Source organism: Microtus pennsylvanicus, chromosome 3 (genome assembly GCF_037038515.1).
Source record: "Microtus pennsylvanicus isolate mMicPen1 chromosome 3, mMicPen1.hap1, whole genome shotgun sequence".
Classification (NCBI taxonomy): Eukaryota; Metazoa; Chordata; class Mammalia; order Rodentia; family Cricetidae; genus Microtus; species Microtus pennsylvanicus.
The window spans coordinates 27,129,318-27,186,094 of record NC_134581.1 but is presented as its reverse complement, the minus strand read 5'-3'; the positions used below and the strand labels follow the sequence as shown (position 1 = coordinate 27,186,094).

The 56,777-nt window shown below is 43.8% G+C and overlaps 1 protein-coding gene and 1 long non-coding RNA gene across 2 annotated transcripts; one reads left to right on the top strand and one right to left on the bottom strand.

Moving 5' to 3' along the window:
* Positions 1 to 1,002: 1,002 nt before the first annotated feature.
* On the bottom strand, positions 1,003 to 31,544 carry Atp1b3 (ATPase Na+/K+ transporting subunit beta 3). Its single transcript, XM_075964942.1, has 7 exons — positions 31,219 to 31,544; positions 15,043 to 15,171; positions 12,222 to 12,329; positions 8,227 to 8,411; positions 6,665 to 6,715; positions 2,996 to 3,082; positions 1,003 to 1,648 (listed from the first exon to the last, which is right to left on the bottom strand). The coding sequence occupies exons 1-7, from the start codon at positions 31,325 to 31,327 to the stop codon at positions 1,478 to 1,480; spliced, it is 840 nt and encodes a 279-aa protein (XP_075821057.1). The 5' UTR covers positions 31,328 to 31,544; the 3' UTR covers positions 1,003 to 1,477.
* Positions 8,444 to 16,733, top strand: LOC142845707 (uncharacterized). The gene is made up of 3 exons (XR_012909968.1): positions 8,444 to 8,537; positions 13,095 to 13,166; positions 16,723 to 16,733. It is a non-coding gene; the product is annotated as an uncharacterized LOC142845707 (long non-coding RNA).
* Positions 31,545 to 56,777: the final 25,233 nt, after the last annotated feature.

Sequence of the window (56,777 nt, the reverse complement as noted above, 5' to 3'; positions counted from 1 at the left end):
TTCTGTCCTAACAGGCCTGGCTTGCAGACCACAGAAAACCTCCAAAAGTGGCCCTGCACCAACGATGATAAAACAGCCCCTAAAAATAAAAAATAAACGGGGATGGCACTGTTGGGACAGCTCAGTGATTAGGAGCACTGACTGCTCTTCCAGAGGACCCTGGTTCAATGCCCAGCACCCACATGGCAGCTCACACCTGTCTTTATCTCAGTTCCAAGGAACCCAACACCCATGGTGAAACATCAATACATATAGAATAAAAATAAATTTAAATAAATGAGGTGCTGGAGAGATGGCTCGGGGGTTCAGAGCACCGGCTGATCTCCACAAGGTCTAGTTTTAATTTCCAGTCCCATGTGGCTGTTCACAACAATCCGCTAACTCCAGCTCCCTCTTAGGGCCTCAGCATTCACCAGGCACTCAGGTGTGCACATACACGCATGCTCTCAGTCAAACACACAAACAATTAGACCTTTTATTAAATAAATAAATGAAACCCACAGGTCAAATGGAAGATACTTTTCTCAGGACAGTTCTGGTCCTTGCAAAAGTTCAGGTAATAGTGCAGGGGCAGACAGTCCAGGGTAGCAGCCACATGGGAAAGAAGACTCCATCATGTGTCCTGAGCTTCAAACCAATTTGAAGTTTTTGTATTTCACAATTTATATTTTTATTAGGGTCCATATTCTGCTAAATAAAAGCAGTAACAAGACATTTAAGAAACTATACAATTTATGTCTTGGGAATTTAATTTCATTCAAAAAACGAAACAAAACAAAACTTGGTGTACATTGTCTACCTTAAAATGTTGTTTCATCCATGGTCTACGGTACACGAATGTGGAAGACTTGATTCCATCACTCAAAATCACCCCATTAGTATTTTAAAATGTTTTACAACAGAAAGCTTGTCCTCTCAATAAAAATCCAGTCTCATTCAGCATGTAAAAAATAATTTAAAGCCCACTGATACACACACTCACATACACAGAATGGAAGCTAATACTTTGAGATCCACTTTTATTTTCTTTTTCCTCCTCACATACAGAACTTCTCACACATTTCTTGTAGCTAAAGTCACTTGATGTTGGCAAGGTACCATTTTATCCCTAAACTTTGTTGGCATCAAAATATGACAGTTACCAGTGTTAAATCCATGAAATATTTACACAGCACAGCACATGAAGCTTTAGACGTTTGGCAATTACACACAGAAGACGAGACCCCCCCCACTCTGCATGTTTGGAATTGGGAGCTCACTGGTCCCTATCTGGCGACCGTACACTGGTTCAAAGGGCAGCAGAGGCAGCAGGCAGTTACTTCAGAGGACACTGAACACTATGATCTGGAAGCACATTATGATGTCATCCCAGTGTGTACCACACCACCTCCTCCAAGGTGGCCTCATCATCCTAGAATGGCAGGTCCAGCTGATACAAAATGGGGACAGACGTTTATTCTGTGGAGACGCCCTACTCCTAGGGGCTCACTGTGACCTTGAACACAACTCGTCCCAAAAACTTGTCACGGTCATCCTTGTTTTTTAGGTTCTTTGGTCCATCAATATGGCACTCAACTGTTACTTCTTTCTTGACAGAACTAGATCCAAAGATGACCTGGACGGCAACTAGGGGCTGTCGATACCCAACCTAGCAAATGGAGGAACAAATATTAGTCACAAATCTTTGGTAAATTCACCTACACTTAGAAACTCAGTTGCAACTTCTTTGAAGCAAGGTCTCAATTTGTAGCCCAGGCTGATTTCATATTTCTAAGCCACTTGTCTCAGGATTACAGACATACCCTACCATCTCTTATTTGCCTTATAATATTAAGTCTATGAACTTAGACTATTATCTTATTTTCTTTACCTTCCTTCTTGCTATGGCTATTCCCTTAGCACAGCTTTGAGGGCATCTTGTTGGTAACTGCATCGTTTGATTCAACCTCTGGATGTCCTGATCCCTAGCAATTCCATTCTGATCCCAACATATTAGCACATTCCACTTACAAAAGTTTTTATGAGATTCTAGCTGTTCCAAAAATCTTGAAGATGATGTATGTCCACTCTGGGCTCAGTTACACATTACTGTAATCATTTCACTTACACACACCCTTTGTCTGGCATAACTGGGATATGTACCCACTACTGTTCCTTGCGATCACTATGGCTGTTTGTAGGTACAAGCCTACTGATAACGGATTCAGGCAAGAATAACAAATGCTAAAGCTTTCCAAATAGCTGACATACAAAGTTTATGTTCTCCATACATACTTACTGAAGAACAAAAGAAAAGTCTAACTTTACAGTGTGGAAGCCTGGCCTAGCACCCCAAGAGATTGTGGTCAACACATAGTAATGGACTCAGTCAATAGTGACCTTTCCTATATGACTTCAAATAGAATACATCTACTATCTTCCAAAAAATACAAAGAAACTTAACCCTATACAAACAAACAAACAAACTCCAATCGAGTCCTCCCCCCATCCCAGACCTAGTTCTGAAGCATACAGAAGCCACAGCATAGCCCTCACAAGGCAGCCATGCTTGTCATTTGCCCGATGATGCACAGACAGGTAAGATAACATGTTAAGATCTGCTAGCATGCTTTCAGAACACACTATTCTAGGCATTTTGAGTTGGGAAGAATTTTAAGGTAAGTTTAAAGACATGACAAAACTTTATGGTTTTCTGCATATTTATATTTCAAAATCTTAAAATCACAAATCCTGTGTCTAAACAATGAGTTTTTACATCTGACCTGTGAAGAGTACCTACAACTTTCCGAGCAAAAACCAAACCAGTATTCTGAAAAGAGCCATCCTTGAGTCTGGATACAGCTCTGCTGTCTGTCAGCGTGGTCTCCACTGGTCCTCCCCATTTGTAGGAACCAACAGAAAACGTGTATGACGAACAAGTGACAACATATCTGTGTCTATCACAGAGGGGCCATCTCGTATCTCAGTACAGTTTCCTAAGACTCTAAATACTTACGTGCCGTTTTTTCCCATAGTATGGAAAATACTTTAAGTCTATAACTCCCCGGTCAGGATAAGTTGATATATTTGCTATGTTATTTTCCTAGAGTTGAAAGCAAAAGAAATCATTTTTAGGTCACAGTAAAGACTTTTCAAATATGTTTACAATTACCGACAGTTCCTAGTTATGATGAAACTGCTTCAGCCACATTAATTACAAGTGTTTCTGAGAACTGCTTGTCTTTGCTGTTGAGACAGGTCTCACTGTGTAGTTCAGCCTTGTCTTAAAGCTATGGCAATCTGCCCATATCAGCCTCCCCAAGTGCTGAGATTTCACGCATACATTACCACATGATTGCTCATCTTGATTATAAATATTACATAATCAAATGCTTCAACATCCTGGTACTTCTTATATTCCCAATATACCCTAGGAGTCTTTTCTCAGTTACAGTGTTTGCCGCCGCCTATGAACTACAAAGCCAGCTCTTTGACACTGACAGCAAACATACCAGTTAGTTTGGGCCGAGGTTTCCCTAATGAATGAAATATTATGCTTCCAGATTTTAAGCAATAGCGCCCAGAAGCTAACAACCAAAGAGAAGCACTCAGACCTAGAAGTAGGTAGAGGCTACATTACAGTTCAGAACCGTAACTGTAATCAGGATAAACCACCATGCAACAAGCAGAAAAAGAATTCATAGTTCCTATGAATAAATAGAGAAAAGCACTAAGTTCCAACCAGTCAGTCACTGAGTATCTGTGTCTACACATCCCATGCATGGCGCCTAAGTGGGTTCCTGGCACTGAGACAAACACAACTCCAACAAGTCAGCCCCAAGCTCACAAGCATCACTCAACACCTCAGCTTTTGATCTGGATGAACTAACTCAGACTCCCGTGTGTGCTGAGCACAACTGTTATCGTCCATCTGCAGGCCAGTCTGTGGTGTCTACTGAGAGCACAGAGAAGAAACGACAAACTCTGACTGCATAGACAGCAGCCTTGCTCTCTGCTTCTTTACTTCGTGACCATGTGTGTGCGTGAACGTGCACAACATAATCACCACACTCATAAGCAGCAGGCAGGGACAGTACTGGGTACACAGATGACACCCTCCCTTCCACTGATGTTCCGTAGGCTTTTGTTTTGTTTTTTTGAGACAGGCTCTGGCTATGTAGTCCAGCTTGGATTATAGCATTTATCATCATGTAGCAAGACAGCAAAAAGAGAAAAGAAAACCCAAGTTCTAATGACCTAGATAAAACGATAGGAAAGCCAGTAGATAATGACTAAGAAACAATGGCCACATTTAAGAATGATCACCCATCGGGGTGTTCCTAATAGGGGTGTTCCTGGCAGCTGTCACTCACCAGCACTGTATGCTTAGCACGCAGGTGTAAGTGGTTTGATCCTTAGTGCTTAAAATTTTACATTTTATGCTAGACAATGGTCGCATGCCTTTAATCTCAGCACTCAGGAAGCAGAGGGAGGCGGATCTCTGAGAGTTCGAGGCCAGTCTGGACTACAAACAAGTTCCAGGACAGCCAGGGCTGTCACATAGAGAAACCATATCTCGAAAAACCAAGAAATTGTTTTTAACATTTTACATGAAGAAGTCATACTGATGAGAATGTTTCTATGTTAACTAATTTACTTTAAACTTGGCACTAATGTGACTTTCATGCTAAGAGCGCAGAAGTGTATGGTAAGTAGAGTTTTAGAAGAATTTATCGAGAAAAGTTCAGCTACTGGGAAGATGAGATGGTTCAGAGGATAAAGCTCTAATCTCACACATGCTATTGCACAAGTACACACACACACACACACACACACACACACACACACACACACACACCAAACATCAAATAAGCTCTAATCTCACACATGCTATTGCACAAGTACACACACACACACACACACACACACACACACACACACACACACACACACCAAACATCAAATAACAAAAAGCCTTCAGCTAACATGTGACATGCATGTAGTTTTATTTGAAATCAACCCCCTTTTTGAGAAAGGGTCTCATTATGTAGCCCTGACTGTCCTGCAACTCACTATGTAGGCCCAAACTCACCGAGATCCACCTGCCTTAACCTCCCAAGTGCCAGGATTAAAGCTGTACATCACCACACCAGGCTTATGCCCTCCCCACCCCCAAAGGTAGGGTTTTGTATTGTTTTGTGTAATTTGGGGATACTGGGTTTTTACTAGGTAGCCTTAGCAGGCCTAGAACGCACTATACAGACCAGGCCCCAAACTCTGAGGTTTGCCTGCCTTGGTTTCCCAAGAGCTCATATTAAAGGCAAGGCACCCATGCTTAAGGCACAGACAGGTAGCTCAGGCCAGTTTCAAACTTTTAATTCTCCGTCCCATCCTCTCGAGTGCAGACATTACAGGCATGTAAAACTGTGCCTAGTTAAGATTCTAGTTCTCTAAGACTCTTGGGAGAACTGAGTGTGGCATGCAGAGGTAAAGCGACCTGTCTCTGGTTGTAATCTCCGCACTCACCTAGAAGGAGCTACAGGCTTTGTTCAATCCCTCCAAACACTGGCTAACCATCAAAGGGCAGCGCCAAAGCAGCCACTCAGTGAGGCCTGGACAGCAGCAGCAGCACCTGGGATTCAGGAGCACAAATTCTGGACTCTCCCCATATAGGACTGGGGACCAACAAGCCCAAGTGATTCTGGGGCATGACGATGTTTGCACGGCAAAGTTTCTGCCCAAGTAAGAAATTCATCTCTGACTTAAGAAATTATGTTTTCTCCCGAACGTTAAGAGCAAGTTCAATGCAACACCTTAGTTTCTTCTGCATACAGCTGGAGATGGACACTATCAGCACAGTGACAATTCCAAGCTTAAATGACTTGAGACTTTTTACTCATCATTTGTACATTTGTCTTAGTTGTATTTGTAGCATGGAAAGAAAACAAGTTACAGGATGAAGTGCACAGCACTTTCCTAAGGAGAAAAAAAATGCAAAACAGAAGCAAAAGAGCACCTCTACCTTAAGGAAAAATGGCAGATTTCATTAATTACCAGGTGACACTGATAATTTTTAAGACTTGAAAAAAAAAATCCTGATACAGAACAGGAACCCTGGGGTTGTAATGCCAACTTGATTACTAAACTAGAAAACACATCCTAAGACCGATGAAATGCAGTGTATGTGAACAAATACGGGCAGAACAAACAAGTAGAAATTGTCCTTTTAAATAGTATATTAGATGGCCGGGCGGTGGTGGCACACGCCTTTAATCCCAGCACTCAGGAGGCAGAGGCAGGCCGGTCTCTGTGAGTTTGAGACCAGCCTGGTCTACAAGAGCTAGTTCCAGGATAGGCTCCAAAGCTACAGAGAAACCCTGTCTTGCAAAACCAAAAAACAAACAAACAAAATAGTGTATTAGCAAACACAGGGTCACCCTAAAAAGTCTGGTCATGCTTATTTTTAAGTATTTGAAAAACATGAAAGCTGAGCGGTGGTAGCACACACCCTTAAGCACTCAGGAAGCAGAGGCAGGCAGATCTGAGTTCAAGGTCAGTCACGGAAACACAGAGAAACCCTGTCTCAAAGGGAATAATAATAATAATAACAATAACAAAATAATAAAGAAGAAAGGAAAGGGAAAAGAAAAAGAAACATGAAAACATTAGTAACTGAAATACTAACCTTTGGCACGCAGAGAATCCGTGGAACTCCCAGTGGTATTAATTCAATTATCTAAGGTTAAGAACATAGTCAACACACATAAATGCAATGGAACCTCCTCTTCTGTTGCTGGGGGTCAGGGCAGAGCAACGGAGATTAGCACTACTCTGTATATTCAACTCAGCTATACTAACCTGTGTTTTACAACATAAAAACCAACCTTCCAATGTAGTTAAGGACTGTACTAAAGCAATGCAGTCATGGACTTGCCACATTTAAAACAACAAACCTTTAAATTACAGGGGCAGAATATAACAAACTATTCTGTTTACTTGTTTTGAGAAAGGATTTTGCTTATAGCCTAGGCTAGCCTTAAGGATACTCCTGTCTCCACCTCCCAAATGCTGAGATCACAGATATGCACCACCACTCACTTACAATACAATATTCACTATGAAATATGTTCAAACTATCCCTTCTCCTAATGGCACATATTGAGAAGAATCCCTCTCCCCCACAGTAAGCTTTAGTGGTGATTAAGACCAAAGCCAGGGCCTTGACCATACTAGGTAAAAACTAAACCTGAGTTGTAATCCCAGCCTTTGGATATTTTAGAACTGTAGTCATCCATCCACTTAAAAATTATTTTTTTCATTTATTCGTGTGTGTGTGTGTAGGGGATATATGTAGAAGACCAAGGACAAATTCCATGATTTGGTTCTCTTCTTCCACATGGGTAATAAAAAGCCTAACTCAGTTCAGGTTGGTGGCAAGTGACTTTTAATCACCAGCTCTATCTTCTAAGGTTTTGTTGTTGTTTTGCATTCTGAATTCAAATTCAAAGGTTTAAGACGTAAAGAGGCCTCCAAACGTCAAGCCGTGGAAGCCTGTAGAAAGGCACGGACAGCAGCGTCTGTCTTCTACTCGTAGCTCTGGAAGCACTTGGGAAATGCTGCCAGCTGGATCCGAAGCTGTCCTGTGAGCTGCAAAGCCAGCCTTTAAAGTGAGCATGAGTCCCACCATGCAAAGGCCATTTCTAAGAATATAAACTCAGAAGGTGGTCCTCTGAACAGGAGGAGATTTTCAGCAATATAGCAAATACAGTAAGGACAGATGCTGCAGGCCGGTGTTACTGAAGACATCCTCATAAAATGAATGTATTTCCTTACCTACAGCACAGATCAAGTTCCACATTCTTCTGGCTTACTGTTATGGCCTTAGTTAAGTCTTGGTAAAACATCCCACTAGCACTGGCTATAACTACAACACTGTATTGTGCTCATTAGTATATGGTTTATTTATATTCTCACTATTTAATTATACATACCACTATAAGCTTTAGTACTATTTACAAATATACATAAAATCCACAATTAAACTATGAACGTTGGCCATATTCATTTCCCCTAAAGCATTAACTAGTACTGCTAGCCTTTTCAGTGAATTATTCCAGTAAGATGACACTTACTAAGGCATGAACTCAGACAAAGAAGCCTAAAAAGCAGCTATCAGCTTCCCAGCTGCACCCCATGTACATGTGACTGCTAGAAACGAGCTGCAGTGGAGGTAAAAGAAGTACGTACTCTGTTCATTTTCACAAGAATACAAGGCTGGCCTTTGGAATAGCCAAAATCAGCATCATTCACACCACTGCAATCTTGAAGCAAGGAAACAGGAAACTGACATGCTTGATAAACTGGACCATTCTGTTCAAAAACTTCTCCATCGGGGCAGTTTGTGAGATTCTTCTGTTCTTCTACAGAATATGCTAAAAAGGAAACATGTGTGCCAGATCAGCCAAGAAGAGATACCAAACACAGCCAGAAACAAATCAAACTATTCCTCAAACCAACGTTGTTCAAAGACAACAAACAGCAGCAATGTGAATTACCAGGTAACAATAGCGAGCGCTCAGTAGAGGCTAAGCTTGTCCCGTTGCCTGGTAACAGTTAGCCAATGCCCTAAAGCTTCTGGCTTCCAAGAGTGCCCGGGCTAAATAACAGAGCTGTTTCACCACTATGCCTGGCACTAGCAACAGCTACAATGGCAAGGATGTGCAAAGGTGTTGCTACTACCCCCCGGGGCCTACAATGTCATGGGGGGAAACAGTATATTCAGCACCGCAGAGCAATGGAAAGAAACGGCACTCTTAACAGTTTATGGCAAGGGGACGCCACTGACCTGAAAGCAGGGGGGGAGAAGCTGGACCATAGAAATTTTGTAAAAACTGTGAAGTACTGAGGCAGAAGGGTTGCCAAAAGAATCATGATGTTCCATTAAAAGATTTTATACCAGGCAGAGTGGTCACAAGTATGACTGCATTTATGTCAGTATTTATGCTGGGCAGAACAGATCCATGCAGGACGTGAAACAGACCCGATGCAGCACAGGTAAGATGCCAGCTGAGAAAGGTGCTGGGCATGGGGACGACAGGGGTAAGTAGGTACATTTAAACCAAAGAAGTACAATGTTTAGGAACCAGAAAGACGGTCCAGTGAAAGCCATTCAGAATTAGGATACACTGTTGAAGTACCCTAGTGACAGCTACTGGCATGTGTATACAACTGGAACCACAAAAGGCCATCCAATACAACACAAACAGAAACATTTCAAAGGGAAACATTTCAAAGGGAACTCTTTCAGAAGGAAATGTAATGGGGATTTTGTTGTTTTTGATACTTTGTAGATAAGAAGGTTATCAACAGTGATGGCTAATCCAGACTGTCATCTCCACACAACTGAAGAACAGCCGCCATCAAACTAGCTTAATGAGTCTGACAAATTTTCTTTTTTCTTTTTTTGGTTTTTCGAGATAGGGTTTCTCTGTAGCTTTGGAGCATGTGCTGGATGGAACTCACTCTGAAGACCAGGCTGGCCTTGAACTCACAGAGATCTGCTTGCCTCTCAGCCTCCCGAATGCTGGGTTTAAAGGCGTGTGCCACTAGCACCCAGCCGAGGAATATTCTTAACTGCTAATTGATGTAGAAGGGCCCAGCCCACTGTCCACAGTGCCATCCCTGAGCAGTGGACGGGGGCTGTATTTAAAAAAAAAAATAAGCCAGTGGGCAGCTCCATGGTCTCTGCTTCATCTCCTCTCCTGACTAACTTCCCTCAACGATGAACTAGAAGTTGGTGAGCTGAAACACACCCTGCTCTCCCTGACTTGGTTTTGATGGTGGTCATCACAGCAACAGAAAGCAAGCTACAACACAAGGGCATCTGTCTCTGAGAAGGGTGGTGGAGACTGAACTCCAGGCTTCATTGTGTCAAACATGTCATCTATCTCTGAGCTGCGACCCAATCACATGCATTTAGTTCAAAGCAAAGAATGGCGGGGACTGTCTGAGAAAGCTCTACTCATCACTCTCCACACATTTCCCCAGGGCGTCCGTCCTCGGGAGCAAAGGCTGCTGTTTAGAATGGTTGTCAAGCAGACTTCCACTTCTACACAAAATTAAATGCAAGGAGCTGGGAGTGTGAGGGCATGATGGGAACATAGACAATTACAATTTCAGAGTAACCAGAGTCATGTACACCTGAGGAAAGCTTGAAATAAGAATGTTAAAAAAAAGTTTAACAAAATAAAACTTTCAATTTAGAATCTATCAGAAGGAAAAAAAAAAGAGACCCTTTACTTTTAAACCATATATTTGTCTTTTGGACATTGGGAAGGAAATTCCTAAAAAACCAACGACAGGTGAATATTTAAAAACAAAACCAGTGTACTAGGTGAGATGACTCAGCACATAAAATAGCTTCTGCTATAGCCTGATGACCGAATCCAATCCCCAGAATTTACATAAGAGAGAACGCTGCTCCTACAAGATGTTCTTTGGTCAACAAACAAATATATTCCTAATTTAAAAAAAAGAAAAAGTAATAAAAATCCAAAATAAAAACAAAACTCCAAGGGGATTAAAAGGTACAATAAGCTCTGGAGAGTTTTTTAAGTATAAACAAAATGAGAGAAACATAAGATACAACACAGAGCTGTCACACTGGAGAACCTACACTCAGCTGAGTATGAAATGGTTCAGGTCACTGAAGGCTCAACTGAAAAGCCTCATCACCTCCCAGCAAAATGGTTTTGAAAATGAAATCCAAAAAAGCATTTTAATTTTATCTCAAATTTTAATCTCAAAATTTAATTTTATCTTAATGTTAATTTGAGATAAGAAATTATAAGCCCAGACTTGGTATTAAGGCAAGAGGGCCATATGTGTTCAAGGCCAGTGCGGGCTAGATTCTACCTCAGGAAGAAAAATTGTACTAGTGAAGATACAGAAAACAGGGCTGGAGACATGGCTCAGTTTAAGAGCACTGGTTGCTCTTCCAGAGGTCCTGAGTTCAATTCCCAGTAACCACATGAGAAAACTCCGTAATGAGATCTGGTGTGTAGGCATATATGCAGAAAGAATACTGTATACTTTATAAATCTTAAAATCTTCAACAAACAAAAAACCAAAACCAAAAAGATCCATTCTGCAGTCTGGTTTCAAAAGTCTTCTTAGTGATTCTTCAAACATGAGATCAATCCATGTATACTCACTTCTTAAATCTCCCATCCTGGTCAATTATAGGAGTCAGAGAATACCACAGGCCTCTAAGGACCTTCAAAACCCGGGCCTCCTTTAAGACCCAATGTCCGTCTCCTACTACTTCCTGGCTTGCTGTATCCAGCCACTCTTCCTCCCGATGAACGTGACTTTAGACAGTTCTCTGGCTCCCTCGTCCTTCAAGGGTTTAGTGTCAACCAGGCATCTCAGCCCAGCCTTCAAAACCCACAATCCAGCTGGGGGTGGGAGGTGGGGGGTGGTCACCATGAATCCCAGCACTCCAGAGGCAGAGGCAGGCAGATCTTTGTTTGAGGCCAGTCTCGTCTACAGAGCTAGTTCCAGGACAGGCTACACAGAGAAACCCTGTCTCAAAAAAACAAACAAAAACTAGATGGGGAAGAATGCTAGAGGAACGAAGCTGTGATCAGTGAAACCACCAGCCCGAGCAGAGCCACCAGCACAGCACAGGGGAGAAAGCTAACAGTCTAGCAAGACAGTGGTGCTGGGAAAGCTTCTCCATGACTTTGGCAACTAGGGAACAACTGTGGTGTACTGTGTGGCTGAGAAGGGATAAGATGGTCAAGTAAACCGAAGTTCTTACTATCTCCTCATTTGACTGTTATTATTCCATAGGAATTTGGTTAAGCCAGCTACAATAAAGACGTTGGCTACAACGCTTATTAGAGAGAATCATGTACTGGTGACTCTAACAAACGTAAGATGAGCACATTACACCGACACAAAGGAGCCCACAATAGGCTGCGGTGCCAGTAGTGGGGGGCGCTTGCCCAGCATGCCAGCACCACAGGAGACTCTGACTCTCAGAGGCACTGTTTACAGGACACAGATTTGCCTTCATTCTTACAGCTGACAGCGAGTTTACTTGCAGATCCTCCCAGCTGTCTGTCTGAAACAGGGAGAACAAACTGGAAAACAGACTAGAAATGCTGCTTCTCCAGGCAATTCCATGTGGCACTGGGCTCTGAGGACTACAGCTCTCCCCTCTTCTAGGTCACACTTACGCTCTAGGAACCTCTTCAGGTCTGCAGTGAACTTTCCATAAGTACTTGGCTCAGACATGTCATATGTATATTCCAAGGCGGTCACTGGTTTTGGAAAAACCATGAGTCCTAAAAAAGAGACAGAGAGGGTTATTAACAGTAAGAAACTACCTTTCCTTGGCTTACTTTTATTCCCGAAGGGCTGTGTGTCCACAGATAAGTTACAATTATCAACAACTCTCTATTTGGATCAAATTATGAAAAACATCTAAAAGAACTCAAATCTTTAAAACTAGTTAGACAAATTAATTAGAAACAGTCCCTAAATTTTATTATTTTCAGTTAATTATAATCATCACTCCTTCCTTTAAAACATACCGTTTTGCCAGGTGCTGTGTTGCCTTTAATCCAAGCACTTGGGAGAGAGTGGCAGGTGGGGCTCTGTGAGTTCAAAGCCAGTCTGGTCTACAGAGCTAGTTACAGCAGGGGGAGGGGGAACCAAAGAAACACACACACAAAATCCTGTTTTACTCTGAATTGTGTGCGCATGGGTGAGGGATGGGTGGATGGAGAGCACGCACACATGCATTCCAGAGCACACTATCAGGTGCCCCTACTCTCATCAGCTTCCACCTTATTCTTGAGCAGGTCGTTTCTCAGTGAATTTGGAATTTGTATTTTCTTTCTGCTAAGCTGGCTACTCAGTCAGCCTGTGGCCTTCCTGCATTCACCTTCCTCACTGGAGTTACTGGTACAAGTGGCAATGCTTGGCTTTTACTGAATGTTAGGAATCTGAACTCATGTTTACATAGCAAGTTCTCTTACCACTGAGCATTCTCCCTTGCTTTTACTTTGAACTTTCTAAACCCAGGTTTTTATCAAATACTATTTTAGGTTTTTTTGCTGCTTGCTGTTACAGATTAAACAACAAAACAGAAACTCTTGAGCATACCAGAAACTAAGAACGTAAGTATAAGCCACCAGCAGGTGCCCACCTGCTCAGTCTAAGCACTTTATCATTCAAAATACAACTATGAAAACATATTAAAGACAGTCTACTCTTTTCAGCTAAAGAGTTTCCATTGGGAACCCTGTAAATACTCTTTTCCTTCAATAAGCATTCAAGTATGTTTCTTACATACCAAATTTGGATTACAACCAGTAGTAATTTCATCAGGAGTTGATAGCCATGCATATAGAGCAAAGAGAGGGCAAACATACTTGTCTACAAAGATAATCTGGCTTCTAACTTTAATACAAACATTTCTCATATCTAAAAACTTTGAACTAAATACACACTTATTTATATATTTACTTATTTATACTGTAAAACTACAATACAATGAATAATATTACAGAACTCTGTTTTTCTTTGTGGGGGGGAGACAGGTTTTCTGTGTACAGCTTTGGAGCCTATCCTGGAACTTGCTCTGTAAACCAGGCTAGTCATGAACTCACAGAGATCCACCTGCCTCTGCCTCCCATGTGCTGGGTTAAAAGGCATTTGCTGGCACCACCCAACTTAGAACTCAGTTTTGAACACACTTTACTATTTAGATGGTTTGTACAATGACAAACAGTTTAGCATTTCTGAGGTTAGATTAGATTATGGCTGATAATAACACAGTCATATATAACTTAGAAAGAAAATGAAATTTAAATTAGTGTAGGCAGAGGACAAAAGGTATATTAGTTGTAAACAAAAAACTAGAACAAAAAACTGGCTGTGGAAGTTGGTGTGGATTCTCTGGTAATAAAGGTCAGAACTCCTCAAAGTGGGAAAAACATGGACTAGAATGCCTCAGCGTGAGTTTGAGTGGGGTAAGTCTGTGGGGAAGAAGGGCTGTCCTGCTCAGCAGCATCCTTGGCGTCTACTGGCAACTACCACTCCAGTGACTCCAGACATTGCCAAGTGGTCCCTGGAAGACACATCAAAAGTGGCTGACAAATCAAATGTTCTACGGAGCAACTTCCCACTTTCCCCACATGCTGGGCCCACTCATTCTCCTTGCTACCTGGATTCTACTCCTCTATAGAGACAGGCGTGTCCCTGTTCTAGAAAACCTGTTACGCTTGGGGAATTCCATGCACTACTTTTCCTCTTAAAATGTCATCAAGCCCAGGTCCTACTCCCTCAGAACTTCTCTTATGGAGTTCTTTTTCACTTTTCTGAGTAAATATTGATTTACTCGGCCGAAAAAGCCAGGCCTAGGCTAGGGATGTAACTTGGTGCTAGAGAACTTGCTTAGCCTTTGTGGCGGGGGTGGGGGTACAGTTTAATTTCCAGTATTGTCACACAAACACTGCCGGTTCCTTGAGGCCAACTCCTGGGGCAGAACTAGCATTCAAAAGCTGTTTCAAAAGAATAACATCAGGTGAAGAAAATGTAGTTTACATAACTAATGTTTCAGGTAAGAGGGTTTTTGTTAAAATATATTCTTTAGCATAACAGATTTTTAAATGACAGAGAACTAGGCATATAAAGAACACATTACCTTTACTCTCTAATGATGTCATCTTTTTTACCACTCTCATACCAACCAATTAAACCACAGGGCATCTATTTTATCAGACTAATAGTATAACTCAAGCCAGAGCCAAAACATGTGCTTCCTCCATAATGAAGGCAGTGTGAAGGTGCTGTACACCTTCTCAACTCTTCATAAGATTCCAACTCACTTCACTAAAACATTCATTTCTGCTTATTCCCGTCAAAGGATTCAAAACTGACCAGTAAGTGACTGTAAGTACGAAGTTCATACTTACTAAGTTCACATTCCTGAACCAAGGTTTAATCATATGCTGTGATGTTTAAAATCTATGATAATGTCAACACCATTACCTGGACTAGTAATCTGGTCTCGGTATTTCGGAATCTCATCATTCAGTGTCTGGAGCATGGCCCACATTGTGAATGTGAAGAGTGCAGCCAAGAACCCATAGAAAACTAGGTAGAAGAGCAAGATCAGACCTGTAGGAGAGACAAACACCGGTGAGAAGAGATACACAGAGACTCACACGGGCTCGAGCAAACCAACTGTTCAATGCAGGGGTGGGAGCCCATGCTTTGCCATGCACGCAGCCAAGTATCCTCATATGGAGGGTACAGAAGTTGCCTAAGCAAGGGGAGCTCTGGCAAGCAGCTGCCTCTAACCCTATGAGCCCTCCTCTCATCATGTCCTTCCAGCAAAGAAGTTTTCAATACTCATTCTCTGGTTCAAAGTTAGAACTTTAGCCTAGTGGTGGAAGCACACACCTTTAATCCCAGCAGTAGGGAAACAGAAGCAGGCGGGTCTCTAGGTCAGCCTGGTCTAGAACAGCCAGAGAAACACCACCACCCCCCTCAAAAAAAAAAGAAAAAAGAAAACAAACAAACAAACAAAAAACCAAGAGCTTTAAAAGTCCAGCACATGGGGGAGTGCTTCTCAAAAAGAATTTCATGCCCTCAAAACTAAGATGCCTTTAGGTGGGACAGCCTCCCCCGACATACATGTTTAAGTGGCAAGTTAAAAAACAAAAAAAAACCCTCCTCTATACCTGTACTTCAGATACTTTATACTTTATGTACAATACAGTTGTTACGGTTCTGTTGGTGGTAGTTTGTTGGGGGGGGGGGGTGTAGCTTTTTGGAGAGAAAAGGCTGGCCTGAAACTCAGAGACTCACCTGTTGAGTGCTGGGATTAAAGGTGTGTGCCACCACACTCGGCTTTATGTTAACATTTTAAAGGGTGAGATAACTTAAAGAATAACCAAGAAATGTGCAGAGAAGGAAAAAAAATCATAAAGATGAAATTCAATAAAGTTTGAAAACAGTGGTTAAGTAGAAGGGCTCATGCAAACATGCAGAGAAGAGGACAAGACCAGAAACAAGCACTGCACCCCAGGGCATAGCTCTGCAGCTAGGCACAAAGCACCATATGACAGATACATTTCAATACCCAAACTCAGTCCCACCCCTATAACTGGAAAACACTTAGGTCTATCCCAAGCCAATGATTTGTTTTGGGAACACCAAAAATGATCAGTATTTTTTCACTTATCAGCTACGTTCAAAGTTCTAATATTAGAAATGACTATCTTCAAAATTATATATCAGAATATAGTTGAAGTAAGTTATTAATATTTAAATGTTTTTTAAAAGTAATGGATGATGCAAGGAGAAACTAAAGAATATTCAACTCTACCGAACTGACATCTTACCCGCTTTACTCCCATCTTAATATATCTAAGTCCTCCTAAGAGGACTCCCACAGGAACAAATTCAAAGGGCTTATAAATTAATTTCATAATAATGAAAATCTGAACATACTTATTCATCCACACCCCACAAGTTGATACACAACTTTCTTCAATTCTCAAAGAACAAGATCCCAAAACAGATTATGCCCAAAGCCAGATAAACTTTCTTTACTGCAGGCCAGAAATCCACTTCAAAGGGAAATAGTCTAAGCAATGCTGACTGTCTAACAGTCTAACATTGGCTGGACTGTTAATTTAGATGGCATCCTACCCTTCCTCCCAGTTACCAGACACAGAGTGAGTGGACAGAAAGAAGAGAGACAGAGATCACCTTCGGGCAGCATCGCTTCCCACCACCCACTTCGGTCCTGCTGTAGAAAAAGAAAAAAGAAAAGGAAGAAGAAAAACAAAACCAAAAAAAAAAAAAAAAAAAAAACCAATCTCATGGGGTGAGTCATGTGCTACAGTGAGAAAAGAAACAGTTACTGCCTCCAGAAGAGGTCGCAGAGTGGAGCGAGCACCAACCAGTCCTAGGTGCTCACATACGACCAGGAGTGTCGCATCCTGACAAACAGCACACTGCTGTCAGAAGAGCTCTCTCGCGAAGACGGGACAAAAGCGCTTAAATTCATCCCAAAAGGTCTCACAAATGCAAACGTGTTAATTTCCAGGGAAAACAGTATAAATGAAACTCATAAACATGAACAATCCAAAAATCATTATACAATAAAAGATAAGTGTTAAAGCTTCACATGAGGACTTGAATTAATAAAATATATATATACAAATTTGTGCTGGGGATGTAGCTCAGTCTGCAGACTGGGTTCCTTCCCCAGCACCACATACTGGGTGTGGTGGCTCCTGCTGGTAACTCAAGGTCATCCTTGGCAACAGAGTTAGAGCTGACCCAGGATACAGGAGACCCTGACTGAACACATCCCCCACAGTACCCTGTACCAGATACCAGGCAATGAGTTACTTCTAGCGCTTATTTGCCAAAACACAAACCTAGCACTTAAAAACTAAAGCTAACCTCTCTTATAAACATCATCTAAGACTACTCAACAAGAGTCCTGATACTTTCTCAATGTAACCACCTCTTCATCTCTGGAGGGAAAAAAAATGGCAGAAAATAAAAACAAAGTTGTAACTTGCCCCAGGACTTGTAGTTAAGTCTGCAAATGGGCTGAACTCAACAACGAGGTGGTTCTACCTAGAACATCCAAAGATCTACATCATGTGGAGCCTTTGCAGTGTGCTGTCTGCTTGGCCTATGTACCACAGCAGCAAACAATAAACAACCATTCTATCACATGACTGGTAAACACTTGCTGACTTCAAATCCTTCAAGAGACTTTAGTCATTATCCGTGGGCAGAAACTAACAGTGTTGAATACGATGGTGCATACCTGTAATCCCAGCACCCAAGGAACTGAGGCAGGACTGCAAGTGGACAGTAGCCTAGAACTCACAGCAAAATACCCCTCCAAAACACAAAGCATCACCAGGTGGCAGTGGCATATGCCTTTAGTTCTAGCACTCAAGAGGCAGAGGCAGGAGGATCTCTGTGAGTTTGAAGCCAGTCTGGTCTACAAAGCAAGCTCCAGGACAGCCAGAAATCCTGTCTCATAAAACCAAAAAAAAGAAAAAAAAACAACCAACAAACAAAACAAAAACCCACAAAATAGCAACAACAACCAAAAGAAACTAACATGAACTTAAAAATTCTGAAGAAGCCGGGTGGCGGTGCACACCCCTTTAATCCCAGCACTTGGGAGGCAGAGGCAGGTGGATCTCTGTGCGTTTGAGGCCAGCCTGGTCTACACGAGCTGGTTCTAGGACAGGCTTCAAAGCCACAGAGAAACCCTGTCTCAAGAAAAAAAATCTAAAGAAATGGGGCTGGAGAAATAGCTCAGCAGTTAAGAGCATGTTGCTTTTGTAAAGGAACTAGGTTCAAGTCACCACACCTACACTGATGGTTCACATCTATCCTTAACTTCAGTTCTAGGAAGTACAATGCCCTCTTTTGCCCTTAAAGGGCATCAGGCAAGCTTGTGGTGCACTTGCATGCATGTAGACAAAACACACATTAAAAAAAAAGTCTGAAGAAATATCACGATATCACAGACAGACATGGTAAGTCACACCTGTGATGTCAGCACAATGGAGGCTGGAACAGGAAGTTGTCAAAGAATCTCCATTTCAGCCAGCCTGGACTACAAAGTGAGTTCTAGGACAACTAAGGTTACACAGCAGGACCCTGCCAGAAAGAAAGAAAAGGGAGGGCTGAAGTTTATTACTGAACAGCATTCTCTGCAAAAGCCACTCCCACTGTCCAGCAGCCCCAGTGCTACCTTCTGATTCTACTCCGGGATCACTACATCAGCATGTATGTACAACCAGAAATCCCTTCTTCAGTGGGCACTACTTCACTACCAGCCCAGACTTCTATTTCTGTTCTTAAGACGACCAATTTTCAAAATGGTTTTCTTCATTTCTGACGAGGAGACAGAGCTAGGACAGCGCTCCAGCTGGAGCCAGTGCACCAGCGGCTGGAAACGTGGGTCTTGCTAGTTGGACCTGGCTCTAATCTAGTGTCCCACTTTCACTCCCACTCTCAGCACCAAAGAGAAGCTAACAGTAGTACCAACCTAAGTATTCATTTCACAGAGGAAAACTCACAAGTCAAGGTTTGTTCTCACATTCCCATTTCCTATTGCGTGCATGTGTGAAGGCTCATATACGGCAGGCAGGATAACTCACAGGTTCCAACTCAGGAGACATTAGCTGCTGAGAGTTGATAAGATAGAAAAAAACTCCAGCAACAAACTAGAAACGTGTGGAATGGAACTGCAGTGGGGTTTACAGCAAACATAAGGGTCAAGTCTAACCTAATCAACTGCACCTACTCTAAAAGAAAACCTTACTTGAGGTCTGGTTCATGTGTTATCTATACAATTAAGAAGCAAGAAATCTGGCCAAGGTTTACCCCGTCTCACAAACAGGTCCCATCCCATTCTGTCTCTTTGATTCAGCTCTAACTGTAAAATGTAGTCCCGCTACCAGGTGAATACAGGCCTTAGATGCTCCACCAGAAAGCTGGGTCCCAGCTGGGTCTTGGAAATATTTTGCTCCTTATCCTCAGCTTCCATCCCTCACTAGAAAACCCAACAGAACTCAGGAGAGTTGTACGGTTTCTCTCAGGTGCTGTGGTCAGGGCAAGCCTCCAGCACATCTGCTCATACCTCGGAGCCACTAAGATACAGCTTAGTTTGTACTGAGTCTCATCTTTTAGTGACACTAAACTGAATCCATTTACAACCCCCTTCTCTTCCTTTCCTGACAGTCAACTGAGTTCAACATCCCTAAACCACTGGGATGTGGGTCAGCCCTCATTCTGAAGCCAGGGATCTAACTTAATGTCTTCATCAGCATAACAAAGATGACAGAAAATCCCAGGGTTCTAAAGATCCCGTCAGAAATGGGATAAAGACAAGTTCTTCAACATAGACCACAAGCTTCATCAAAACTGGACACACACTACCAGCCCAGAGGGCTGGGCAAGAGTATGCAGGCCAGCCTGGGCTACAGTGAGACACTGGCTCAAAAAAGACCAAACGGAAACAAAAGCAGCCCCGAGTACACACCCTCAGCATTTTGAGCCTTATGATTTGGTTCACTACTTTGCAAATTTTCTAGTTACCCACAGGAATCTGACATGAAAGACAGCTCAGAAGATTCTGGGACCAGAAACTTTTCCTTGAGAAATAACCATTCTGTTTATAGTCTTAATTATTTTAAGGCAGAGGCAGGTATGCTTTTCAAAAAAAAAAAAAGAGTAATTATATTAGGTCACACAAAATTTAAAATGTTTAGTACATCTGGATTTTTAATTGTTCTGACAGTTTCATACATGTACACTTTGTATCCTACCCACCTCCTCCCCCATGTCCTCTCTTTCACGTAATGTATTGTAGCGCGGTCTGCTGCAATGCTGACCAGTCTGGAAGGTCTTGTGCAAGCTATTACAATTTAAACAAAAAATAAATGAAATAAGAAAAAAAAGAAAAACCTAAAAACAAAAGTAGAATGTTACTAGAATATGGTTTGCCACTGACATTCAAATGTACTATACAGTTTAACTGTTTCTAGTATGTCCAGATTTATACACTCTATTACAATACATTTAAAAATATTTCAGCAAGATCTCCTACCACCCCCCTCATACTCATCCTCATTCTTTGTCTTCTACCTCACCAGGCTCAAGCAAGCACAATTTTCTAAAAATGTCTCATAAAGAGAATGATTTCTTTCAAGGACACCCGTATCTAAACATGTCTGAGCATTTCAGCCCTCTCTGTGGCTATTAGTCCACTGTACTAATATCATATACATCTCACTGACCCTTGAGCTACATTACAAACTACACTAGAATATTCCCACAAGATGTGCTGGATATCAGTTTCATTTCTCTTGGGTATGTATCTATGTTAAATGCTGGGTCAAATGTACTTCTATGCTTAGTGAGGTCCTCGCACTCACTGCTGCAGGTCAGACCAAGGAGCCTGTGGTGCTGATAAGTACTCTACAGCTAAGATATACCTTCAGTTCTGTTTAGCACTTTGATTTATTGATCTGTGCTGGGGACAGATGTCAGGCCTGTGCATACTTGATTACATGAAACCCTGACTCAAATTAAAAGAGACGTAGCATTAGAGGTAGGAACCTCCATGACTTTGTGTGGGTTCAAATTTTGTACTCCTGTTGTGTATACACACACACACACACACACACACAAAGCCCCACAATCATGAAGACTTTAATGTATCTTTGCCAAATGTCCAGAAACAAAGAGATAACAAGGACAGAAAGTATTTTTCAAAAACAATCAAGTTGCCTAAGATACAGAGCTTTGGGGTCATCAAAAAACACACTCTTCAAATCTAAGAGCATCTGTTCATAAACTAGCCATGAATTAAATGAAAACCAAGTGGGCTAGAGGTGTAGCTCAGGGATAAAACTCCTATTCAACAGGTGTGAGGCTCTCAGTTCAATTCCTGGCATCTCTTGTACCCACAGAAAACTATTTTTTAAAATTTTTACTAAAAAACAAAGCAGGCATGCTAGCACATGTCTGTAATCTCAGGCCTTAAACTGAGGCAAGAGGATCAGGGGTTCAAGATCATCCGTGGTTACATAGTTTGAGGCCAGCCAAAGCTACGTATGATCCTGTTTTAAAAAATTAAAATAAACCAGGCATGGTGGCGTACGCCTTTAAATCCCAGTACTCAGGAAGCATAGGCAGGTGAATCTCTGGGAGTTCGAGGCCAGCCTGGTCTACAGAATGAGTTCTGTGACAGTGAGGGCTACACAGAGAAATCCTGTCTCAAAAAAAATCACGTGCCAACTCCACACACATACATATTAAAAATGATTTAATAAAGAGTTAAAAATGTATTGACTAAAAAAAAAAAGACGAAAAGCTGTCAAGTTTTTAGTTAGTTGAAGAGTAAACTGGGCTGGGGACATAGCTTAGATTTTAAAGCACTGGTCTAGCACCATGAAGTTCAGGCTTCAATTCCTAGCACAGCCAGGGTGCCAGGGGCTGTAATCCAGCACTCTATGAAGGCAGGAGGATGAGGAGTTCAATTATCCCAGACTATTTTTAGCCTGGGCTATAAAATCTTGCTTATACTTGGGGTGGGGTGATGTACAACAAACAAACAATATTTGTTGTTGTTGTTTTAGTTTTTTGAGACAGGGTTTCTCTGTAGCTTTGGAACCTGTCCTGGAACTAGCTCTGTAGACCAGGCTGGATTCAAACTCACAGAGATCTTCCTGCCGCCTCTGCCTCCCAAGTGCTGGGATTAAAGGTGTGCACCATCACCGCCTGGCTGACCCCCCCCCATTCTTTTTTTTCTAAGACTTACTTATTAATTATGTATACAGGGTTCTTCCTACATGTTTGCCTTCAGGCCAGAAGAGGGCACCAGATTTCATTATTGATGGTTGTGAGCCACCATGTGGTTGCTGGGAATTGAACTCAGGACCTCTGGAAGAGCAGTCAGTGCTCTTAACCTCTGAGCCGTCTCTCCAGCTCTCCCCCCTCCCCCCGCAAATCATCCTTAAGACTTAATTAGGTAGAAAGACAGATATAAAACCTGGGCTACCCCCAGAAAGAGAAACTGGGGAGAAAGCACAGCACCCACATGGCAGCTCCAATTCCTTCATCTGACCTCTTTAGGCACCAGGCACGCGCGAACACAAATGCAGACAAAACACATACATTATAATAATAAACAAACAGGATGGGATAAACTGGGCATGGTGGCTGTGGTTGGCTCATGCCATCACTTGGTGGGAAGAAACAGACAAACTAAGTCTGGGGCCAACTTGCTCTGCATACCCAGTTCCAGATCAGCCAGGGCTTAATAGTGAGACCCTGTCTCAAAAAAAAAAACAAAAAACCAGTGGAATATAGTTCTGTAGTACAGCAATTACCTAGCATGAGCAAAACTAAGTTCAATTTCCAATAACAAACACAACACACAGTAAACTAAAAAATAGAATTCAAATATTTAAAAAGAAAAGCATAAACAGCTACAAAGATGTACAGTAAGAACAACTCAGGCCTATGAACAAGAAACTAAGTGGGGGTTGGCAAGATGGCTCAAAGCCCTACAACCTGAGCTCAAGCGTCAGAACCTATGGTAGAAAGACAGAACCACCTCAACAAAGGTCTTCTAACCTGTACATGCAGAACACAAATAGTAAATAAAACTTAGAAAAAGCAATCTATAAATCTCCACACTACAGAATTTTATGCAGTTATTCAGAAGAATTAAACAAATCTACATATTCTGGTATTGAAACACAGGCAAGTCATAGTAAATAGAAAAAAAATCCCAAACTCTACCTCTTCATATAAAAGTAGAAAAGAAAAGGAAGGGTTGATGGAAAAACTGAAGTTTTTTAAAAAAATTTATATTTCTTATGCACACTACATGTCTGTGTGAGGGTGTTAGATCTTGGAGTCATAGGCAGTTATGAGCTGCCGAGTGATCTTCTGGAGGAGCAGTCAGTGCTCTTAGCTGCTGAGCCAGCTCTCCAGCCCTGAAAACTGAAATTTCTTTAGGGAACAGACTGGTGACGACATTTCAATCAGTATTATTTACAAATGTACAGGCAAGCTGAATGAAATTTAACAGTGAACACCCAGAATCCCAGTCTCCAGTTAACATTTACCTTACTGTGTCTAGTTTCTGAATGCAGTTCAAACAGCAGATGTCAATGCCCTTCAGCCCCCAAACAACTCACCATCCTAATAGCTAAAGTTGACTGAAAGTTTACAGATCATTTCATTTGACAAAATTCGTTCACCTCTACGACCCCAACTCCTCAAACCATCCCAGCAGATCTCTATTCCCACTGCTCTAGACTCAGCCTAAGTTCTGCACATTTTCACAGCATGCAAATAGAATCATCTAGTATGTACTTTCTTCAGTGAAGCTTTCCCAATGAAATTATGAGGGCTTTTGTTTGTTTTTAAAATACACAGTCTTATGAGTAGCTCTGGCTGTCCTAGAAATCCCTATGTGTACCAGGCTAGCCTTAAACTGCCAAATGCTGGAATCAAAGGCATGTGCCACCACACTCAGCATCATCCATATCTTGTATGGCCTTAATACATTTCTTAGTTGAGTTGTACTCCACCGTGCAGGCATACCAGTTTGTTTGCCTATTCTCCTACTGACGGACACCTGGGCTGTTTCCAGTTTAGAGCTATTATGAACACAACTACTATGCACATTCTTGTTACAAGTGTTTTTGTGGATATGTTTTCATTTCTCTTGGGTAAACACATAGGAGAACTGCTGGGTTGGGATGTAAGTGTATATTTGCTTTTATAAAAAGCTGCCAGACTTCTTCTACCCAAAATAGATACATCAAGTATCACATGTTTAAAAGCACTAACACAGATAATAGTGATTGCCCAGAGAAACTGATGGTAACAAGGGACGTACTGAGTATGGATATCTATTTGTAAAATTGCAAACAAGTGTGTTGTTACATGAGAGTAGGAACCCAAGAGTCAGACCAGTTCAAATTATTTTTTTCTTCCATGCCCTCTTTTGGGAATAGAGGGCTGAGACAGTCTCACACAGCTCAGGCTGGCCTTGAACGTCTGGTTCTCCTGCTGGCGTCCCAATTTCTAGGGTTACAGGTGTGCACTCCTGAGCCTGGCCCACTTCAATATTTCTTGAGTCAGTCTACAATGACCACTTTTATGTCTAGAGTCAACAGACGCAACTCATTTTTGTAAATCAAATACTGAGAAGGCAGACACACAATTGTCATCCACTTGGAGTAACGGTAAAGCCACAATAGGCACCATGTAGCCAGCAAAGCCTACACACTCATTTGGTCCTTCAGTGTTTGCTGCTTCCTGGCTGAAAGCATCCAGACAGGTTCATACAGTGATGTCTGAAATTCCGTGCCCTTTCCCCTTTATCAAGGTCCAGAGGCTCTTCAAAGAGAAATCTAAGCTTAGATACAGATGTGGTACTGCAACTTAGGTCTGGATTCTGTTCCAGTATGATCTTCTCAGTGGACTCCTGAGAGAAATCAAGTATTATACATACACTATGTCTTGAATGTTCACCCTTATTATGATGATAGAAACTTCAATATCAGTGAGAAATTTAGTGGAACACAGTAATCTGGCTGACTGAATTATGCCTTCTTGTACAATGAACTGCATCAAACTTTCAGTATAGATCTAAGTGACTAACTGAATGCTCTCTCAATATCACTTCCAGGACTAAATGAATCACAAGCTGAACTTTGCTCATCCCAAAAAACACACTAGATGCTACAGGGACATAAATGCAGTGTAAATTCCGCATTATGGAACACTCACACATCAGGTCCATAGTATTAGAAACAAGAGGTATTATTTTCATTTAGAGTACATCAGAAGGCTTGAGGCAGTTTTGACATGCAAAAGAAGTCACACAAATAGGGAGAACTAATATGCAGAGAATGAACAGTATGGGGAAAGGAATAAGCTGGCCATTCCGGACCAAGGAGGCCTTGAGAGCAGTGCATACAACCACAAAGAGGTAAGTGTGAGACCACATGAAGACCACAGCGAGGCAGCTTGCTTATGACAATATAAAAAGCCTATGACTAGAAAGACATGCACACCGTGGATCCCTATACAAAGATACCATGGCTGCTGGGATACACCTCACAAGGCAACACACAAAGTCTGCTACATAGGTGATTTAAAAAAAAAAAAGCTGGCAGTCATTTATGCCGGTAATCTAGCACTTTGGAAGCTAAGGTGGCAGGACTTCCTCAAATTCAAGTCTTCACAGTAAAACTGTCTTTAAAAAGGAGGGCGAGGGAACAAGGTGACTTAGTGAGTAAAAGTATCTGCTTCCAAGCCTGATGACCTGAGTTTGATCCCTGGGACCCACAATGGTAGGAGAGTCAGCTCTAACAGGTTGTCTTGAGACTTCTCCATGCGCACTGTTGAAATATGCACATGCACAGACACACTAAAATGAAACACAGTTACTTAATATATTAACTAAGCATTAAGAAGATAAAGTCATTCTCCTTAAACACAGAATGACAAAATCAGCTATTTATATGTTAGGTATTATAGGCTTTAAACTTTTATTTACATATAGGAAAACAGACTATTAGAATGCCATCAGCAATTACATGAAATGGTTAGAGACCAGCAGTATTTCTATTTTAAAAATCATCACAATGCAAATATCAGAAAGCAATAAATTTATCTTTCAAAAGTAAATGTTTTGGGAGCTGGAGAGATGTCTAAGAAGTTAAAAGCACTGGCTGCTCTTCCAGAGAACCTGGGTTTGAATCCCAGCAATCTCATGGCAGCTCACAACCATCTATAATTTCAGTTCCAGGAATTCGACACCCTCCCCGACCTGCAGGGGTGCCAAGCACACACAGGGTGCACAGATATGCATGCAGGCAAAACACTCATACATAAAAATAAAATCTAAAAAAAATTTAAAAACAGTAAACATTAAAATAAGTAACATTTTTCTTTTGCATAATCACTGTTTAAATAACTAGTACTTAATCAAATGCAATGATAAACCATTGCAAAATTATTACTGTAGGAAGGCCTTTGTTTTGTTTTTCTAAGACAAAGTCTTACTATGGTGCCCTGGCTGTCCTTAAACTCAATATGTACACTAGGCTGGCCTGCAACTTATAGCAATCCTCCCGCCTCTGTAATTCCATCTCCAATTTCCAAATAATGGAATTACAGATGTGAGCTGCCATGTTAGCCTATAAAACGGTTTTAAAAATAAAATAAAACCCACCTATTAGTACAGTTTAATTCTGATAAAAAATTCAGAAATCAACTTTGGGGAGGGGGAAAAAGCAAACTATTTGGGAGTGAGGTTCTTTAATAACATTAAAACACATATGGTCAACTGGGCAGTGGGGGCGCACACCTTTAATCCCAGCACTCGGGAGACAGAGGCAGGAGGATCTATGTGAGTTTGAGGCCAGCCTGGTCTACAGAGCGAGTCACAGGACAGGCTCCAAAGCTACAACAAGAATACTTGTCTCAGAAAAAAACAAAAGAAAACATCAACAACAAAAATAAAACAAATAAACAAAAGCAGATCCGGTCACTATTACAATGACTCCTGTAACCTGCTTCCTTCATCCACCACAGGTCTACTTTCTGGACAGTTTAGGACTGATGTCTTACTCCTGTTGGGTGACACTTCAGTACATGCCCTGATCGGGTGCTGCCCCTCCCGCACTAGCCTGCATTTATAACCTGCACACAAGGTAAGGTAAGTCTTTTTTAAGTGCCTGTATGTATAGTTTCACAAAGGTCCTACTTACTGAAGACCATCACCTCATAAAGCTACACAGCACCTGAATGATAGCCACACTGCCTTCTCTACAGCTAGACAACTAACTAGTCTCTTGAGCAGAGCATGTGCTAAGGCGGGACCCAGAATGGAAGCAAGTGGTTGCCAAAATGGCACTTCACAAATCTATTATGAATGAAAAGGGCATCTGAACATGATGACATCGGCTAGTTATGAACCAGAATTTATGTGGTTATGCTTAGTAATCAGAATTTTGAGTTGTAAGTCAATATTAATTTACAGCATTTATCAATAGACAACCTAGATAACAATGCCCCAAGTTTATCTTTATAATGATACCATGCCAGGTATAATTTACAAAATAGAACCTCTAATCTGGACTCTGCCCTCTAACTAACTCACCAAGTGATTTTTCTCACCTACGTCTTGAGTACAATTCCTGCTGAAAACACATTTCTTACATTACAGTATTTGATGCCTAATGTAAAATAATTTTTTTACATAGTGTATCATACATACAAAATATAGAAACAATAAGAAACAACTCTTCCTTGGATATATTTTTGTTATTACATTCCATAATTGAATGTTAATTGTAAATCAGCTGTGGTAACAAATGCCTATAATCTCAGCACTCAGGAAGTGGAGGTGGGAGAGCCTGAATTGAAGTCAGCAGGATTCAAAACAACCAAATAAATTTAACTGCAACTCATGGCACACTGCCTACCTTAATACTAGATGACAGCCAAGTCTCAGCACATTAGCTCTAATGGTACTTAATTCACAAGATCAGCCACCAGGCACCAACATTTTTGTTCTGTTTCGTCACTGTTCAGCTTGAGAGAGTAACTCTAGGTGTACCTCAATCCCCACACTTGAGAGAGTAACTCTAGGTATACCTCAATCCCCACACTTGAGAGAGTGACTGTAGGTGTACCTCAATCCCCACACGGCTACTCAAAAGCTTCAGACAGCTGTTTTCAATACAGTAATGTGATGCAATAAGCAAAATTTTCATTTTCTAAAATGCTTACAGTAAAATTACAGGCAGGGTTTCTGTGTTAACAACCCTGGCTGTCACTTTGTAGACCCGACTGGCCTTGAACTCACAGAGATCCTCCTGCCTCCTGAGAGCTGGGATTAAAGGCATTCACTACCACAACCAGTGCAAAAAAAAAAAATTCTTAAATATTTTTAAAGTATCTAATGTACTTATAGGCTACATCTCAGATCAAGATGGAACATACTGCAGACCTAAGAAAAATAAAACCAGAAAACTGTGGACATCTTTATAAAGTCTCAGGAAGCCTTTATACAAAACAGACAGCAACTTTACAAAGGATAAAAATGTTTTTTTTAACTACTCCCTGCATTAAATTTATGGAGGTGTGGAGACACAACTAGAAATATAAGACGTTTTTGTTTTGTTTTGTTTTTTTAGAAATGTAAAAGCAATCACAAGGTAAGAATAGCCTCAGTGTTGAGGGTAAAACACCATTACATCCTTGGTGGGAATATACTCTGACAACTGCCAGGAACGCACCATGACAACATGCTTTCAAACTCTAAAGGTTTTTATGAGCAGCCTAGAAATCCCACAAACTGATCCCAAAGAAATAAATTTGGAAAACTGTACATACACAAGGGGAGGAGGATGAAGCAAGAACCAGTACATATGGGGGAAAGACTATTTACACAGTGGGATATGAGTCAAGTAAATAAATTAATAAAACTGGTGACAGAGATCCTTTTAACATGGCAAGGTGTTTACAAATACTTAGAATCTGAGTCTACGGTTATTATCTCTTTTGGCTTTTAAAAAAATGAAACATCACATAAATTGTAGAAAGACGTACCAGAATGTTAATGGTGGATCAGGCAGCTGGATCATACAGGGCTTTGATGATTTTAAGTAAAAAGCACCCCTCTTGGCAGAGAGCCCCAAAGGCACATACATGAGTCTGGGTGTAGCAGCCCTTCTCCACAGCACACCCAAGAGTCTAGGGTCCATGGCCTTGAAGGCTGAGAGTGGATTTCAGCCTCCTCCCACCCACATTTCCTTAAAAGAATGCCCTTGTGCTGGAATCTTCAACCACCCCTGCAGCTCTGCACTGGCTCACAATTCCCTCAATAAACTCGAAATCTACTATTTGACCATAAGGGTAATAAATGCTGATTCCGTAAAGAGGTCTTGCCTAATTCTTCCAAAGCTAATCCCAACTTTATTTTTAATGTTCCACTACAACCCTTATACCTTGCCCAATTCTAGATACTTTGTATGTTATCTATTTAAGTGCATATTATCAAGGACATCTATATGCTAAAATAAAGATTAAAACAGCACTGTCTGAGCTACCCTGATGTTCACTCATGTAAGTGACTTGAGACAAGAGAACTACCAAAAGTAAGTCTGAGATCAGTCTGGGCTACAGTGAGAGCCTGCAGAAACCCTAGCGAGGTAAAGATACTCAGTGCTGGAAATGAGAAAGGCAGACAGAAAGGCAAAAGGTAATCTACAAGATAAATCGCTCTCCACCACCCCAGATCGCTTCAGTTGGAAGTACACGCCAGAAACAAGCAATAATCATCATTCTCTCTTTAACTCTGGGTGGAAGGCTGATTTCCTTAGCACGTAGTGAGCTCCCAAGAAAAGATAGCAATTTAAATAAAAATTGTACATAATTACTGGGCAGTTAGGCAAGGCATCTGTAAGATAATACAACCACTGGACTGGGATTAAAGGAGACTGGGCTCTTTTCTTGGCCCCGTAGAATATGTAATTTTACATAGGCAAAATCACAACCTCTGGGTCTCATTTTCCTCATTTCTGAAGTGGAGGCTGGAAATTTAAAAAAACAAAAAACAAAAAACCCCAAAACACCCTTCCAGGGCCCCTTTCAGCTTGTGACAGGAAAGTCGCCTTCCACCCTGCAGGAGCTCACTTCAAGTTATTTTTCTGAGCCACAGTTCATTTACCGTCTTTAAGCTTCTCAAATAAAATACCATGCCCCAACGGTTCTCAGCTCTAGAAATCTATTCTTGCTCAGAATGAGAAGAAAAAAAAAGTCAAGGTCCATTAACAAGATACTCTTTTAAAGGATTAAAAGGATTTCAAAAAGGTAAAATTGTTTAAGTATAAAGGCAATAATGGAACACACTTGTTCACTTTCTCTAACATTTTTTTGAACAAAAAGAGGCACCTCACGACCGCACAACACCCAGAAGATGAATTCACTATATCTTTTTAAAACAATGAGTTCGCGCAGAGAAAAGCTGCTAACATTCAACCATCACCAAATGTTTTGAAGGCGAGGGGCGGGCACGCGCGCGGGGAGGGGGGTGTTTAGACAGGACTGCCTTTCCCCAAAGCAAAATCCGCAAGGTAGAAAAGTGCTGTGACCTCCGAGCACGAAGAAACCCTCTCCGAGAATTCCAGTGCATGTTCGCGGACAATGTGCTCCAGTGATTAAGTCCCCGTCACGCGTCCCTGCAAGCCACCCACGCACACACACACACACACACACACACACACACACACACACACACTCCCGGCGATTGCCCGCACTCTCCCGGGTGTCCGGGTGGCAGCGTCGCCGAGTCACAAGATAGCGGGCAGTGGAAATTTCCTCTCCCCAAGCAGGCGAGGGGCAGGTCCGGCTTCCCCAGTCGGCGCGGCCCGGGCCTCCAGGGCGCGCTCCCCACAAAGGAGGCCTGGCCGGGCCGGCGGGTCCCGTTTCCGGCGCTGCTCGCGGCGGGAACCGGCAGCACGTGCGCCCCACTCGGACCGGGGCAGCGGCCGCCCAGCCACGGAGCAGGGGCCCCCAGGCCGCGGGCAATGAATGGGGCCGTCCGCTGAGCCGCCCGCCCCGCCGCGCGCTCACCCCAGCTTTTGGCGGTGCGCCCCAGGAACTCTCCGCTGGTCGGGTTGTAGATGAACAGCTTCCACTCGGCCAGGCTCTGATGGAAGGACTTCTTCTCAGTCTTCGTCATGGTGGGCGTGCGGCAGGCGAGGCGAACCGAGGCCGCGGGACTGGAGACGACGAAGGGCTCGGCGGCGCGTCCCGGCGACGGCGGCGGCGCAGCCCAGCGACTGCGGCAGAGGACTGCAGGGACGGAGCCAACTCTCCGTTACCAAACCACTCGAGCCGACTGAGCCGAGCCGCGCCGGGCGGCTGCTGGGGCCGCGGGAGCCTGACGTCTCCGCCCGCCGCAGCCAATCCCCGCGCCCCTGGCGCGCACCCCGGGCCGCTGCCTCCCGCCCAGCTGGGCGCGGCCCGAAGGCCAAGCGCCGCCCTGCTGGCCCCGCCCTACGACAGCCACGCCCAGGTTGCCAGGCTCCGCCCGTGACGCTGGGCCACGCCCCCGAACAGGCCCCGCCCAGCCTCGGCTCTATGCGCCTGTGGCCCCCGCCCAGCACCGCGGGGCTGCGGGCGGAAGTCTCCAGGGCTCAGTGGCCAGCTGGGTGGTGGCCCGAGGACGGTGGGCACCCGCGTCTGCAGCGCTCTCCATTGGAAGCCCAGGCCTTCGGCCATCAGCCTACGGGGTAGCCGTCAGAGCCTAGAGGGTGTCCTCGATCCAGGGGCCTCCTGCAAACCGCCGTGGCGCGTTCTTCTCGGGGCTCTGTGACGTCGCTAAAAGACACCTGCTGCAGGGCCTCGGCCGCGTTTGTAGCGTCCGGAGTGGACTGGCTGCTGTGGGCCACCTGACCGGGGCGTCGGGCATGGCAATTTTATTCTAAATGTGCTGTTGTTAACAAGATGGGGTGCCGCATGCTTTTTCTCCGGAGTCAGTTAAGCATATCAATGAAATCAATGTAAATGTTTTCCCGAGATTTCTGTCCACTAAAAGATACCTTGATTCCCACCCCCACTTCCCCGCCCCTGTCACTCCAATTGTTAACTACAATTCTTGATGGAGTATGGATGCCTGCTGGTGTTTCTTTGCCACTGGTGGCCGCTGCGCTGGGGAGGAGGAGAAGATGCAAGCAGCATTCTACAGGAGATGGAGCTGAAGAGCAAAGTATTTCACATCATAGACGAGCTTTAAAAAAGACACAAAATGGGAGTTTGAGTAGGTGAGTATTTCTTCGGAAAAGAAATGGAATATTGCCTCTGTTTAATAATAAGAATGAATAAACGCAACACACTTTGCAGTAATTTTCTTCATTAACCACCACCCCCCAATTTCTGATGAGTATGTAAAATCAAGTTTGCTTTGTGAAAGGGTCTTCCTATGTAGCTTCCTCACTTGACACTGTATCTCAATCTCCAGTCTTGCCACAACCTCTTGAGTTTACAGGCATGTGCTGCCATGCCTGATTTCCAGTTGTTAATTGATTTGTTTTTGCGTGTTGAGGTTTGGGGGCAAGAGTGGAACCCATGGCCTCACACATACACTGCAAGCACACTACCAGCTGAGCTGTTTACTCAGCCTTCCAGTTATTTTTTTTAAGCCAATAACACCAGAAGGTTTGCAGGAGCATTTTGCAGACTTTGGCACGGAGCTGATATTAGAAATGTCAAAATATCACTCAAGGAGCCTAGAGTGCGTTTCTTTAGATTATAGGCAAGGTTGAAGACTAAGGGATGGAAATAATCTTCCCTCAAAAACTGAACTCTAGTCAAGGGTAGAGCTAGAGTACTGTTAGAATCAACCATAAGCTTTTTAGTTTAGGTGAGAAGAAAGAAACACAGAGTTTCTGGAATGAAATAGAAAACCTATCTGCTTATATGTGCTAATAGCACACACACTCAAGAACTAATTACCTGGTACACACAAAGAAAATAGAAAATAGGAACCTTAGGAAATTGTGTTTCAAAGATGTCGGTGGCTGTCGAGAGTTTGTTTCTGTGTTTTTAGTAGCCATAATATGACTTTTATACTTAGTGTTTTGTGGTTTTTCTAAATAAGGGTTCAAATATAAATATAATTCAGTAAACACTTTCAAAACTCATGGCTAGCATAGTTAGTGTGGCAGCCAGTTCCAACAGATTGCAATTTGGCAAAAGTATCATAGCCTACTCCCACAATATGGGAACTATTTGTTTCTCTCCTGTGTAATCATCGAGCATGACCTGGAAGAGAAAACACTGGTTGTCTGGGGATTAAGCCTGCTAAATATGAGCAGATGAAATATCAAGTTCAGTCATATTCCTTGCAGGTAACCTTCTCTTTTATAAGAGAAGTTGCTTTGCCAAGGTAAAATGCAGGATGCCAACTTCAATTTGAATTTCAGAGCTGATGCAAAACTTTCTTATGATAAGAAATAAGTAAACTTTTAAACCCCCTTAGAAAAACTTTTCCCTTTTTTTTGTATGTGTGGGGGTTTTGTTTGCACTATGCCTGTGTCACACATGTGTGCCGTGACCAAGGAGGTCAGAAGAGGGCACATCCCTGGATGTTACAGACCATTGTGAGCTCCCTTGTAAGTGCTGGGAATTGAACCTGGGTCCTCTGGAAGAACAACTAGTTTTTTGAACTTCTGAGCCATCTCTCCAGCCCCAGTGTAAGTATTTTTAGTATAATATTTGGAACAGAGCTGCAAAGATGGCTTGGCAGGGAGAGGCACTTGCTGCCAAGTCTGAGAACCTGGTTTGATCCCCAGGGCCCACATGGTGGGGGGGCAAGAACTGACTCCGTAGAGTTGTCCTCTCACACCACACATGTGCTCTGGGATGTGCAAGCACACGCACAATCAATAAATAAATACATGTAATACATTTAAAATAATAACAGTTACCCTGAAAAATGCTGGATATTATCTATCTGATACAAATATAGGTGAAATTCAACTTTACCTAAGTATCCTATATTTTCGTTTGCTGAATCTGACAGTCCTACCTACCCTGTAGAAGACACACATACAAATCCCACAGTAATAATGATCATGTATAGATAACTAACATTCTTGTCCTGGACTGGGTGGCTAGTGCAATTTATTTCACAATCTTCACAAAAACCCAAATCTGATAGTGTCTGCCTGATTTTGTTTGTTTGTTTGTTTTGATTTTCGAGACAGGGTTTCTCTGTAGCTTTGGAGCCTGTCCTAGAGCTAGCTCTTGTAGACCAGGCTGGCCTTGATCTCATAGAGATCCACCTGCCTCTGTCTCTTGAGTGCTGGGATTAAAGGCGTGCGCCACCACAGCCCAGCCATTGCCTGATGGAGGAAGGTCATTGGCTAATAAAGGAACTGCCTTGGCCCTTTTTTATTGGTTAGGACATAGGTAGGTGGAGTAACAGAACAAAATGCCGGGAGGAAGAGGAAGTGAGGTCAGACTCGACAGCTCTCCCCTCCGGAGCAGACGCCTCAGAGAGACGCCATGCCCCACTCCCTGGCAGACACACGCAATGAAGCTCCGACCTAGAATCTTCCCGGTAAGACTGGTGCTCACAGATTATTAGAGGTGGGTTGATCGGTATATCAGAATTAGCCAGTAAGGGCAAGAGCTAAAAGGCCAAGCAGTGATTAAATGAATACAGTGTCTGTGTAATTATTTCGGGGCATAAGCTAGCCGAGCAGGCGGCTGGGGTGTTGGGGACGCAGCCCTGCCGTCCTTATTACTACAATTGCCTGATTTTCTAAGTGAGAAAACCAATGTTAGAGAAACTACTTCACCCGTGGTCATGACGCCAATGAGTAGCAGCAGTCAGATTCAAGTGAGTGTCTCTCTTCTGCTGCCTAAGGTAGAAATCTGGCGAAAAGTCACCAAGCTGAGGGAATCAAAAGAAAGACCCAGTTGCAGGCCACTTTCTGGGTGGCAAGATCCCTTTCCTACTTTCTATGGATGCAGATAGAACCATTTGGAATTAATTTACTGAAAATCTTAGTTAGGTTGGCACCTCAGTTTTAGAAGCATGTATATATAAAAAAAACGCTTGGGTTCTTCCAACCACATTGTCTTTTCTAAGGGGGGTTATAACTGATACATCCATATTGCATTGCGGAAGATTTACTTTATCCTTGGGAGAATGGATATTAACATTTCCTGAGCCAAGCTTGGTGGCATTGCCTCTAGTCTCATCACAAGGAAGGCAGAAGGATCAGGAGGAGTTCAAGGTTAGCCTTGGCTACAAAGCAAGTTTGAGGTCATCCTAAGTTACATGAGACCCCCCCCCCAACAACAACAAAAAGGAAAAAATTTCCTTGCAAACACTGTGCTGGCATCTCACTGTTTCTGACAGTTACATTCACGTACTCCTTTCTGCAGAGCAAAGCCATTTTCTACTTGACTGGTTTTTTTACTGGGGGCTTTTTAAATAATCCTTTTGCAAATGACATCTCTACACTCTTGCAGATTGCAGGACACAGTTGTTGATAGTCTTAAGCACAACATGTAGTCCCAGCACTTGGGAGGTGAAGGTAAAAGATTGTAAGTTCAAGACCAGCCTGGGCTCCATGGTGAGTTCCAAAGTCAGTCCTAGCTATGCTATAAGACCCTGCTTCAAGACCTCAAAAAACAAAATGGCGTGAGCAGCAGGGAATGGAGGCTTGTACCCTCGGTCCCAACAATTGGGAGTCTCAGTTACTTTTCTATTGTGACAAAACACCAAGACCAACACAATTTATAGAAGGGATTTATTGGTGCTTGCAGTTTCAGAGAGAGTTCATGGAAGGGAACATGGCATTAGGCAGGCAGGCCTGATGCTGGAGCAGTAGCTGAGAGTTTCCATCTGACCCACACACAAGGCAGAAGCAGAGACACACCTCCTCCAATAAGGCCACACCTCCTAATCCTTCCCAAACAGTTCTACCAGCCGGGGACCTAATATGCAAACACATGAGCCCATGGGGGCCATTCTCATACAAAGTCCTACTCAGGAGGATTGCTCCAGATTTGAGGGCAACACAGGATGCATACTGAGTTCCAGGACAACCAGGGATACATAGTAAGACCCTGTCTCAAAAAATAAACAATTTTAAAGGGCCAGCTAAAAGGCTTAGCAGATAAAGGCACTTGCTTCACAAACCTGGCAACCTAGGTTCAATCCCTGTGAGCCCTCTTAAAAATGGAAGGAGATAACCAACTCCATAAAGTTTTCCTCTGACCTCTGCATGTGCATGGTGGCCCAGATCCCCCGGCCGTGCAGTAATAATTAGAAAAAATAAGACATGGCACAGATCTGGCTTGTAAAGTGCCATAAAGCCCTAAAATTGGCCATTATTATTTGTAGTTATAGAGTTGGGGCTTTTATAGTTTTATCACATTGGTTTGTCTCTTCTGCGTGTGTGCACATACACATGCCGTGATACCTTTACTCACTGCACCATACTGTGAAGAATGGAACCCGGGACCTCATGTGATAGGCACCGAGCCCCATCCCCAGCCTTGTTGCTATGACTGTGAACACTGAATGCTGTCAGTGGCTGCCATGGTGTGGCTGTGATCTGTGTGTGTCCCTCAAAGGACCCTGCTCCCAGTATAGAGGTGTTTAGGTCGTAGAGCATTTCAGAAATGGGACCTAGGCTTGGGGTGAGCCCCACTACTTACTTTGCTGGATGGCTATACAAGTTGCCCTCTAAATCAGTATCTCTCTACCCATGCATTAGCACAACTTTGAGACCTCATCAGAGAAGTTTCTTTGCTCATGAAACTCACAACTGGCCAAAGCGCAGAACACACAGCCACGTATGGGATCTCTATATCATATTCCCTTCCCCCAGAACTTAGGGATCTTCAAGGAAGATGAGGAAGAACTGTTAGAGCCAGAGGCCAGGGAGAGCCATAACAAAAGTGTCTCCTGGACACAACAGGATCACTGGACTCAGGAACTCACAGCGGCCATGGTGGAGTCCAGTCAACATTCCAACATAGAGGGCCTCACAAGACCCCACCTGTAGCTGAGCATGAGAGGCTATGGACAGTTGGTGGCTTCTGGAGGAGGGAGAGGAGCTTCCTTTAAGGGTGTGGCCCCTGGTAGGCCGACCACACTCTAGTGAATGGTCCCCACAGGAGCATCTGAACAGCACAAATTGTCCTTGAGGGGTTTAGTTAAAAAGCAGAAGACAAGAAGCAAGAAAACATGAAGCTGGGAGGGGGTTGAGATAGATTTGGGAGGAGTCAGGAAAGAATGGGGACATGGGGAACATGATCTTATTGTGTGCATGTATGAAATTGTCAAGAATCAACAGAATGGCAACGCTGTGCTCTTGGGCCTCAGACCTGGGAGTTAAATCAACCCAATTTTCTTATAATGATCTGTCTTAGGGCTTGTACTGCTGTGTAGAGACACCAGGACCACGGCAACTCTTACAAAGGAAGATGTTTCTTTGGGGCTGGCTTGCAGAGTCAGAGGGTTAGTCCATCATCGTCATGACGGTACGCAGGCAGACATGGTGCTGGAGAGGAGCTGACGGTTCCACATCTCCCACAGGCAGCAGAAGCAACTGGGAGGCACACTGACCAGAGCTTGAGCACACATGAGACCTCAAAGCCCTCCTCCTCAGTGACACACTTCCTCCAACAAGCCTACACCTACTAATAGTGCCACTCCCTGCGGGCGAAGCAGTCAAACACCCAAGCCCGTGGGGGCCATTTCTATTCAAACCACCACACTAACTTCAGGGCTTTGTTCATAGCAGCATAAAGTAGATTCTATAGCAACTGTGTTTGGTGTTTCACAAGAAAAAGATCATTATATAGGCCAGGTATGGTAGCACACACTGAAAATCCCAGCAGTTGAGAGGCAGAAGCAAAAGAATCTTTGCAACCAAGGATATAAAATGAACTCTGTCTCAGAAGGAACACACAAACAATGGAACTGGAGAGATGGCTCAGTGGTTCAGAGCATGAGCTGCTCTTCCAGAGGACCTGGGTTCAATTCCCAGCACCCGCATGGCAGCTCACAACTCTCTTTTACTCCAGTTCCAAAGAATCAGATACCCTTGCACAGACATACCTGGAGACAAAACACCAATGCACTTAAATAATTAAAAAACAAGAACAAGCCTAGTGGTGGCGGCGCTCACCTTTGATCCCATCACTTGGGAGGCAGAGGCAGGCAGATCATTGAGTTTGAGGCCAGCCTGGTCTACAGATCAAATTCCAGAATAGCCAGGGCTACACAGAGAAACTCTCTCTCAAAAAAAAAAGGCCCAAGCAAACAAAAAAGCAACAGGTTTATGATATAATCAGACATAACATAATAAATCCAAATGACTGATTCACTGGGAGAGGTTATTTAGTTAATTCAGTTGTAAAATTTTCCAGCACTGGGAGGAGGTAAACCATGGGTGCTGATTTACTGGGAGGAGGTAAACCATGGGTGCTGATTTACTGGGAGGAGGTAAACCATGGGTGCTGATTACTGAAGCTGGTAACTGCATGAAAAGGGGTCCACCAAACTTGGTCTGCTTTGCATAGATTTGCAATTTCCCATAGGCCCTTTGAAAAGTGTTAGCAGTTCTCAGAGACTGATTGACTGGTGCTGGAATATCACGCATGGTGTCTTGAGTTTAACCCTAAGACCAAATGTGGGCAGGGGATAGGCAACCTCCCTGACATGTGTTTTTCTGATTCACTTAGTGAAAAACAGCCAAAAGTAGCTATAAAATTCAATGTTTTTTTCTGGTTGTTGTTGTTGCTTGAAAGGGAGCACATGAGGCCCCACCATTAGTCAACAAGCTATCAAGGCTGCCAAAAGCGTGTGCACATGTGTATGGTACTAAAAATGGAAGCTGGGTTGCCAGGTGGTGGAGACACACGCTCTTAATCCCAGCACTGGGGAAGCAGAGGCAGGCAGATCTCTGAGTACAAGGGCAGCCTGGTCTACAGAGGGAGTTCAAGGACAACCAGGGATGTACAGAAAAACCCTGTCTTAAAAAACAAACAAAAAGAAAACTGGTGGGACCTCAGCAACTGCTAGGCAAGCACTAAGCTAAACCCTGGCCCTCTTTTTACTCTGAGACAGACTCACACGCGTTTATTCAGCTTTAAACTTGAAATCCTCCTGCTTCAACCTGCCAGCAGATGGAATGGCAAGCCTGCACCACAAGGCCCAACTAGAAGTTAAAATTTTCTAAAATTAAAAAGAAAATCAGGGCCGGGATGTAGTTTAGTTTATAGAGTGCTACCCTCGCGTGCACGAGATCACTGGTTTGATCCCCAGCCACATGCAGGTGTCACACACCTGCAGCTTCAACACTTGGAGGTGAATAAAGGTGGACCGGGCGTTCAGGGTCACCCTCCACCACGTACCGTGTTCAGGGTGAGTTCCGCAAACAAAAACATCCGGTAGGGCACAGTGGTTGGGCACAGTCTGCAGTCCCACTGGTGCTCAGGAGACAGAGGCACAAAAGGAAGGCCACAAATCAAGGCCAGATAGGGCTACATAGGGCTTATCTCAAAAACAGAAGAAAGAAAAACAAACTTGAGGACCTAAAGAAAAGCTCAATGAGGCTCCCCCTAAAAAGTGAAAGAACAAGAGAAAGGAAATCTTGTTAGAAGTCCAGAGATAAGGGTAATTTAGCAAGACGCTCATCAACTCAGAGGACCAGACATCAAGACTATGCTATGGAAGTGGGCTGGGATAGCAAGGGGGACTGCCTGAAGAACAGCCACCCAAGGGAATAGCGGCAGGGAGGCTTTTATTTTTTCTTAATCTAAAAAGGCTGAAAATATACATTTAATAGTTTGATTTTTACAAGAAAGATGGCTATTGTAATGGGAAAGAAAAGAAAATGCAAGATAAAAATAACAAGAAAACTTCCCGAGAGGGAAAAGCAGTTTTCCACAGGAAGAACAGAGTGCTCAGAGAAAGAAATGACAAGGCGCCAATACACGACTTTCGCTCTGGAACTCTTCAAAATTACCTTTTGTTTCTTTAATGTGCTTCTATATATGGGTATAGTGATATTTTATTTATGTTTTTAATAAACAAAGCTTGCCTGGCTATCCTGAAACTCACTCTGTTGCTTTGGAAACTGGAAAATCTCCATAAATACATACTGTGTTTCACATTCTTTTTTAAGATTTATTTATTATGTATGCAGTCTTCTGCCTGAATGTGTCCCTGCAGGTGCGAAGATGGCACCAGATCTCATTGCAGGTGGTTGTGAGCCACCATGTGGGTGCTGGGAATTGAACCTGGGACCTCCGGAAGAGCAGTCAGTGCTCTTACCCACTGAGCCATCTCTCCAGCCCATGTTTCACATTCTTAAGTTATGCTCATTATTGATCTTTCCCAAGAACTAGTACATAAGCCATAGACTCTTAAATATCCCAGTGCTGTTTTGGATACCTGCCCACGAGTTGTCAGGGAATTCCCTGTGGCCCTCCCTCCCTCCACAAGTAACACAGGCCATTGGCATTTGCGGTGGTTGGACCCCATGGGCTAATACATTTGAATGCTTAGTCTTCAGGAAGTGGCAGTACTTGAGAAGGATTATGAGGTATGTGGCCTTGCTGGAGTAGGTGTGACTTTGTTGGGGGAAGTGTGTCACTGGGATGGCTTTGAGGTCTCAATGGTTCTCTCTTCCTGCTGCCTGCATATCCAGATGTAACACTCTCAGCCACTTCTCCAGCACCATGCCTGCCTGTGCCATGCTCCCTGCTAAGATGATAATGGACTAAGCCTCTGAAACTGCAAGCAAGCCCCAATTAAATGCTTTCTTTTATGTGAGTTGCCATTGTCCTTTAATCCTCATACCCGGAAGACAGAGGCGGGCAGATCTCTGTGAGTTTGAGCCTGGTGTGGGAAGGCCTTCTGTATATGTGTTGCTTTTATTGGTTAATGAATAAAGAAACTGACTTGGGCCTGTACAGGGCAGAGTAGAGGTGGGAGGGATAGGGGGCTAAACTGAATGCTGGGAGAAAGGAGGCAGGGTCAGGGAGCTGCCGTGGAGCTGCCAGAGGAGAAAGACGCAAGTCGCCCCCCAGAACTTTGCCAGTAGGCCATGAGCCTTGTGGTAAACTATAAAATAATAGAAATGGGTTAACCAAAGATAAAAGAGCTAGCTAGCAATATGCTTAAGCGATTGGCCAAACAGTGATTTAGATAATATAGTTTCTGTGTGATTATTTGGGGGCTGAGCAGCCGGGAACAAACAAGTGGCTTCCTACAACAAAGACCAGCCTGGTCTGTGGAATGAGTTCCAGGACAACAAAGGCTCTGTTACAGAGGAGACCTGTCTTGAAAAGCAGGAAAATAAGTTGCCATTGTCAAGGTGTCCCTTCACAGCCATAGAACAGTGACAAGGGCAGCATTAATCTTGATTGCAATCAGAATTAGGTTGAAAGACACACATGTTGGTTGCAGAACACAGAAAAGTCAGGCTGGAGCTTTCTTCCTTTCTGTTCAGCTTTCATAGTACTGGTAGGTTCGATGCAGGCTGCTCAGGGGAGTGTAGAGGGAGTCATCTACAGTCTTATTCAACTGTGGACCCTGCATGATACACTGCTGACCTTCCATGCAGGGTGTACAGACTGGGACAACAGTGGCCTCACTGGTAGAGGGGTAAACAACTGCATTCCGTTTGGACTTGTGACCCACTTCACAGGAAGGAACCCGTGCCTGCTGGTGTAAACAAGCTGGAAATTCCCCTTACTGTTCAAGTAAATTTAAGTTGCTAGTGGCTTGGGAGATCATAACGTTGGTTTGATAAATGGACGTGTTGTGCCTGTCAAACTGCTTTCTGAATATTTCTATTTGTACTAATTACTTTCTATTGCTTTGCTAAAACACCATGACCAAGACAACTTGGAGAAGAAAGATCTATTCAGGCTTATGGTGCCAGAGAGTTGTGGTCCTTAAAGTGGAGACAGCCTGGCAACAGGTGGCACACACAGAGGCTGGAGCTGGAAACTGAGATTGGAGACTTCATACCTTGAACCATGAGCATGAGAAAGAGAGCAAGCAGAGAATGGTGTGAATCTTTGAACACTCAGAGCCCATCCCCAGTGACATACTTCCTCCAGTAAGACCGCACTTCCAGCCAGGCAGTGGTGATGCACGCCTTTAATCCCAGCACTTGGAGGCAGAGGCAAGCTGATCTCCATGAGTTCGAGGCCAGCCTGGTCTATACGCGCTAGTTCTAGAACAGTTAGGACTGTGACACAGAGAAACCAAAAAACAGAAGACCATACTTCCTAGGTCTTCCCAAACAGCACCACTAACTGAGGACCAAGTATTAAAATGCCTAAGATGAGGGGACGTCTTGTTTCAACCGCCAGAATGTCCATACTCAGATCAGTCCTGTTCTCAGTGGGTCACAGAAGTTTCTTTTATCGTGGGCACCAGTTACTGCAGAGATTCAAAAACAGTCAAAATGCTTAGAACCAGGGACCGGGAGTGTTTAGTCATAAATGGGAAATATACATCACCTTCTCCAGGGTTCTGAGAACACCGAAGGGGGAAGGAGCGGAGTGCTGTGGGATGCTGTCTTCACACACACACACACACACACACACACACACACACACACACACATTGGGACAAGAGAGGATAATTGGGGGGTGAATATAATCAAAATACATTACTACATGATAAATAGGTGTGAAATCATAAAAGTAAAAAATTAAATAGACAAGAGAGAAAATGAAATTGAACAGTAAGGGAATTCACAGGTGGACGCTGCTGAAAAGTCCAGAGGTTACTGGCGTCAAGAAAGGTTTGGTTCCAGGCCCAAGTGATCTAAACAAATCCTGGAATCTTGCTTTCCATTGATTGTTCCATTACCTCATGGTTTATTTTCAGAAGTTTGTAGCCTGCAGGATTTCACACAGAAAAGACAAACTCTCAAAACTCCCACAGGTCATGTCATTGACCTTGGTGGCCCTGGCTGAGGTCATTTAAAGCCATCATGGAGATGAGAGAGAAGCAAAGAAGAAAAAGAAAAAAAAGGGAGAGAAATTCTATAATCTATTTAAATGCCTCTAGGGACTCTGGATGTTGCTCAATTCTAGAGCTCTTACCCACACCATACACAAGATTGTAGCTTAATCTCCAGCACACACACACACACACACACACGCGCGCGCGCACACACACGTACTTGAATCCAGAGATACTCATGTATTTGCTGATCCATTAGGCAAACTTCTTTTTTATATTTATTTATTATGTATACAATATTCTGTCTATATGTATGCGAAGAGGACAGCAGACCTCATTTCAGATGGTTGTGAGCCACCATGTGGTTGCTGGGAATTGAACTCAGGACCTTTGGAAAAACAGGCAATGCTCTTAACCTCTGAGCCATCTCTCCAGCTCCTAGGCAAACTTCTTTAAGTCGCACCATACCCAAGGCCTTGAAGCTTTTTTCTTCCCTTCCCCATTTCTAAGGCTAAAACCCAGGGCCACAAACATGTTGAGCGAGCACTGAACTACCGAATCTACACCTCCTTCTCTTGGGGTTTGGAGACGGGGTCTCTTATGCAGCTCACACTGACTTTGAACTCACTGACCTGAAACATGTAATCCAGTCTCTGCCTTGAAATCATTCATTCCCATGCAGGAGCGAGTAGGAAGAACTGGACTTTAGAAGAGGGGCAGCATTGTGAAAGACACTTGGGAAACTAGTTTCCCAAGAACGTCCTTATTTTTAGGCTGGTTCGCACATTTTCAGCTTTCTGGGAAAGGAAAACAAGCAACCAGCCACCCACATACCATACAGGCATGCACACCTTCTACCGTATCATTCACTCTTGGAGTTGGTGGTTGACTAGATTCCTCGAGACCAGCCGTCCTCCGCCTTCCTAATGGTGCGACCCTTTAATACAGTTCCTCATGCTGTGGAGACCCCCAACCATAAAATTATTTCATGGCTACTTCATAACTGTAATTTTGCTACTGTTATGAATTGGATTAATTTTTACAATGTGTTTTCCAACGGTCTTACATGACACCTATGGAAGGGTTGTTTGAGCTTCAAGGGGGCTGAGACCCACAGGTTGAGAACCCACTGTGAGTCTAGCCCCTATCCACAGCTTAAAATCTTTTAGATTCTTCCTGAGACTAGAGATGTGGCTTGAGGGTAGAGTGCCTACCTAGTTTATGCCAGGCTTGGCTTCAATCCCTAGCCCTTGAAACGAAGGTAGATAGGAATCCCCTCTGGATACAAAGTAATAATGATATTGTAACTTGACATTGATACTTGAAACAGGGCTGTGTTTTGAACCACCAAGGAGAGCTGGCACATTCTACTTCTTAGGAGGAATCACTTCTGGATTAAGTGATGAAGTAGATACAGTATTGTTACAGTATTTAGCAGCCTAATTTAGGAAGGCTCCATCTCCCAGCCCCCCATGGTCCACTGAGCCCTGCTTGCAATTAGATCAGAAAAACTAAATCTCAGCCGAGCATAGTGTTGCACAAGTCTTTAATCCCAGTGCTTGGGAGGGAGCCAGAAGGAACTTTGGGTTCGAGGCCAGCCTGGTCTACAAAGTGAGTTCCAGGACAGCCAGAGCTACATAGTGAGACCCTGACTCGAAAAAAACAAAACAAAACAAAACAAACCTAAATGTCTCTACTGTGTGCATTACATAAAATAAGGCACGAGGCTTGCTCATACAGTTTGGCCATTTCCACTGCCTGAGTAGGAGGCTGCGAGGTGATAAGGGATGACGAAGGCCTTTCCTCAGGCTCCCTCTGGGAAAACACGTGAAGGCATGAGAACATGCCTTGACTGTGCCTGCCCAGGTACACAGGATTTTGAAAGACTCAAGGAGTCGCATCCATAAAGAGAGGGAGCTCCTGTGGCTGTACCGTTCCTGATGTCTGTCTGTCTGTCTGTCTTAGCTGCCTGTGTCTGAGGACCGAGGAATCATCTATATTTCCTTTCCTTGGTGCCCAGTGAGATGCCTGGGTCTCACAGAGCAGGTTTTAGTACCTGTCCTAACATCATGGTTTCAGAGAATGCACACCTAAAGCAAAGTTGGGAAGTAAGAAGGAAATGAAAAGCGGAAGACAAGTGGAAAATAGTGAGAAACAGTAGAAGGCTGGCAAAATGCTGGGAAGGATGCGCCGGTGTGATTCCTACCAGGGCTAGACTCTCTGGTCTATGGTAAATGCATGGATATTCTTTAGATGATGTTGAGAGAAAAAAATGGCTATCTATTAGGAAGGTCTAATCTATTTTATACCTGCATGTGTGTAGATTTGTGTGCATGTGTGTGTGTGTGCAGTGTGTTTGAAAACCAGAAGACAACCTAAGGTGTCATTGATCATGAGTTGTCTATCAGGCTTTTAATACAGGGCCTCTCATTGGCCTGGTACTTGCCAAGTGGACTAGGCTGGGGGCCGTGAGCCCCAGTGGCCTGCCTGTCTCCATCTACCCGGCCCTGGGATTGCAAGCACCTGACTCACCAATATCGCTATTTAATGTGAGCTTTAGGAATCAAACTCAGGTCCTCGTGCTTGAAAACCAAGCACTCTGTGGCTTGAGCTTTCACCCCAGGCCCAGGCCTGAACTATTCCTATTGTTTTATGTGTCTGGGTGCTTTCCCTGCATGCATACCTGTCCACACATGTGCAGTGTCTGCAATGTCAGGAGAGAGTTTGGGATCCCCTGGAACTGGAGTAACAGATGGCTGGGAGCTGCCATGTGAGTGCTGGGACTTGAACCTGTGTCTTCTGGAAGAACAGCTAGTGCTCTTAACCTCTGAGCCATCTCTCTAGTCCCCTGACCTATTTCTAAGACAAATGTAGTCCAAGCTTGGCCTAGGGCTGTGTGCAGAGCTTTCTCAAGAAGCTGGCCACTTCTGATACTTCTGGCCTTCAGGAATGGAGTGCTACCCAGCGTTAACTTCCTCTGTGTTCCTCAGTTTCCAAACAGGGCTGATCTGCAGTCAGAGGCTCTTAGTCTGGCTTTTGGAGGGTCTTTCTGCATCTGATAACCCAGTCACCTCCTCTGCTTGATGTCCCTTGCCTTTAGGACTCAAAACAGCTCATCTGCTTGCTTAGTCTTTGGGAGAAGGGCCTGTCTGGGTGATGTCCTCAGATACTCCGGACTTCTCTGATGAAGTTTTCTAAAGGAAACGAGTTTTGATTTCTGGACTTAACCTGGAGGTCGGCAAGTGGATGTATACACCAAACCCGAGACTTAGCTTCCTCACGTCTTTTCTCCTACATCAGGGAATCCAGGGATCCCTTCCTGTTCCCCGCCACATCTCATGGAACCCAGGCTGACCTCAAACTCTCTGGGTAGCCAAGGATGACCTTGAACTGCAGATCTTCCTGCCTCCACCTCGCAGGGCTGGGATTATGGGTGTGCACATCATAGCAGACTTCTTTTCCTAACAAGATCTTGTGGGTCTTTTTGCACAGAAGTTCAAATTCTAAGGAAACAGTTGGTGTGTCTAGGGTAATGAACTTGTCTCTGGGCCTTTCCTGGCCCTTAACTAGCCCTGTGGCCTACCTCCAGGCTCATTCCCACTACCTCTAACTCCAGAAAACTCTAGAACTGGCTGGTTTTGCTTTATCCTTTTATTATCTTCACTTTGGCTTCAAGACTCCTAGCAAGTAAGCACCTGCCATCATTTCCCCATCTTTGACTCATCCTGGCTTTGTTTCTAAGTCCCTAGTAATTTTATTGCCCTCCCAGGTCCTCAGGACAGTGGGCTCCTTCTCTGCTTTATTAACCAGATTTGTCCTCAACTCCTGCCTGATTCACCACCCTGCATGCCGTACTTCCTGGGCCTGGAGTCACTTGGCAGCTCCTTCAGCAAAGACATCCCAATGCTAGTCTTTTCATTTGGGGCATGTAGCATGTATTCACTTACCCTAAATTCTGAAATGTTTAGTTAGCAGAAAATGTCACATCTGTGTTATTGACTTATTGTCTATCCTTGTGATGTTTAATATCAATTGTCAACTTGATAAAATCACCTCAGAGAGAAGACTCTGAGCACACCTGTGGGAGGTTACCTAGATGAAATGGATTCAAGCACTTTAACTGTGGGAAGTACCACTGCATGGGCTGGGGACCTGTTCAGAATAAGAAGAAGAAAGTGAGCTAGCAACTACCATCCAGAGCTGGCTGCCCCATGCCTGTGGATACAGTGTGAGCAGCTGCCTCAAACTCCTGCAGCCATGACTTTCCTCCGTGGCCTGCACCCTCAAACTGCGAGCCAAATGAAACCTTTCCTCCCTTCGGCTCCTCTTGTCAGAAATTCTGTCCTGGCAACAAGACAAACAACTAACACTGAGACATTGGGCTGTTGCTGTAATAAACCTGATCACATGGTTCTTAGGCCTTCGGAACTGGCTTTTGGGGTGTGGAGGGTAGAGGTTTTCAGCTTTTCAACAAAAGCCCAAAAGAGCTAAAAGCAGAGCTTAAAGGGTCCTTCTGATAGGAACTTGGAAGACAAGAACATGGAGAGAAATTCTGACAGTTGAGGTCGGGCTCACAAGGTTTCACATGGGAAAGAGTGAGTCCGCTGGGAACTGGGCTAGAGGCCATTGTGTTGTATTGTGGTTTAAGAAAGAAAGGAAAGGAGGGAGGGAGGGAGGAAGGAAGGAAGGAAGGAAGGAAGGAAGGAAGGAAGGAAGGAAGGAAGAAAGAGAAAGAAAGAAAGAAAGAAAAAAATCAGGCAGTGGTGGCACATGCCTTTAATCCCAACACTCAGGAGGCAGAGGCAGGAGGATGTCTGTGAGTTCAAAGCCAGCCTGGTCTACAGAGTGAGTCCCAGGACAGTCAGGGCTACATAGAGAAACCCTGTCTTGAAAACTCCCATTGCAAAAATGAAAAGAAATTCTACCTGCAAGCTTAGTGTGGTGATATATGATTTCCCATTCGACACTAAGGAGGTAGAGGCAGGCAGATCTCTGTGAGGTCAAGGCCAGTCAAGAGCTACATAGACCCTCTAAAAATGGGGAGTGGGATCTGTCTGCATTCTACCCGTGCCCTGAGAACTTGAGTGAGGCTGAATGCAGGAGGGATGGTCTAGTTTCTTTGGTGGAGAAAAGTTTGCAATAGCATTCCAAATTCAGTCTGGGGCACAGCTGCTTCTCGGTGCTCTTCTTCACATCCACAAGGAGAGGAAGCAAAGAGAAAAGAAAACTGAAGTCCGTAAGGAAAGTCGTGTGAGCGAATCTTAAAGGATGGACAGACAGAATGTGACGGCAAAGCACCTGTAACTGCTGCGGAGAAATCTTGCTCCCTTCTTTGGGACAAGAGGTACCTGAGGGCCAGCTGCCACCTCTGAAAGGCACTGACTTGTGAAAATGCAAATTTGTGCAGGAGGACAGAAAGGGCACTCTCTGTGAATGCCCCTGAAATCTTCTCAAAAGCAGCCGTCTAGAAAGTGCTTCCGTTGATCACTCATAGCTCACTGACCAGCTCCCGGTCCCGCGGCAGTTTCCTCTACCCTTAGGAAGCTCTCCGTCCCTCACTAGTTCTCATTATATAATGAGACGATTTCTCACCATGAGGCATTTAGGCATCAAGGGGTCCATACCCTCCTTATATACCCTGGGAACCTTACTTTATGATTCACGTGGACATTGTTTTCTCTTCTGCTCTTTATTTGGTGTGGAGAGGTGAGTTAGAGTATCACGATGCCCAGGCTGGTCTTGAACCCACTGTGTAAGCAAAGATGAGCTTGGGCTTGTGACCCTCTTCCCTCCCCCTGCTTGGATGACAGGCATGTGCTACGGCCCCCAGTCACACAGGCTTTTCTCTTTTTTGAAGGTAAATCTTGGAATCCTTTGTTTCTTGATGGTAAATTCAGCCTTTCTGTTTCCTGAATCCTTTTTGGTAATTTATATTTTCCCTAGTGATCTGAATCTTTAAATTCATTGGAACGAATGGGGACGCAGTCGCTGAAGGAATTTGACATCTCTGCATATCCTGTTTTTATTTGGCTCGCTGGTGTGCCTCTCTTCTTTCTGGCATATATTTGCCAAAGGCTTTCCATGTTCTGATCTTATCAAAACACAGAACTTAGGTCTACTGTTTTTTGTTTTCTGTTGATATTATCTATTTAACTTTATTAATCCCTTCTTTCTCCCTTCTCTTATTTGTTATTCCTTTTCTCATTTTTGGAGGTAAGAGCCAAGTTCATTTACTTTTTCTTCTTCTTTGCTTTCCAACATCTGGATTTAACATTCAATTTTCTCCCTAATAAACAATTTTTTATGTCTAAGTTTGGGATGCTTCGTTCCGCTTGTCATTGATTTCTAGATAATTCAACTGCCTCTCCCTGTGACAGAATTAGATTTCCTTACTTCACTGATGCTAAACTTGACCATGTGACTTGCTTTAACCAATAAAACATGAAAGAAATAAAGTCCACAGTGGAGCCCCATTATCTTTTATATCTGTTTGGGGAAGGGGTTGCCCACATACATGTGGATGCCAGAAGTTGATGTTAGGTGTCTTCCTTGGCAGGACCCCATCTTAAAAATGAAAATAAGAGGCAGACGCCGCTGTCCCCTCTCACCGCTTGCTGCAGCCATGGTCAACCCCACCGTGTTCTTCGACATGGCAAGCCCTTGGGCCGCGTCTCCTTCGAGCTGTTTGCAGACAAAGTTCCAAAGACAGCAGAAAACTTTCGTGCTCTGAGCACTGGGGAGAAAGGATTTGGATATAAGGGTTCTTCCTTTCACAGGATTATTCCAGGATTCATGTGCCAGGGTGGTGACTTCACACGCCATAATGGCACTGGCGGCAGATCCATCTACGGAGAAAAATTTGAGGATGAGAACTTCATCCTGAAGCATACAGGTCCTGGCATCTTGTCCATGGCAAATGCTGGACCAAACACAAACGGTTCCCAGTTTTTTATCTGCACCACCAAGACTGAGTGGCTGGATGGCAAACATGTGGTCTTTGGGAAGGTGAAAGAAGGCATGAACATTGTGGAAGCCATGGAGCGTTTTGGGTCCAGGAATGGCAAGACCAGCAAGAAGATCACCATTTCTTTTCTAATTCTTTTGACTTGCGGGCTTCTTACCCACCAGACCATTCCTTCTGTAGCTCAGGAGAGCACCCCAGCCCCATCTGCTCGCAGTACCCTGTAATCTCTGCTCTCACTGAAGTTCTTTGGGTTCCATATTCTCCTCATTCCCCTTCAAGTCTAGCTGGATTGCAGAGTTGAGTTTATGATTATGAATAAAAACTAAGTAAGAAAAAAAAAAGAAGATAAGCAAGCATAGCTGGGCAGTAGTGGCACATGTCTTTAATCCCAGCACTCGGGAGGCAGAGGCAGGCAGATCTCTGTAAGTTCGAGGCCAGCCTGGTCTACAGATCGAGTTCCAGGACAACCAGGGCTGCATAGAGAAACCCTGGCTTGAAAAAGCAAAATTAATTAATTAATTAAAATAACAATAACAATAAAAAAAGCTGGGCATAGTGTCATAGTGGCAGGCATCTTTAATCCCAAGCACTTGGGAGGCAGAGGCAGGTAAATCTCTCTGAATTTGAGGCCAACCTGGTCTATATAGAAAGTTTTAGGATAGCCAGGACTACATCGAAAAATGCTTTCTCAAGAATAAATTAACTAATAAAAAGAAAAATTAAAATGAAATTGAGACAGGGTCTCAGCATAGGCTGGTGTCAAATTTGCTGTATAGCTGAGTTTTACCCTGAGTTCCAGGTGTGTTGATTTTTCTTTTCTTGAGACAGGGTTTCTTTGTGTAGTCCTGGCTGTCCTGGAACTAGTTTTGTAGACCAGGATGGCCTCGAACTCACAGAACTCCGCCCATCTCTGCCTCCAAAGTGCTGGGATTAAAGGTGCTGTTTTTTTCCTAGTGCTGACTTTTTTTTAAAGACAACATCTCTGGCTGTCCTGGTCAGTGCTGGGGTTACAGACACGTTGACACACTCAGTCACACTTGCAAGTGGGTCCCAGGGACCTGAACTCAGGCCCTCATGTTTGCAGGGCGGGAACTTTATTGATTGAGCCAGGTCTAACCTTCTCTTCCTTCTGCTGTACACCAGGATAGCCCAGACGCGGCTGTTCCTTCAGCCTGCATGCCACATGAGAGACAGCATCGAGAGAGACAACTGGCCTGTGATCTATAGACAGAGAACTCACGGTTGGGCCCACAAGATGGCTCAGCAGCTAAAGGTGGCTGATGACCTGAGTTTGATCCCTGAGCACCCACACAGGAATGAAATGAAAGAACTGACTCCCCCTAAGTTGTCCTCTGACCTCCACACACAAAATGGCATGTGCTACCAATAGATAAGTAAATGAAACTGGAGAAATAACTCTTATTGCACACTTTTTACGGAGCCTTGAGCAAACTAGTATTTATTTCTCTGTTTTTGGGTGGGGAGGGTTGATGAAACCACGTCTTGAGTGTACCAGGCAAGCAGATGTCCACTAATTCACACCTCTAGTCTTGCTGTGGACAGCTCTCTTTTTCTTCATTTTAAGAAATTTTTAATTTTGAGACATTTTTAATTTTTTTTTTCATTTTAGGATCATTTCCCTGTGTAACCTAGACTGGTTTCTTTTCTTTCTTTCTTTTTTTTATTTTTATTTTGATTTTTAAGACAGGGTTTCTCTTTAGCTTTGCAGCCTGCCCTGGAACTTGCTCCGTAGACCAGGTTGGCTTTGAACTAACTCCCAGAGATCCACCCACCTTTGCCTCCTGAGTGCTGGGATTAAAGGCAGGTACCACCACCATCCAGTTGCCTAGACTGGTTTCTAATGTGCAATCCTCCTGACTCAGCCTCCTGTCCAATATGCATTTCTAAGGAATAAGAACAATGGGGCTGGAGAGTCGGCCCCACAGTTATGAACACTGCTGCTCTCTCAGGGGACCAGAGGTCAGTTCCCAGCACCCACACAGGGACTCACATCTTTCTGTAACTCCAGTTCCAGGGCATCTAACACCCCCTTGTGTACTCTGTAGGCACAGCATAGATGTGCCACACCAATAAACACACATGCAAAATACCAATGCATGTAAAAAATAAAAATTAAAAACAAAAAGAATATTTTCCTATGCAGTCCAAATAACACTTTCTTATTCTTTATTAATTTTTTAGGTTGGCATACAAATAATGGATTTTGTTTTGCCATTGTCTCATCTATTAGTAATGTCTTTAAAAAATTATCTAATTTTTAATACATATTTAATGCCTTAATTTTGTTCGTAAATGCCTTTTTTTGAGACAGCCTCTCACTGTGTACTATGGCTGGCTTGTAACTTGATAGGTAGGCTAGGCTGGACTCAAATTCCCAGAAATCTGCCTGCCTCTGTCCCCCAAGTGTTGGAATTAAAGGTGTGCGCCACCACTCCTGGCCTCACAAGTCTTTTATAACTGGTTTCTGCAGACTGTGAACAAGGCCACCTCTTAATGGTGACTTTAAAGCCTCATTTTACCTACAACAATGCCTTTCTTTTTTGGCAGGGTCTTACTATGTAGCTCCCACTGGCCTAGAACTTGCTCTGTAGATTTGTTTTTATAACTTATTTTTATTTTGTGTTCATTGGTGTTTTGCCTGCATGGGTGACAGTGTCAGATGCCCTGGAAATGGAGTTATAGACAGATGTAAACTGCCATGTGGATGCTGGGGAATTGAACCCAGGTCCTCTAGAAGAGCAGCCAGTGCTCTCAACCAGTGAGCCATCTCTCCAGCCCCCATATAGGGTTTTAACATCACTTGATAATCCTTGCTTAAGTCAATAATTGTATTAGGGGCAGCCATAATGACATAGGCCTATAATCTCAGCAGTGGGAAGGAGTGGCAGAAGGATCAGCCACTCAAGGCCAGTCTGTAAGTGTTACACTCTGAGGGGATCATCTTTTCCAGTGGAAGTGTTACACTCTGAGGGGAGAAGGCTTCCCCAAAACAAGTGTCACAGCTCTGAAGGTATCCCAGCAGTCAGGAGCCAAGGAATACCACAGAGTCATACCTCATAACGAGCCTCACACAAGAGATTTATTAGGAAGGAAAACCCCAGAAGGATGCCTGCCCCTGCTTAGGGGAGAAGCAGCCAAGAACTGAGCAGAAGACAGGGTTTATATAGCATTTCTTGGGAGATGGAGCCTTCCAGCGGATTGATGAGTTCTCAGGTCTTGAGCTTCGGTTTTAAACTCTGGAGGGATCTGGAGGCGTCTGGATGGGGCTGGGCCCAGCGTTATGGCTGTTAGAGTGTTCTGTGGGGAGAGTCTGGCAGTTGGAGGTCCTTGGGTCCTGGCCGCTCATCTTACCCAGCCTCCTGCTACACAGCAAATTCAAAGCCACCCTTGGTTACATGAGACTCTGTCTCAAAACCCAAAACACAAACAAACAAACAAAAAGTGCTGGAGATGTCGCTCAGTTGGCAGATTGCTTGCCCAGCATTCATGCAGCCTTAAGTTTGGTTCTCAGCATCTCATACACCAGGGTTGGTCATACATACCTATACTATGCACTAGGGTGGTGCCCGCAGGAGAGTTAGAAGTTCAAGGCCAATCTGCAGTCAGCCTGGGCTTCCTGAGACTGCCTTGACAAATGAAATGCCTGGGACTGAAGAGACGGCTACAGAGTAAGAGCATTTGCTGTTCTTCCAGAGGCCCAGGGTTCAGTTCCTACCGCTCTCACCAATCGGCTCACGATGACCCCCAACCCAGCTTTGAGTGGTCTGATGCCTTGATCTGTCCCTTTGTCCAGTGAACCAGAGTGGAGAGCCACAGGCCACCTCAGCTCTCCGAGTCACCACTGTTTGTCACTCCTCCCAAAGGGCCGAACTGTTTTCATCCCCGAGTCGGGGTTGCTGGCTTGAGCTCTGGAATACAGGCATCACACCACAGGGGGAGATCAGGCAAACAATCATAGAGAATGTCCTCTTCCACAGACAGGTTTCCTGGGTGACATACAGAGCTAGTTATTCACAAGGTGCAGGTCAGGGCTCACACCTACAATCCCAGCACTTGGGAAGCAGAGACAGGCCAATGATGGCGAGTTCAAGGCCAGCCTGACTTACACAATGAGACTGTCAAAAAAAAAATCAAGGGTTGATGTAAGGTTATATCCTGGTGTTAGTGTGCTTGCCTAGCAATGTGCCCTGGGTTCAAACCCCAGCATTTCAAAACAGACAAACAACAAAAGCTAACTACACATCTCCTGTAATTTACAGTCCTTTGGGAACAGTCATTTGGTTAATGAACACTGTCAATGATGATAATGCAATAAACGAAGTCATCAGTACCACTGAGGTCAAGGAGGAGTCCTCGCTCTCTGTAGGAGTCTCGAGCACAAAAGCTGTGGCTGGAATAAGGCTGTAGGCTCGGTGGGAGCTTCTGGTATTTTGAGACAGTAGCGCTCTAAAGATCAGTGCGGTGGTTTGAATGAGAAGGATTCCGTTGGTCCAGATGTTTGCTCAGCCTCTAGTTGGTGGTGCTATTTGGTGAGATTTAGGGATTGTGGCCCTGTTAGAAGATGTGCCAATGTCACACATCATCCCCAATTCACTTTCAGTCTTATGCCTGTGGTTCAGGTTGTGAGCGCTCAGCTTCCAGTTCCATTTGCCATGTCTTCTCTCTACTGCCACGATGGCCCTGCCATTATAGATCCCAACCCTATGGAACCATAAACCAAATAAATCTTTCTTTTATAAGTTTCCCTGGTCATGGTGTTTTATCACAGCCACTAATAGAAGCGTAACTAACATAATCAGATTGGCCCAGAATTTGCTGTGCGGTCCACAGTGGTCCTGGGCTTGCAAGCCTCCTCCCTCAATCTCCTAAGGGATGATTGGGATCACAGAAGTGCGCCACCACATCTAACTGAAGTTTATTGTTTGAAGGTGAAGTTGAAAGGATAGCCTAACCCACTGGGTTGCACCTGCAGGAGAGGGTAGAGACTGAGTTAGAAAGAGGGACTTTGGATAGTGGTGCAAGGCTAGACAAGGTGGATTCTTGACTCCAGGCTAAACAGTAAAACCGGACTTCATAAACTGTTTGGTTCTCAGCAAGGGGTGGATGAGGAGGCAATTCATGCTAGGTTCTTTTTACTCTGGTTTTTCTTTTGGATTTTTTTCTTTCCCCCTTCCCCCATTTTTTGCTGTGTTTTTTTTTTTGTTTTGTTTTTGTTTTTTTGAGACAGAGTTTTCCTGTGCAGCTCTGGCTGTCCTAGAGCTCACTCTATAGACCAGGCTGGCCTCGAACTCGGAGATCCGCCTGCCTCTGCCTCCTGAGTGCTAGGTTTAAAGGTGTGCACCACCACTGCCCAATGCTGTGCCAAGTCTTAAACTTAAGTTCAAATTAAATTAATGTTCAGACTCAGAAACCTGTCTTCCTACTTTGTAAGTGATTGATTAGTAGACAATGATTATTGATAAGATATTAAGATATAAAAGCCATAGAAAAACAGTTTGCTTCCATCTGTGTTAGACTCACAAGTCCAAGGATACTTGGGGAAAATCCGGAGCCACTTCAGGCTGTGGCTCTCTTCCAGTTGAGAAACTGAGTACTCTTCGGGACAAACCGCTGGTTGCACAAGTTCAAGGATAAGATGAGCTAGAAGAGGAAGCGGTGTTTAATGTCATTTTGGTTTAGTCTTTAAGAAGAGGACAGGGTAGACATTGTGTAAGAGCACAACAGGACATGACATCAGGAAAGCACTATGAGCCAGCTGTTACCAGCTTCTCTTCACTATGTGACCCGAGGAGGACACACCCATTCAAAAAAAAAATCCCCCTCATCTATAAACAAGGAGAGCACCTATCTGACGTGGGTTGGAAGGGAATTTACACGGAGGTGCGATGACGTAGCTCAGAACATTACAACACTTCATGCTCAGAAGGTGCCTTGGACTCTTTACTCTCATTTCTCATTTTTTTCACTGGGGCAGGCTGAGCAGCTTTGCCCTGCTGGTCAGGTCTCCTGGCATGTTAGGGTTGATAGATAGCGGCAACTCATGAAACCGTCAGGAAGGGTCAAACCCCCCAATGACAACCCAGTAGCTCATGTAAGAGATTTTAATTTGTGTGTTAGAGATTTTAATAGTGTGCTAATTCTTTGAGAAGCCCATGCAATGTATTTTGATCCTATTCATTCGCCCCCCCCCCCAGTCCTCACCTTAACTCCTCCCAGATCCACCTCACCTCCACCTCCAAGCTTGTGTCCTCTTTTCTTTCTTTTTCTAAATAATCCGTGGAGTCCAGTTTGTGCTGCCCATGCTCCTGGGTGTGTGGCTATTCACTGGAGCATGCTTACCCGACAGGGTCAGGCCTTTTCTCTCCCAGGAAGTCCTCGCTAGCTCCTCAGTTGGGGTAATATGGTTGGTGAACCATTTCTCTTTCCATACTAACACATCAACTGGCTTGATGGAACGCAGGCAACACATCTGTCGTGAGCCCTGGCATCTTCAGAAGATACATTCCGGTCTTCCCTGATCTCTACTGCTGACAATCTTCTGTAGAAAGGAGCAAGGCTGCTTAGCCCTGAAATAAACACACAGAAACTGTATTAATTAAGTCACTGCTTGGCCCATTAGCTCTAGTTTCTTATTGGCTAACTCTTACATCTTAATTTAACCCATCTCCATTAATCTGTGCATCACCA

Bases quoted from the DNA above. Each gene is read 5' to 3' on its own strand.
- Atp1b3 (XM_075964942.1), bottom strand. From the start codon at position 31,327: ATGACGAAGACTGAGAAGAAGTCCTTCCATCAGAGCCTGGCCGAGTGG. The intron at 8,412-12,221 runs GTAAGTGTGACC...TTTCCTTTTTAG, and splicing joins CCTGAAGAGGTTCCTAGAGC to CATATTCTGTAGAAGAACAG. The intron at 1,649-2,995 runs GTAAGTATTTAG...TCCATTTGCTAG, and splicing joins ACTATGGGAAAAAACGGCAC to GTTGGGTATCGACAGCCCCT.